The sequence below is a fragment of the Abrus precatorius genome, unplaced genomic scaffold, assembly GCF_003935025.1.
Source record: "Abrus precatorius isolate BTA unplaced genomic scaffold, Abrus_2018 Scaffold10, whole genome shotgun sequence".
Classification (NCBI taxonomy): Eukaryota; Viridiplantae; Streptophyta; class Magnoliopsida; order Fabales; family Fabaceae; genus Abrus; species Abrus precatorius.
The window spans coordinates 2,686,295-2,758,383 of record NW_020874292.1 but is presented as its reverse complement, the minus strand read 5'-3'; the positions used below and the strand labels follow the sequence as shown (position 1 = coordinate 2,758,383).

At 29.0% G+C, this 72,089-nt stretch overlaps 5 protein-coding genes across 6 annotated transcripts; 1 reads left to right on the top strand and 4 right to left on the bottom strand.

Annotated features, from left to right (window-relative positions):
- Positions 1–19,529: 19,529 nt before the first annotated feature.
- Positions 19,530–22,268, bottom strand: LOC113864785 (probable pectate lyase 5). The gene is made up of 4 exons (XM_027498896.1): positions 22,136–22,268; positions 20,854–21,612; positions 20,263–20,401; positions 19,530–20,117 (listed from the first exon to the last, which is right to left on the bottom strand). The coding sequence occupies exons 1-4, from the start codon at positions 22,249–22,251 to the stop codon at positions 19,896–19,898; spliced, it is 1,236 nt and encodes a 411-aa protein (XP_027354697.1). The 5' UTR covers positions 22,252–22,268; the 3' UTR covers positions 19,530–19,895.
- Positions 22,269–41,108: 18,840 nt separating this feature from the next.
- Positions 41,109–42,918, top strand: LOC113849733 (peptide methionine sulfoxide reductase-like). Its single transcript, XM_027479857.1, has 2 exons — positions 41,109–41,493; positions 42,445–42,918. The coding sequence occupies exons 1-2, from the start codon at positions 41,161–41,163 to the stop codon at positions 42,694–42,696; spliced, it is 585 nt and encodes a 194-aa protein (XP_027335658.1). The 5' UTR covers positions 41,109–41,160; the 3' UTR covers positions 42,697–42,918.
- Positions 42,919–43,026: 108 nt separating this feature from the next.
- LOC113865415 (vignain) lies at positions 43,027–45,196 on the bottom strand. Its single transcript, XM_027499940.1, has 4 exons — positions 44,234–45,196; positions 43,888–44,123; positions 43,659–43,799; positions 43,027–43,485 (listed from the first exon to the last, which is right to left on the bottom strand). Exons 1-4 carry the CDS (start codon positions 44,679–44,681, stop codon positions 43,222–43,224), a joined length of 1,089 nt encoding a protein of 362 aa, XP_027355741.1. The 5' UTR covers positions 44,682–45,196; the 3' UTR covers positions 43,027–43,221.
- Positions 45,197–47,517: 2,321 nt separating this feature from the next.
- LOC113866015 (alpha/beta hydrolase domain-containing protein 17B) lies at positions 47,518–51,275 on the bottom strand. 2 transcript variants are annotated; one of them, XM_027500895.1, is made up of 5 exons: positions 50,755–51,275; positions 49,346–49,382; positions 49,014–49,250; positions 48,868–48,915; positions 47,518–48,374 (listed from the first exon to the last, which is right to left on the bottom strand). In XM_027500895.1, exons 1-5 carry the CDS (start codon positions 51,054–51,056, stop codon positions 47,856–47,858), a joined length of 1,143 nt encoding a protein of 380 aa, XP_027356696.1. In that variant the 5' UTR covers positions 51,057–51,275; the 3' UTR covers positions 47,518–47,855. The 2 variants fall into 2 exon arrangements, with proteins under 2 accessions (XP_027356696.1, XP_027356706.1); XM_027500905.1 differs by having other exon boundaries at positions 48,142–48,364.
- An 11,474-nt stretch (positions 51,276–62,749) lies between these two features.
- Positions 62,750–65,049, bottom strand: LOC113847308 (leucine-rich repeat receptor-like serine/threonine/tyrosine-protein kinase SOBIR1). Its single transcript, XM_027476322.1, has one exon. It carries the CDS (start codon positions 64,937–64,939, stop codon positions 63,008–63,010), a length of 1,932 nt encoding a protein of 643 aa, XP_027332123.1. The 5' UTR covers positions 64,940–65,049; the 3' UTR covers positions 62,750–63,007.
- Positions 65,050–72,089: the final 7,040 nt, after the last annotated feature.

The window sequence follows — 72,089 nt, the reverse complement described above, 5'->3', positions numbered from 1 at the left end:
TTTCTATTTCTACTCCAAATTCTGTTCATTTTGCATCCGTACAGTTGTAGGAAAGGCTTATTTCAAGCAAAAAACAAGAGTCATGCTTTGTTATTGACACAAAAATCTATTTAAATCAAGCTTAAGTGCTTAATAATCCAAAGAAATAAGTTTAACAAAATCTGAATCAAATTACACATTTTTAAAGGTGCAATGATAAAGTAAATTCAAGTTGTTGAGAGAAGGGAAAAAACAAAGAAGTAAGGGCAAATACATACTACAGACAACAAAGTACTTATTAATATACTAATATATACACAAGTAGTCCTAAATATTAACTTCATGATTTAAAATTTATATTAGGATGGCCCATTTCATCTAGTAAATCTTGAACCTGCAAGGAAAATCAACAATAAATAATACAATTTTCTGTAAGGAACAGGAAGGAAGAGATATCAATGTTATGTATACCTTGAGTTTACCACTTTTAACAAATACAATGAAATGAAACATACTACACAACATTTTATTTTCAAGAACAAGTTATATGAGGTATTTCAGGCCAAGCTTTTACCAAATATTCAAACAAAGATCATATTGGGCACCTTTTATATCACAAATCATTATCACTTCTTGGATTCCTATAAAAAAAATGAAAACATGTTGCCACATCAAATAGTAATTATATTAGATTCCTAATTCCAAGAATAGGCGAAATGAAAACATGTTACCTCATCTGAATTAATATTCTGAAAAGTTATAGAAGTTAAAAATAAAAATGTAACAAAATAGCATTGTTTGCTGGTTATAGCTAAATATACTCGTCAACTGACAATAGAATTGAGCTCTCACTTTTGGTGTACCTAACCAAAAAACCTATTTGATATGGAGAATAACAAACTATTTGAACCACTATGTAGATCTCCATGTATTAATGTATGGGCCCTCTCACAGAACTTACATGAAAATAAATTCTTATAAAGAAATATTCTAACAAAAAAAATTGCATAAGTAAAAAAAACATGCTTAGTGAGCTTGCATAACTCCACATTCCTACAAATTTTGACAACTGCATAAAGCTAGTATGAATTCAAGCTAATGGTAATACCAAAAAATACAAAATAATATCATTTATAGGCCTAACATTTAAAAGTTAATCCAAACCATACCTTATTCTATCCATTTCAAAAACAAAAGCATAATAAAATGGTAAAATTTATTAAGGACCATGAAACAAATTGCTAACATCAACATCAAGGAACTAATGTTTCAACAAAAACAACCTTAAAAACCACTTTTAAGTTTGATTATCTTTCAGGCAAAAAAATACAAAACATCAAAAGTTTTCATTCTTTAATTCATCACTATCCCTCAATATCATTTTTTGATGCATATTCAATTCCTCTATTTCTCAATAAATAGGTTTACAATCATCTTCATCTAAAATTCACAAAAAATTGAGAAATAATTAAATAAAAAATCAAATGAAATTAACTAAAGGCCTATATAGTTATAAAGATATTGTCTAAACTATTACCAATAGGATTCAAAATAAAACCATGCAACTAATTTCTAGTGCATGCTCATTTGAATATTATCAAGAAAGGTAGAACTTCTATACTCAGTAAGAACACAACTACTAATACTAAAAGCAGATTTTGAGACTATTGTAGTAATTGGAATGCTTAAAACATCTCATGCTATAATTGCAAGTGTAGAAAACCTTTTTTCATTAGACTTCTAATAACTCAACACATCTAAATTCTCATTATCAGCATAGTCAAGTGATTTTTCTTCCAAATAAAGATCTAATTCACTCTTCCTAATGTTAGATTTGGTTTCACTTTGAAACTTTTTAAACTCCAGCAATATATAATATATTAATCACTTAAACAACATAATAATAGAAGTATAAATTTAATAAAGGAACATTAAAAAATACCTTGAATAGTTTTAAACTCTTATGCTTACTTCCTTCTTCACTTGCCTTATCCAACACACTATATTCAGTTAATGGTTGAGATTGAGAAGCACTTGGTGTATTGAAATGATCACTCACATACTCTTCATACAATTTCTCAAACTTTTCTTTCACACACTTAACCTTCTATTTAGAGGTTGAACAATCAAGTTTGGTGTAGCAAAATAGTATAAAATCTAATTTCAAATGTTGGTCAAGAATAGCTTAAAAAGTCAATACCACACTACACTATTTCCATATTTGTGAAAAAAAAATCATCTTTACAAATATTTCCTTTATTATCTCATCATCATTAACCAAGTTTTCATCTAACATGCACTCAATCTTCCACACTTGCAAAAAATATAAATTTAAGGTTGGGTAAGAAGAACCTAAAATCATGTTAGTTATTTCAAAAAATGGTTCTAGAAATTCATACATCTTTTCTCCCTTTATACATTCTTCTTCTAATGAACAACATTTATAATTTGTATCTATCACTTTAAGAATATCAAATACTTTTCGTATTTGATTGCACTTTCAAATATTAAATATGTTAAATTCTACCTAATTGATACATCCAATCGTAAACCAATACTCTTATCAATACCAGGTTCTTGCACACAATCTTTAAATTTAATCATCCTTCCATCTTATCCTCTTATGTACTTAACACTCTCTCTAATTTTGTAAAGTATTTCACTAGTCACTTTCATACCCTCTTGGACAATCAAGTTAAGTATGTGAGCAGAACAACGAAAATGAAAATATTCACCATCACACAATAAATTATATTGCAAACGAAGATAAGTTTTCAAAATATCTTGCATACTATCATCAGCAGAATCATTGTCTAAAGTGATAGAAAATAACTTTTTGTCTATTCTCTAGTAATTCAAACAATCAAATAGTATAACTTCGTGGAAGCTTCATTAAAAAAAAATTAAGAATTGCACTGACTACTTTTCATTTATCATCCACAAAGTGTGCTGTCAAACAAATATATACCTTAGTGGTAGAATGTGTCCATACATCAGAAGTTAAACACACTCTATTGAGAATTTCAAACAAAATTTGTTTGAGTTTATTTTTTTCTATAGTATATACCTTTTTAATATATGACAAAATAGTGTTTCAAGAATGCATCACAACACTTGGATTTAAACACTTTATCCATTCCCTAATACTCTCATATTCCACAAAATTAAAAGGATGTCATGTTGAATTATAGCTTTGGTAAGCAACTCATGGTGGCTCTTTTAATTAATCTCTGTCATGTTGGACTTTAGGTTAGATAACATATCATCCATATTTAGATTTGAGTTTGAAATTCCTCTACAAACAAAAATATGACAGCTTAAATATGAAGTCCCATAGTTTGTTTTTGACTTGTGATTTTTACCAATTACATAATCACGTTCACAAAAATTACATGTAGCTCTTTCCACACCATTCATATCTTTACCAATTTTTGAAAAAAACTTCCACACAATTAAAGTCTTTTTCTTTATTGACTCGGCATTTTCAGAAAAAGTGTCATAACAACAAAATGGCAAAAATACATTTTAAGCAAAATGATGATGTTGAAACCCTATCAGCAAATTGCAAGCAAATATCCCAACCAAATGAGCAAGTCTCAAAGACAAATCCCATCATTACAAGATATTGACTTAAAGTAAATATATTAGAATATAAATGCATACCTCATAAAGGATCTCCTTTTATCGCAACTTTATACCTTTAAGAAAAACAAATAGAGCAAAGAAAGTGAGTTTTCTTTAATCAAATTGGAATGGATCACACTTTTGTAACTCTTCTCACAAATAGTAGGCAACTGTACTCCCTCCTTGAATTCAAATAAACAAAAATTATATAAATAAATTTTGGCATATTCCAAACTTTTTCCTTCTACTATTTTTTCTTCACATTTCAAGAATTTCACTTCTACAATACTATTATGTAAATTGTTGCTACAACACTTGTTATACAACCTCACTAAATAACATCCCCACACCAGCTTACATAAATGTCAAATATAAAACTAAAGACCATTTCATACCAACCAAGCTTCTAGTCCGAGAAAATGGATGAACTTGATCTAAAGGGCACATTCTAGTTAAATAAAGCCTATGCAAATCTTCCAATTATAAAGAATCTTTGGTGTCGTATACTCTTTTCTTCTTATATGAAAGTTGGCACATAAAAATCTTTAACAACGACATATCATCATGCTAATAAATCCTAACAAAATAGCTTATGTCAAAGTCATCATTCCTACTGTCACCCCATTGACCCAAGATTCAAATATCCTTGCAACATAATATGTGATTTAGACAAAGAATTGAAGAAACCAAATGAAAAAATACATTCCCTTCCATAACCTGTACATGGCAAATGCCAAGGTAAACAAAACTAATTCTCACCAGTATAATAATAATAATTTTATGGCTATAATATGAACCCAGAGGTATAGGTAATCATATAATTAAAATTGTTTGAAAAGATCCATAAACGGTAAACCGCTGAAGAAAAGTGAAGAAGAGGGAATATAAAGGAGAATTTTTCCAACATGGGCACATCTCACCATTATATGCATATGTAAGCATGTATAATGCACTCGCAGCATCAATAAAAATGCATGATAAAAAAAAATCTAAATCTAATTGATTATAAGGAAACCTAAACAAAATCAAGACCAATAATATATGCTAGAGCAACCAAATTTCAAAACCATAATACTTGATAAATAATTAGTAAATAAGAGTTTGATTTCAAAATAGAAACGTAATTAAATATGAAGAAATTGTTGAAATTACGGTTTAGCTCACGAAAATCTTTTTCTCTTTTAGGGCTGCAAAATTGCATTTAAATTTCAATATTAAAGCATGAGTTCAAACATACAGAAATTTTTCAGGTTGCATACATAGAAAATTATCCATGGGTCGCTCTAATACTGAATATTTTAACCCATTTTTATTTATGGGTTATATGAGTTAGGGTTTAACATCCCTATTATAAAATGGACTAATAAAAAATGGGGTCAATTGTAGAATTTTAAAGGTCAGCTAATGAGTTTTATTTTCATTTGTCAACTCTAATGATATTCAGAAGTTACATTAGAGACAGGTATTGCTAAGACCTCTCTTGCAATGTTTGTAAGAAATAGAAATTAGCTTGAGTTTAATTTCCACCAATTCAAGATATCATTTTTAGGACTCTTTAATGTTTCTTCTAAATACTTACTTAATTCGGATTTCTTACTTTCATTTGATAAAAATTTTGACTATAGCCATAACAATTATCACTATTACCTTGAAAAAATTCATTACCCTACCTTGAATTCTTCAAAAAGAGACTCCAAACAAGTTTTTAATTTCTCATTCAACATCACTGTTTCAATAACATCAATACTTATCATATTTTTTTTTTCTTAATGCTTATAGTCACTTCTTTCATTCTCGCATCTTTGGACTAAGACACATTTGGTTGATCTTCTTTCCAATTCCAAGAACCTTTGACATATACATGTTACTTGTCACATAAGATGAACAAAAAATGCACAAAGTAACTTCATAAAAAAATCTTCAAAAATAGTAAGATTGAGTGTACATAGTATTAATCTTCACTTGTAGGAACATTTTCCCCTTGTTTAACTCTTCAATATGCTTCCTATCTTGCATTTCAAGCTCTTCAAATGTCTTATGATGTTTTAAAGTATCTTTTAACATAAAAAAAGATTGAAATTTACGTAGTTTCAACATCTAGGCAAATAAAACTTTTGTAAATTTCTCATTCAATACATGCCTTAAATTTTGTCAATATAGAAGGAGAAGATCTTATGCATTTCACCACAACACACATTTTTAAAACAGAATCATCAATCTTCTTCAAAATCTCTTTTACAGTCAATTTCAAAATATGCATTAATAATTATGGATTACCAGAAAATAGAATAATAAGGAATTCAGGAAAAATGAATTATGTGATGTATTATTTTAGAATGTATTTCTTAAAATGGAAGAAATATTGCTATTATAGCAATTTACAGAGTTTGTAGAACAAAATTAAGAAAAAATAACCCAAAGAAAAAAGGAAGTTCAACCAATACAATTCCATCCCCTCATTGACTCCCTATAATTGTAAGCTATATACTACTATTTTCCCTTCCACACATAGTCCTTCAACTGGATGTTAGTTATTTTGGGCCTTGAGATGTGCCTTATTGTCGCATCTTAAGGATCAGTTAGGCTAGTTGTAGCCTTATTTTTCTCATTTACCCTTTCTTCATTTCCATTCATTACATATCCACACAATAACACATGAATATATTCTCCGTTCAAAACTAAACTGATTAGAACAATAGCCTTTTTTCTGAGAAACTAAATATCAAGATCATTTGATGAGATCTGTTGTTTTGATGAAATTTGTTGGTATGTCATCCATCAATTGTTTTGAAGAAATCTGTTGCAACAGTTGATATCCCACATGGCCCAATCTTGCATGTTGTCAGGCTTGTGATTTATTATTAAGTAATCTATAAAATTTTATATTTGTTAAATGTTAATTGAAGAATTATTTGGTATTGGAATAAATTTAGATGGAGTTTGGAATTAATTTTTTTTTTTAAAAAGTGAACAGTACCGTATGAACAGTGTCGAATGAACAGTAAAAACTGTCTATGAACAGTGCAAACCACGTACAAACCGTGTATGAACAGTAAAAACTGCGTATATACAATGACCGCTGACGTCATCAGTGACATCATCCTGACGTCATGACTAACGTCACATACGCGTACAGTGCGTGTACAGTACGCGTGCACAATATTTTCGGTGTGAATAGTGTCCTGAACAGTGTTTCCGGCGTGAACAGTAAAATTCAAAAATTTTCTATAAAAAGGGGGCTTCACACAAAATTTTCATTTCTTTACTCATATCCAAGGTTCTCAAAGATTCTAAGGTCATATACTACCATTTTCTCTCATATTAAACCCTCTTAAACTTAGATTTCTCGCCAGATCTGAGATTCTACGTCTATTCTAAGGGATTTGAAGTAAGTTTCTTTAAGTTTGAAACTAGATTTACCGTTTATTTTTCTTCTTCTTCTCTTTCTCATAGAAGTTCATGGTGTTCTTAGGAGAAACTTCGTTCTAAAGCCAAATCTTCGGTGAAACTTGCTATAAAACAAGTAATATTCGGTAGATCTAGTGTGAATTATCGTTCTGAAGTAAGGGGAGTTTACTTTAACCTATGAACTACGTTTTGAACGGTTTAATATGCTATTTCAAGATGTTTTGATATGATTTTGTTAGATCTATTGAATAAAAGCTATTTTCTAAGCTGTAACTGCTGTTAATTGATTTAAAATGCTGAGATTTTGGCTGATTTATTATAAACTTGCCTTAGTTGAGCTGTTAAAATAACTTTGGCGGTGTGCATCATGCTGAGATATATATTTTGTATCATTATAGAGCCGAGTTACATGTTTAGGTGGGTAGACGTGTAATGGTAAGTTCATGTTGAGCTGCTGTGTTGTGCTGTCTGGATCCAGATATTGGAATGGGTCACTCGCAGACCGGCTCAGTTCCTTCTGGATTACTTAGGCTGTGAAATCAGTTGGAAACCGTTTTCATGCTATACATTAAATGGGCTGGAAATGCATGAGACTATTGCTGTGAGAAATATTTTGCTATATATATATTATTTTATTTTATTTTTGTAAGCTCACCCTTGTATTTCTTTCTATGTCGTTGTGTGCGTGTGTACTGCGATAATCGTACGGTGGTACGTGAGCAGATGTAGCAGGTGTTGCATCTACTTCACAGGCTGAGGGGCTAGTGAAGAAATGTTAGAACCTGAAGTCAAGTAATGTTGCATCAAAGTCCTTTTTCCTTATATTTTGAGACCTTATGTAGAGAGAGCTACGTAGTATAATTTTGGGTATTTTGAATATTATGAACTAAATGTAATATTATGTTATTTTATTGGATATTTGTTATAAGAAACTTTATTTTATTTAGAATGAGAAGTGAATTTTATACTTATATTCTCTATTATTTATTTATCTTAAATAAGTATGTAATGTAGAAACAATGTTCTCGGTTCCTTATAAAAAGATGGCCATGACATATGTCAAATAAAAGGTTTATTATTTTAGCTAATTTTCTTCACATATGTTTCACCAGTTGTCAACACAAAACAAAAATCTTTTCTTTTTCTTCTAAAACCACTTCAACATCGATAAGTTTCACATGATCCAACATCTTAACGTCATCGAGGCTAAATAACATAAACTTTCCATATTTTATAATTTGATAAACAGAAATAAGATTTTTCTTTAAACCAGGAACATGATAGACATTTTTTAACATAACTTTACTACTACCAGCGTTAAAACTTACCTCCCATTCCTTTTTTACTGGATGAAATGAATTAACTGCAGTAATCATTATATGATCACCACTGTGTGGAAGTGAAACACTTTTTCATTTCTAGAAACATAGTAAGAATAACTTGAATCAACAATCCACTTTGATTACTAATCAATGAAATTGGTTGACACAAGACCTCTGTCTTCAATGGCGAAGCATTGCTCCTAGTTTAGCTCTTCCGCTTCCTCATATGTATTAACTTTAGTGAGTTTAGTCCTACAATTTCTTCTAATATACCCTAACTTCCCACACTTGTAACACTTTACTGATTTGCTAGAATTAGGAGAATATTCAGAGGTTTTCTTCTTATCAGCATCATCATCTCCCATTGTCGCTTTTCCTTTTGAGAACAACACAAATTCTGACTTAAAACTATCAGACCCTAACATTTGTTTGGGTAACACTTATTGGTTTGATAGAAGATTCTCTAGCTCCTCCAAAGAAGGTTGAGTCACCCAACCTTGTCTGGAAGTGACAAATGGCAGAAACTCCTTCCTCAAACCACGAATAGCAAAACGTTTCACTCTTACAACATTGATCTTTTCATTCATTTTTAACTTTGAGATTTCAGCACACAAGTTCTTAATCTTCAAAAAATATTAATAGATAAAAAGAGTACCTTGCATATTAATACCAAGTTCATTTTCCAGCAACTAAAGATGAGTAACATTCTTTTTAGAAAATAATTGCTCAAATGTCTCCCACACCTCCTTTGGCAACTCAACATCTCGTATGTGATCTATTAGCTCCTTACTAATGGATGTTCTAAGAACAAATAAAACCTTGCCACACTTAGCTTTCCACTTTTGATTGGCTTCTATGTTGTCTGGAGTATTTGTAAGAATAGTGTTGTCACTTCCAACTTCTAACTTTGATAAATCTTATCCTTGTTGGAACGCCTCCATACACAAATGCCAATATTTGTAGTTAGTTATAACTTTTCTACCCCATATTGGGTATTGCTTCCATTACTATTAGTTTGCACATCCATGAGTACACCTCAGTTTTCCTTCAGTTCTTTGCACCAGATGATTGGAATACCACAAAACTTGCAAACCTGGCTCTAGCTACCATAAAAAAAAAAAATGATAGCAAATTGTGCAGTCTTATTAAGCAAAATGCTTGCACTTTTATTAAAAATTGACTAATAATGTGTACAATAGTTTCCTCATTATACACTATGACTTAAAGCTAACTGTTTCCTAAAATTATGCCTACTCATCCACTGTTAATAATACTTGTCATATGATTGTTACCCTAACTAATAATAACATAAAAATAGGACTTTACTCGCACAATAATAGTACTTAACTAATGGACCAAAAACAAACATTAAAAACAAAACAAAAATAAAATAACTCTTAGCCACAAAACTAATATGCTTCTTTTGCTAAGTGTGTACTGTTTGTGTTAGTACTGTTAGACACTGATGCTAGAAGAGTCAAATGTTCTACTATCTTAGAAGTCATAAAATCACTCATTGTGTCTATTATTTTGCATTAAAAATTGAAATAAAAAAATATTGAGTTAAAATATTTCAATTTACTAAGAAAAGAATATAAAGGTCTATGAATTACACTACTTTATCCATATAGGTGTTAGTGATAACTTAGATTCTGTAAATACACAAAAATAGTGCACAATAATAGATTCCCTTATATGTTAAAACCAAACAAATGTTCATATAAAAAGAAAGTGGACATGAACTTTACTGTCACATAAGACCATTAGAAATGCATTTCGTACTTTTTGTACTATGACTTTAAATTATTTTTTTTAGTTTAAATTTCTAACTCCACAAAAAAATGTTCAAATGAAGTGGGATAATAGTCTTTCTGCTAAAGAGCATGCAAGACTATGAAAGTGATAAACAAGGACAACAAAGTATGTTAACTTTGATGTTCCATTTTTATTCATTAATCAACTGTTATTTTAAATTATAGTTTAATGCTCCAAACAGTACTTAAGTTTTTGTTAAAGGTTCTTCATTTTGCCACTCTAATCATTTCACTTTTTCCATATCATCTAAGTCTATCATGCTTGTGCTGTGCATCTAGTTTCTCTTTTCATAAATAAAAAAGTCCATCAATGAACCTAAATGATAAATGCATCTAATTTGTACTACAAGATAAGACAAAAATATATAAATAAATTTAATAATTTAAATAATATAGACCCTCAAACACCCTACAAATACTAATCTAAGAAGAATAAATAAAATAAATAAATAATGCACAAAAATTTAATATAATTGGACATATATTGTTTATGTTGACAAATTTAGAATAATTTTATTATTTTTAATTTATTTACTAGTTAAAATTACAAACACTTTCGTATATAATTTTTACACAAAGGATTTGTAAATAATCTCTTAACATATAAATACCTAAAATTTTACTAAATCTAAAGAACTATATATTATTTTGATAACAAAATCAATATATGTGCATATCTATAAGACATTTTTACATCTTTTTCCTTATGTTTTTTAAGATAAAAATTAAATGAACCGTTTCACTTTAATTAAATACGTTAGTTTCCTTGTTTACTCACCTCTTTGATAAAAAATGGAATAGTGTGAATTAATTTATTTTTTAAAATTAATAAGAAAAGCCAACTAAACACTTTTTTATGACAAGTTTGACAAATTTATTTATTTAAATAATTAAAATAAGTAAAAATGATTATATATATATTAATTATATAAAGTACGAGTGTATAATAAGATTAAAGATTTAAAAATAATTATATTGAGGCATTTCAATATTTTTTATTAAAAGAAAAATAATTGAATAGATCATCTGATCTCGTTGTCATATATAGAAGTGACAAAAATTTCAACCATACAAAATTCAAAATTCCAATTGAACTAAATACTTAAATTAGATTATCTAATCCATTTTATCACTTATATGACTTCAAATTTTTATAATTTGTAAACTACATGAGTTATATGTATAGTATGATAAACCCATAAAATTGATTATTAAGTAATTAACTTGATAAGAAATCTTTAATACTTTTAAGTGAGTTTGAATATAAGTATAGCTAGAGAAAGTAAAGGTTATTTTTATCCTTATAAGTACTTATATAATAAATAAATTAATAAAAGAAGAAGAATATTACACATATTTTATGTATTTTGATTTATTTATTTTTTTACGTTTATGAAATTTTAGCATAATTTTATTATATTATAAATTTTTTAAAAATGAGATTTCAAACCCTCTTACATACAATTCTTGCACAAATAAAAATGAAAAATCTCCCTCTTATAATTTTTTAAAAGGATACAATTGTAAATTCTTATTAGACAAACAACTATATCTCCGTGCACCTGAAGGACTACATATTATTTTAGTAAAACTAACTTATATTAAATCTTCATAATTATATATCTTTTTTAACTTTCTTCTTCAAAATTTTCAATACAAAACTTCAAACGAATAATTTTATTTTAATTTATATCATCTCTTCATCTAAAATTTTACACTTTTTATCACTTTTCTCTCAATCTTATTAATTTTATTACAATCCTTTTTTATTATAAAATATATTAACCAACAAGATTTTTCCTCAACTTATAAAAATAACATGTTTTCTTCAATTTTAAAAAAGAATGATATAAAAAGTCAATTGTTATCTTTATCCTTGTTTACCCAAGTTTCCAGTACATCTAAGAGATTATGTCAAAGTAAAATAAAATTTTTTAAAGACTAAATGTTTAATAGGTTTTGATGATTGAATTATTAGATAAATCCTACACTGTATATTGTATTCAATGTACTTTTACAATAATGCTTAGTTATACTAAACATTGTATGTAATTTCGGTTGATCAGTGAAAAATTTGACTTGTTAAGAACTAAATATAACCTTATTAGTATAAATTGTTGAATATTCTTGTTTCTCTCAATTTATACTCCTTTTTTATCCAACTATTTTTTATTTAAATTAATTATATTGTTTTTGAAAATTAAACCATTTCACAATTTATAAAAATATTTAAAAAATTCAACCTCCTTTTCCTTTTGTTTCAACCCTAAATTGTAGACTACGTGTTACCATAATAAAATAAAAACTCACAATAAAATTGTTATTAAAATAATTGTGTAAGAAAGTAAAAATAAAAATATTAATAACATGTTTTAATATTGAAAAGAAAAGGAAAGAATATGTTGCAAAATTGAACGCAGAGTTGACGCTGTAGGAATTGTCACGTTGACCTATTCTTCTATATTAGGTCTAGCAAAGAATATGGCGCGGCGCTGTGGGCTTTGGACCAGGAATCGACGTTAAATAAAATAAATATATATAATTTAAATAAATAATGACAAAATTATTTTCTATTTAAATTAATAAAAAATAAAATAATTAAATTATATAAAAATTACCTATAATAACATTAAAATTTTAACTTTTTGTTATAATATATTTATTAATAGAAGTACTTTTTTTTATACTTTTCATATTATATAAAAAATATTTCATATTTAAAATAAAAAAAATATATGTTCTCCTCCCCTAAATTTGTCTCAATATGGAGTTCCTTCGGAGATCTCCACGTGATAAATTAATTTCCTCCTGTATTTTCTTATGTCCAAACAACTTATTTTTTTTTATATATAAGGAAATGAATAGGATAATTTTTTTTATCTTATTTTCTTTTTAATATTTATCTAGCCTATAAAATATAATAAATTTATCTTATGAATCTCTTCAATATAAATTTTTTCTCCTAGAGATTCAGGTTAAAAATAAAAAATAATAAAATAATATTATCATTTTCTAATTTATTATTTTAATATGAGTTAAATTTAAGATAAGCATATATCAAATTCTTATTTTATTATGTGCTTATTTAACTCTTATATTATATTTTTTTTATTTGATCATATCCATCAAATGAACTATTAGTATCTTATTATTTTATTGTACACAAATTAATTATCGTATTTTAATAAAATATTTTCTATTGTGTGTCTAAGAATACACAATAATAGTCTATATATATATATATATATATATATATAAAAATCACATAAATAACATTAGAGGTTATGAATTTTTACGAAAGACCTTGTTATTTGTTAATTTTTTTTATTGTGTAGTATTAAATATACATTTAAAAATTTACTTAATATAAAAATACATGACAAATTTTAGTACACATTTCAATTATATTTAAAAATTTAAACTTTAATAAATTACACCTTATCTATTTTTAAAAATTACAATTATCACTTGGTAACATAATATTTCTAAAAAAACAAATAGGTGGTGATAATATACATCAATTTATATTAGAATATACTAGTAAGCTACATCTTTGATATATTAAAAAAAAAAAAAACTGATCTAAACTAATCCTCCTATCCCTAGTTTACAAGATTACCTTGTGATTCATTCTTATATTAGGTCAATTCTCAATTTATAGTTCAATAATTAATATGTCTGTATATTTAATATTTTGTACATGCTCCTTGTAGAGAATTATGATCACAAATAATACCTACAATAAAAAAGGTAACACAATTCTTTACTCTTCAAATTTGTATTACAATTTATTTTTAAAAACTGAAAACAGTTTTCAAAAGATAAAACAAACATGCTCTTAAAAAATATTTTTAAAAAAATTACATTTATTATAATAAACCTGCTTTTAATTTGGAATTGAATGTTATGCTGAGGGCATAGGCAAGAGGCAATAGGCAATAGGCGTGGCTCCACACAGTGTGCAGTGAACAGGAAAATAAAACCATGGAATTGAATGTTATGCTGAAGATGCGCTCTTTGCTTCCTCTGGTGTTTGTATGGCATCTGCATGCACCTCACACACCATCATAGAAAGAATGAATTAATGTGTTGCAGGTTTCAGCTGCACTTCAAACTTACTTCAAACTTAACACAAACTACCTTTCCATTTAATTCCACACTGTTTCTTTAACCACACTCACTTATCATTTCAGCTAAGACCAACACACCCAAGACTATAATTTTGTGTGCCCACTGCGCCACCCAAGATTTTCACCTTTTCAGTCACATTATTCAATTACTCAGGCAATGATTGAGAAACGGAAAAAGATATCAAGAAAATCTGTTTTTATTCATACTTGTCACTGCTCAAGTACCTAAAATCACTTAAGAATAATAATAATAATAATTTTAAAAATACTTAGATAGCATAGCCTATCATGAGCATGATGTGGATAATGTTTAAAATATAATTATGTCAAAAGCATTACCTTGATTTTATTATTCATTCAGAACAAGAAAAATATATATAAACTAAGTAATTCAATTATTTTGTTAAAGTTTATTATTGATTGTTTAACTTATTTTTAATTAGTGGGTCTCCTTTTAATTTTTATATTAGTTAAATAATATAAATACTTTATGCATATAAAATAATAATAATAATTAATGTTATTTTAAATTTTTACATAAAAAATAAATACAAATAAATTTCTTTCTACCTTTCTAGACAAAGAAATAAAAATATTGTATCTTATATATTTATCCGACTCTCATATATCATTTTCTATCTTATCATGTTTACCAAATGACCTTTAAAATTTTTGTACATAGATTAAAAAAAATTTAGTTGATTGAATATGATGAAAAGTGTTTTTTTGGTATTGGTTTGTGCTCTAAAATTGACCTATTTTGTCTATTTTACTTTTTTTAATCTTTTTCTTGAATGCTAGTTTGTGCTCTGAATGTAATCTTTATAAAAGATGAACATTTTTCATCACAATTCTGTGATCTTATCTCTTTCTTGAATGCTAGTTTGTAGGATATTTACAAGCAAGAATGCTAAATAAATAGAGCATTACAACAATACACAATATTTATAACACAAAAAAGCACATATACTCATATTTAAATTAATTTAGAATTTTTAAAACTTTAAAATTCAACAAAATAAGAAGTAAGCTCACAATTTCCCTTGCTAGGAAAATGCTGTCTTCTTTTATCTATCTCCTTTTAAATTAGCACTAGTAAAAAAAAAAAAAAAAACAAGTTAGACTACCAATATTAAATTAGCCACTAAAAAATCAGCTTCAATGGTCTGAAGACTTTCAATTTTTTTCCCTTTCTTATTTGCACAAGTACAACAAAAAAAGGTTTGACAATCAATGAAAACAATAACTACCAAAAAAAGTAACTTGAAAGAATATAATAGTGTGGTGGAGTTCTAGCAAGTTTAATTATAATAAAAAAATGACAAAAAAGAAAAAGAGATAGTAAGAGGATGAAGGGAAAACAATTCGAAAAAGAATGAAATATTTTAGACTGAAAAAAAATTCAAGAAAAATCCATTAAATAAGTAAAAATTTTCATTAAAAAAATCATAAAAGAAGAAAGCTCTCCACACTGTAATAATGAGAGTGAGTGAACTGCTAAGAGAGCACGTGATGATGTAAAAGATTCAAGCCCATAGCTTTCTTTGAAGCCCAAACCAACAATAATTAGGTGGAAACAAAAAAGAAAATTGGGTTTGATACCCAAAAATAGGGACGACCTAAGAGCTTATTCTTCCACCAGGAGTACTCCAAGGCAACAATGTTGGGCCAGCCTTACTGGTTTTCTTTTTTATCATTTTGAAAATATGTAGATTTTGGTATAATGTTAAATTAAATTGTTGAAAAATCAAAAAACAGAATTTACGTTCTGTTGAATTTTCATAATTTGGTGTTAGAATTTTACCCATATTTAGGTTAGTGAAGTTCTGATAGATTAATAGTCTCTTTTTTGTTCATGTTGATTAAATAAATTTTTAGTCTGTTCTTTTAATTAAAGACATGTATATTTATTTTTTATTTTATGACTTTAATTTTTTTTTCCTTTATGTTATAGTAATGGTAAAAATAATTCTTTGATATCATTAGTATATGTTATATAATTAATTTACATTAATTTTAATTTATAACTATTTTTCATATTTCAATTGTTTCCAATGTATGTTTACACTTAAAAAATCGTATGCATTATTTTTTATTATATATTTCTGCGTTATTGTATAATGAATTCAGTATTTTATATTGATGAATACATTTTATGTAATATATTTAAATTATTTTTAATATATAGTTATTTTTAACATTTATTTAGTGCTTATTTATATTTGATATTAATTTATATTACGATGTAACTGTAATTTATAGTTTTTGTTATAAATTTAATTTATTTCTACAGTTCAAATACGATAGGCGTGATTATTGAATTTTTTAAACTAAATTATGTAACAAGTTTAGAGTTTGTGTTTAATATATATGATGTTAATTGAATTTAATTTACTGTTTTTTTTTAACTTGCAGGAAGAGTAAAATTATGATCATTGTATACTCAAATGGGAGAATTTTTTAAGGAGATGAGATGTCACTTTTGAAGGCAATAAAAGAATTATTAAAATAAAAAGTGACATAAATTTAGTGCTATTAAAAAAATATCCATACAAAACTTAAACTCACTTATCATCACATTATTTTTAGGTTGATATTACAATTTTTGACAAAAGTAGTTGCTTACAAGACACTGTTTTGGAAATATGTGATTATGAAATGATTAATTGCAAATAAGTGCATGCTTATGAACAATAATCTAAATGAGTTATTTACGAATGTTGCCATTGTGGGACTTCTAAGTTTCATTGGAACCATTAATTTGAATTTGTCATTCTCATTGTCATGTCATGGACTTAGTAAAGATATACTGATCGTTGCAATTATTACATGTTAAAAATGTTAACAATTTTTTGAAATTTCACGTAATGTGTAATCTAATAATAGGAAGTTATGGCAATGGTGTTTTTCAATCTGATCATCTTGGTGAAGATTATTTCCCTATATATTGCAGAATGACTTTGGCGAAGGAAAAGTTGAAGACGAAGATTAAGGGAAAATTTCAAATGACAATTCTTCTAATATTAATTTGGTGAGTAATTTTGATTGAAATTTGAATGTACTTCGTATGAGTATCCTATTTGACATTTTAAAATTGGATTTTGTCTAGCTTGATGTGTCATAATTTAAGAGTTATAAAGTTTAGTGTTTAACTTGTAAAAATACTACAACTTAGCTAGGATCATATCTAAATTTACTCATTGAGTCTTATTTTTATATTGGTCCACTATTGTTTCATTCCTTATTTACTAAAGTTATGATAAAATTAATATAAAAACCTACAAAATTATCTTCATTAATATATCATTTCAAAATTAAGTCAAACTACAAACTTATGATATAAGTATGAATTTGATTTAATATTATTAATTTTTTTAAGGAAAAATAGAAGAAAGAAAGCTTTTACACCTATTGACGACATAGTATTTTAGATGTACCAGAGATACTAAAAGATAAAGAACTATAATTTAAAATTCTCATATTGCTAAAAAAATTAATAACTAAAATATATAAGACATTATATATATTTTTTATAAATTGCAAGTTACTGTGTTATTATTATGTAGTTTTTTTAATCCAAAATTTAAACCTATTATTTTTACTTAGTGTTTTTTTTTCATATCACATAAATTGTAATTATTTTATAATTAGAATAATATTGTTTTCACTCATTAAATTTACAGTATTATAAATGCTATCGTTTATTTTAGTACATACTTTTTTGTTATTCTTTTTTTTTTTGTTTAGTAAGAAATGTTATGAAATAAAATTAACTAAAAAAATAATTATTTTTATAGTCATGACAAAGGGGTTAATTAGTTACATATTTAAATTAAAATGAATTCCCCATAATTGCGGCGTGAAATTGCAAATGAACCAAAATTGAACATGTAAATAAACCAAATTATTAATATTTTAAGCGAAGTATAATGTGAGACAGAGACTTTATAACTTTTAACGAAGTTGTGTCTTCAATTTTATTTTCCAAGTGTCACAATACAGTTTCGTGTTAAAACCAAAATAGGCTTTTGAAGATATAATTGATATTAAGCTGATTTTTTAATCAATTTGATCGTTCATAGTCTAAAATAATGATAAATTAACGAGCTTATATAATTAATGTAACACATATATATTATGCGCATTAAAAAAGAGTACACATAAATAAAAATATCAAATTAATGATAAATATTTCTGCTATATAGCCCTGCATGTGCAAATCCTATTCTATTGATGCATCCACTTAATTCGAAGCTTGTTCATAATTCCCTATTATCTCCTTTTGTTTTCATTAGAGATGAGAGTAAGCATTATATATTTGAACATGCAGACGATGGATGGGATCAAATATTGCTACTACTTGATCATAGTCTTTTGGGGTTTTCACTTCTCATTATTCAATAAAGTGAAACGGTTGAAGCCGGGAATTGAAACTTTGTCAAAGATATGGTTATAGCCCAATTTAAATCTTTACCCACAAACCACAATCACATCAAATGACACCATCAAAAGAAGATCCACTTAAGAGGCGCACCCATGTGCTTTTTTATCTTTTCATCCATTCTTCTGCCTAATTTTGTGGTAGCTAAATGTTGAATCTTTGGTGGCGTGGTCACCTATCTTCGCCTCCCCTATTCAATTAAAACTCTTGCAAGGGAATGCTCTTGTCAATGCAATCGACCATTCTCCCACACCTTTCCCTTTTCTTTCTTTTGGGCCCAATTTGCTTTATTGTCTCCTTAATTAACTTTACCAAGTCCAAAGAAAAATATTTGTCATAGTGGTTAATTATAGTGGAATGCCTCCTCATTTGGCTTTTCTGATAGGAAATAGCAACATTAAAAGATATCAATGGGTGTCCATAAAAAAGAAAGAGACATTAATGGCTAGTTTTCCTCTTATAATTAATAAAGTTTCAATAACAAAACAAAGGAGATATAAAAAATATATTGACATACCAAATGGGCTTCTGAGATCAGATTGTACCTTCTTTTGTCCTATTAGTTAACAGTTATTTCGGTTGTTGAGCTTTATCGATTGCTCCAATACATTATTAAGTATGAACACGGTTGATGGGATTTGATGATTTTCTATTCGTGTGTACATGCCTTCACTTTATTCATGGTTTTAGTCAACACAATGGCATTGTGTGTCTGCGCATGTGTCGGTCACATGGGACGAGAGAGACAGAAGATAGAAAAAGGGGTTTAAAATATACTCATATATAGTAGTACTAACTTTGTATATTATATAATATAATAATAGTATCAACTCTTCTGCACTTGGTTTTCTCTTAGACCATCAAAATTCTTCAGCTTGACTTGGTTCTAAGAGTAACAAGTGGAGGTTGTAATCATGAGCAACTCAGAAGACTAAAGAGAAAAAAAGAAAAGACAAACAGCAGAAAACAATCTAAGAAACCCAAAAAAGGGGGAAAAAGTGGATATATATGGAAATCCAAGGAAAAGTAAAAAACCAAAGCTATTGATCCACCATGTAGGCCTTTTCTTTTTTTGTTTTTCCCAATTTCCCTCCCTTTTCTTTTGGAAAATATATATATGTTTTGGTTTCCTTTTTGGAATGAATGGATCAGCCAGAAGTTGCATGATCAATCATTATTAGCAAGGAGAACCTTTTTTACAGCTAAGTGCACCAGCACCTGTTGTTATAGAACCAACAAGGGAAGATGGTCTTGCACTTAAGCTAGAAGCCCTTGCATAGCTAGAGGAGGCTCCAGCACCCGATGCAGTGAAAAATGCACCATTTATTAACATGTCCCCTTCTGACCTCCAGTTCCAATTCCTCCATTCACTCTCTGGCGCATCTTCATGTTTTGTCACCTACACATTTTCACCAATTTTAATTTTATGTATATTTAATTAATCATAGTGTATAAAAGATAATGACTTAAGATACTTACGATACAAAATAAATACAAAAGTTTATTACTATATATTTTCCTTAAATAATTAATCACACACACACCTCTTTGCTGAATCTGTCATCGGGTGCAAGAAATCTGTTGCCTTGGCTGTTGATGGTTGGACTAGCACTTCCCCCAATGGCATACATTTCCCAGTGAGTATAATCATTGTTCACCACATGGAAATACCCAAGCCTACACCTGCAAAAATTTCACAAATATATTTCAACTTCAATCAACAACTATACAAAAAAAAATAAAAAAAATCTTTAGCCCTTAAAGTCGAATTTAAGAATTTAATAATATTATATTTTATTAAAAATATTTATTATATTTTTATACCTTTAGTAATAAAAAAATAATATTTTTACATGCTTAACGTCAACACAAGTTGAAGTTAACGGTCTATATATTATATTGCCCCACAGAGTAAAAGGCAATTAAGAGAATTGTCAAAGTAACTCATTCAGTCCCACATCGATTTCCATCCTTTTCACACAACCTTTCTTATGAAGACACGTGTTAGTTATTACTACTATTATTAAAATTTTCTTGTTGAGTACTTGAGAGTCGCGGGTGTGGTGCTTAATATTGAGAGAGAAAAGAAACAGAAAAATAAAATAAACATCATTTAATTAAATTTTATGTTTTACCTTGGCATCCTTTGAACAAGGCCTTCCCCAAAGTGGTTGAAAGCAATTGTGACTTGCATGTCCTTGTCTTGAGTGTAGGAGTCGCTGTGACCCAACAACATGACCTTATCATGATGTGTCATGTAATTGTTGGATATGGTAATAGCTGTGGACCCATGTATGGCATCGATCAAACCATCGTTGCAATTGGACAATGAACAATGATCGACCCAAATGTGACTTCCCCCAAAGATGGACACACCATCACCGTCCGATACGGTTCTCCACCCGTAGTGCCGTGGGGAGTCCCTCACCATAGCATTCCCTCCTTGCTTGCAATCGTGTATGTGAATCCCATGAATTATAACATTGGTCACGTATTGTATCGTAATGCATGGACCCCCAGCAACGTGCACACTAGCGCCTCTACCATCAATGGTCTTGAATGAGTTCATGATAAGCTCTTCCGTTAGCTTGATCACCATGTCTCTGGCGAAGATGATCCACAATGGTTCATCTTGAATCACCGCGTGACGGAGGGTTCCGGGTTTTGGGTTCACCGGATCGTCGTCGCCGGCGTCGTCCACCACGTAAATCTTACCGTCCCTTCCACCAATGGCGTTCTTGCCGAACCCAATTGCACAATCTGCTAGCCTTTGCCTATTCTGCTCCCAATTTGGGTCACACCTCCAACAATCATCAATGGGGTTCCCACTTCCACATGAGAGGTACCCCAAGCTCCTCCTAGGCCTAGGCCTAGCTGCTGAGGCATTGATTTTCCTGTATCAAAAAATTTATTAATAATTAGTGGCGTTTAGTGGTTCCGATATTTATTTTAAAAAATAGTTAGCTTTTCAATTTAGAAAAAAATAAATAAATTGGCAGACACTGTGCAATGCATGTCTATACCTAAAAAGACAGGAATAAAAGAACAAAAATGATTAATATAATAAAATCTAATGTGACAAGAAGAGAGATATAAAAGAACCACAAATGTCAAATGGATAGTGAAATTGTTGAAAAGTTTATAAATGAAAAAATTGTTCTCAAAAAGCATTATGTGATTACTTTCTACCTAAACACGCGCAATCCAATGTAGATCAATGTTTTGGAAGACAATATATCTCTACTCACATGAACTTGATGAAAATGATAAAAGTGATAATTCCTAGTACTCTGGAGTGAATTGGAATGATGTACGGTAGAGGGTAGCATGTAAGACATTACATTGAATAATACAAATTGCACATGAAATGTAAGTGTGTAACATAGAATAGTAGCACTAGCTAGGGTGTGAGTTTACCTGTTTACCTCTTGCACGACCGATTCAGGGTTTTGAGCAGGTGAGGAGGAAATGAGGGTTGGAGTGAGAAGAGAGAAGAGGAAGAAAAGCAAAGAGAGCATGATGGTGGTTCTCATTTTGAGTCCTCTTTGGTAAGTGAGTGAAAGGAGAGAGAGATGAGAAATGATGTACGTAGGAAGAGGTGTATATAAAGAGATAAAAGCCGGGCTAAATGGCGTGATTAAACTAAACATAAGGGACCCATTTGCTCCCTGATTTATGTTTTTACGGGGATGCTTATTGGGTAGTTTTGGCCGTTAAGTGAGGCCTAAATGATGGTGGAAGATCAAAAGAGTCAAAGAATAAAACTTGATAGAAAAAAGGGGATGAAATGAGAAAAAGGGTATATACAGTAAAACCCATGTTACTTTATTTAACTAGCGAGTAAAATAATGTTTGGTTACGTACACTTGAGAGTAGAAATTAGATTATACTACAAATATAGAAGTATGAAGTTACGCACATAATTCTGCAACTGCTTTCAGAGGGTAGTTAATTAGGTTTTACCAACCTCATTAATTGAGATGAAGATGGAATTGATTGTGCAATCGCATGCGGGGGTCCCTTAAAATCCCTAATGACGATGTATTCAACAAGTTCCTTTCTTTCCCTCTTGCATAATCGTTGAGAATAATGAAATTAAGCACAGGAATCACGTAATGAGTAATTAAATTAATTAATGAGGCTGAAAGTGGAAGCCTCCTCGTATAATGGAGTAATGGGCAATTCTAGATTAATTAATTAAAAATTAAACAATATTGATCGTGAAAGTAAATACTTCTTCTTCCACCTAGTTCAATGGTATATTCTTTTGGTGGCAATTTCTTTAATTTATATTTTGATTTGGTTTGAGATTAGATGATATGAACGGTGGGTTGAGATTTTAGACATTAAATCTTTACCCAGTGGAAAATATTGACTTATTTGCTCTAATGGGTCCATCTCTTGCTTTAATTTAATTAGTTCAAGAGGCATCTTGGAAAATTCTAAGAGTTTTATTTCCAATTGGATCTCAAACATCAACAAAGCAACAATAACATGTAGCATAGTTGATTGATGGAATACAATTTCAATTACCAAATAATACATGTTCCTAGTTTCGTCGTGATTCTTGCCTGTCAATTTTTTTTTTCTTGAATACGTGCTCTTTTTTCTTCAGTCAATTTGCTCAACGTTTTTATGATATAAACATTACAAAATGGACGGATTAATTAGACATTTGTGACCATGTAATTTTATTGCTAATATTTTGGTTTTGTTAGAGAGAGAAATGGAGATTGTTATAATGTTGTGACGATAACATAGAGCGACAGCCGTGAGCTTTAATGAAGACGTGGACAGCACCCTATGCCTTTTTCTGTCTCTTATATTCGATATTTGATTTCATCTCCTCCACCATGCATTTGCATGCCTGCTGTTATGCATATTTAGTCTCATAGTCATATAGAGAGTGCTTCCACTTTAGTCATTGCTAGATTATTGCTTCCTTCATCAACCATATTCTCCATTTCATGGGGTCCCCAAATACTCCCTTTGCTTCTATGTCAAGCCAAAACTATTCTCTAACTGCTCATCACAATTCTTTGATTAATTAGATAAAAAAATATTACTTAAACTCATTTATGTGTATATTAAATCATGTTGTAACGAGAATGGGAGAGGAACTATAAATCTACTAATTTGACAAATGATAATACTACTTATGCAGAATCGATAGGAAGAATCCTATCATTTTGATAACTTCAATGAATAGTGATTATTGAGATAAAATATCAATTTCAATTAAAAATAATGTTAAAAATATTTATAATGACGTGTTTAAGTTATATTGCAAGTAGAAAATTTTGTATATAAGTTTAGTCTTTAAATAAATTGGTTATTTAATATATTTCTTTAAGATTAAATTTAAAAACTAAGACTAAAATATTTTTTAAAAATATACAACAATAAGTGTTTTATTTTTAATATTTTATTTTGTTTTTTAACTATCCAAAATTATTAACAAAACCCTAAATTAATAAGACTAATCATTGATAGAAGCATGCATGTTAATTTTTAAGAGTATAGTTTTAAAATTTGGATTGAATTGACTAAGAATCAGGGAGAATTGGTACAGACATTTAGAAATTTGGTAGAAAAAGAATCGATGAAAAGCTTATCAAATCAATGAAAATGAAGTATTAATCGTTTTTTTTTAAATATTTTTTGTAAATTAATTTTAAAATATTTTAAAATAAACAAATTGTTATGTATAATATATATACATATCATTATTTAATTATTTATTACATCTTTATCTTATAAAATATATAATATTTTTCTTTAGAACTTTGCTTAAATTAATTTTTTATAAATTTATACTAATTTATTATTTAATATATTATATAGTATTAAAAATATATTTAATTATTATCGATTAAATCTCATTCAACTACAGTTAAAATATTAAACCAATCAAAATTTTAAAATATTATCTAAAAGTTAAGCCTGATAGGCCAACATATCGCTATTTTCTGCTCTAATTATTCTTTTAATTTGTTTGATAATATTAAGAAAACTCGAGCCGCAAACTTTGTGGGAATTTCACAGTTAAGAATAATGAAAAAAATTAATTCAGGTCGTAAAAATAAATTTAAGTAATTATTAATAATAAAATTTTGTATATATTTTTTATTTTTAATATAATTAATATTTTTTAATAAAAATAGTTTTTAAATATTTAAAATCAACCTTAAAATCTAAAATTTACACAACCGAAACGATAATTACCATATTCTATCAAGTCATGGCAGAGTGCCACAATAGAAACCTCTTACTATTCTCAGACACTCTAGCCAAAATTTACTGCCGTTCCTTTTTCTTTTCACTGTAACATTCCTCTGTAAAATTAAAGTTAAAGTTGCAAATCATTAAAAAGATGAATTAATCAGTGAAAATTTGTTTCAGTTTAAATTATGATCTATTTTAAAATATTTAATATATGTAATTATGTTAAATAGTCAAAAAATAATTTTATATGCAGTAATTTTATCCAGTTTAATTATCAATTGTTCCTCCTTTAACTGTCTTCTAATCTTTGATCAGGCGTCCTGCTGCTGATTTGATGATAGGAAAAATACCTGCAAAAGGCACTCCGATGATAAAGTCAGGATTCGGTTCAGATCATTAAATAACATTTATTGCTCAGAATCGAATCCTGACTTTATCATCGGAGTGCCTTTTGCAGGTATTCTCCCTATCATCAAATCAGCAGCAGGACGCCTGATCAGAGATTAGAAGACAGTTAAGGGAGGAACATCAATAATCTATTTTGATGAATTTGTAAGCAGGGAAGACTTTAACTAGGCCTTAATTGCATGCTCGGGCCTTAAATGAGGCAGTGTCTTCTTTTTCTTAAATTTTTAGTTGGCGAAAAAAATAATGAATGATTTGATGGGTGATTTTGTGTGAACATGGGAGATGGTTAATTTGCAGAATAGTAGGAGAAATCCCACTTTAACAAAAAGGTTATTTGTAGGACCAAAGTGAAGGTCTTTGTTAAGTGGTTAAGGCCAGGTTCAAATAAAAGCACAGCCATTTTAGTTGGCTTTGGTTGAAAGAGGTGGTTTGGGCTACAATTACTTGGCACCCTATGCGTACTCAAAACACCTTCTGTTTATTACTTCTTCTCTATCTTTCGGGTGCACATGCAATACTTCAAGGATCACATGTTTCACATCAAAGCCCTCATTTTCTGTTTCTTCTTTTTTCTGTCACTCTGGTACAACACAAGCATATTGAAGAGAAAATTCACTTTTTACTTGCCCATTTTAAAATATTTATTATTAATTAAAATATATTAAGTCTTATGAAAATATAAATTAAACACGAGTCATATTCGCTAGTCCTAAAAAATCTGAAAAAAATAATACAAGGTATATTGATATGATTCTTTTATTCTCCATTAAATAGGAAAGTATGGAATTATGACCCAAATGCACCATCATGATAAGTCATTTATATAAAACGTTTAATATTAGGTTTAACCAACATCATTCATTGTCTGAAATAATTAGAATAGAAAGGCATTTAGTATAGAGATAATGGTACAAAAAGAGCCACAACCTATGATTTTTCATCCATATTACAGTAGGAAGGGTACCAAATGAGGCCCCTCATGTTAACTGGATCATCAGCAGAAGGCAATTCCAAAGTGTTCTTCCATGCATTGATCATGAGCACAGTACTCTCTGTCCTGAACCAATTCGGATTGGGATAACCAGATGAGAACTACTTTTTAACTAACAAGTTTGACATGAGAGTTGAAAAGATGAAAACTTTATTTTCTTTTACTGTACCAAGAATATCACCCAACCGATAATATTTAAGAATTAATTCTAATTTAACATATTTAAAAGACTCAATTATCTTTAAGAATATATCAACTGTGTATAAACTTTATTTTAGGTCTCATTCTTTGGATCATTATCCCCTCTTCCCCATGTATCAACATGCATGGTTCCTGTGCACAAACGTATAACTAAGTAGCGTGTTCAACAGCTATATATGCATTTGGCACATATCAAAAGTTAGAGATACGAGTAACTTTTATTGTTTTTCCCCATTTTCTTGTATAATTTTCTTGTTTATCCTTTTTCATCTATGTCTCCATTGTCTTTGTTTAAATCCATCCCCAACAGCCTCTTGTTGTCTACTCACGTTAATAACTTTTATATGTATATGTCAGGTGTCAATTAATCATTATGTAGCATCAATTATGTAAATTTGCATGGCATAGATGGTCGTAATTTAGCTATTCTCAAATAAAGACAAAAATAGGGATATCTGCTTTCCATTCTTTCTTAAAGTAGACTCTCGCATGCATGAACCGTGTTGAAAATGGAGCACTCTTCTTAAAACAACGTGTGATGCTGCAAAGCATTGCGAAGCAACTGGCTACAACCGTGCATTCATCGGTATCATTATTAACTTCGGGTAAAATTAAAAAAATATAATAAAAAGATGTAAATTATCAGTTTTAAATTCTTAATTAAAATTGAAAATTAAATGTTAACAATGATAACGTATGCCATTCTTTAAAAAAAGATATCTTAAATAATAAGAGATTAAGTTACTCTAAAAAATATTATAGATTCTCGATAATTTAATATATGAGTGTATGGATCACATCACGCAATGTGCAGTTTCTCTTGCCATGTTGATAGGTCACTACGGGGTGTTCAGGGTTGGCTGTCCCACAAATTTGGTTTGCCCCGACATTTATTTTGATTAATTTGAATTTTAAAAATTAAACTTTACACATGTTTGAATTATACTTTATATTATCTCAATCCACTCTGGTGTTCTTTATTCTATAAAATAATGTTTTACAATAATTTTCATATTATATTCGTTTTGAAATGTATATTGTAAAATATATTACAATTTTAGTTTTATATTTCCTTATTTCTGTAATATAACTATATATAATGTTAAGAATTGTATATTTTAAATTTTGTCAATAAACTAAACTGACCCAGTTTTATATCATGTATTATCAAATTTTGATAGAGTCAGGTTCACATATTAAAAAAAAAAAAGTTAAAATTTTGAGTAAGATATAAACACACAAATCGATATCAAGCTGTCCCACATACATTCCATTGAGTATTTGAGTTAGATTCAATATTCAACAATGAATATTTCACTATTTGCTAATTTAGTCACAAATGGTTGACTGTTCATTGGTGTGAGCCAATAGAAAAAGAACAAAGGAGTTAATTAAGATTTAAAAGGAGCTAACTGATCTACAGTAGACAAACCGATACAAGAAAAGCTTAAAGAGTTACATAATCATGAAAGTGATGTGGTGTGGTTATGATATCAATAATGTATAGCTCTATTTGGTTGATCAAATCATATCACCTTAGAACAAGTATTCCTAACTATCTGCAGGTAGCTATCATGATCTTTCTGCTTGATCATCATGCTGGAGGCAAGGTTCGGGGTTTAGAAGTCAAAAACCTTCCATCATTACAAGCAAAACTTTTCCATATATGTTGAACACATAACCCCTTTTTCTCATCTGCATTTACATCTATACAGTTCCTTCTTACTTTTGGTTCCTACCTATGTTTCCTTTTATTAATTATATACTTTTCTTGAAGTATTTTTAAATTGTCTTATTTTTAATTTAAATAGCTTTATAATCAAAACATTAAACAGAGTGCATTATTTGAAAAAATATATAATTTTCTGAAAATTAAACAAAAATAAATCCTCTTAATCTTTATACGTAGGAATGCGAAAATGAATCAAACGGTCCATCAAAAACTTGTAATGACGTGATTTAAACCTATTTATCAAATAAATTAGGTCAAAACATTTTGTAAAAAGTTATTTGATTAAAAAGTTGAGTTTTAGGCCATCTAGAAAGTCTGATAAACTTAATAGATTGATTTATTTAAATAATGATTAAATTTTATGAAATAGTTAATATACTTGTTAAGTTACTTAAAACTAATGTGTTTCTAGTTCAGTTGAAATCCAGTTTTTAGAAGGGAAAAAAAAAACACAATTGATCGTAAAAATATAATGTACTGAATACAATATTAAATGAAATTCATTTCAATTTAATTTGGATTAAATTAGATAATTCAGTTTTTCTAACTTTGTTTCTAAACAATTATTTAGTTTGATGATAGTAAATAAGTATTGTTTTTATCATTCGTCACACACTTTTATTTAAACTTATTTTTATTATAAAACACAAAAATGGTAAAATAAAAGAAGATATAAATATAAATTTAAGTAATGATATTTTTAATTATTTTTTTCTTTTATGGAAAGAATTTTAAATTAAGTTAAAAAAGTAAATTAAAAATGATATTTATTACCTTTTACTTTTATTTATAATATTCAATGTGTTGCATAACTACAATAGCTACATGATGTGACTAATATTTGAGAATAAATTTTAAATGTTGATGATAGATATTAAATTTATATATTTATACTATTTAATAATTTTTTTATAAAATGTAAGATTGATTATTAATTTAAAATTTTTAATAAAATATATTAATTTTATAAAAAATAAAATAATAAATAGTTCATTGTATAACTTTATTTTAACAGATAAAATAATTTAATATAAATAAATATTAAATTTTAGATAATATATTTATAAATATTTACATTATGTAAAATTTGATACATACATAATATAAAATTAAATTAGTGATGTGTTTATAATTGATCTAACCATCTTTACTTACTTTAAATATCATTCGATATTACGTTTAAATAAATATTTACGTGTTTAATTTAATTTATTTTAAATAAATTACTTTTCTGAATAAATTTTTTGTAAAAACTTATTATTTTATATCTTTTTATATTTCACAAAAATTAAACGCTAATATTATGGAGAAAATAATGCTCAAAAAATGTTTGCTTTTAAGAAAAATTCAAGTCTATAAAATATTAAGTTTAAACAAGTAACTAATTTTGAAAACACCACCGTTTTTATTTTATTCTCTATAAAATCTAATTCAATTTTTAAATTTTTAAAAAATATAAAAATCACCTAGTTTTAAACTTTTAATTTTTAGTGAGGGATTAAAATCGCATATTTTTTTGGTGAATTAAATGCATTAGTGCTAAATCCTAATATGATCACATTTTATTGAACGTGGAGACTAAATTTAAATAAAATATTTATATAAACTAAAACAAAAATTATGATATTTTTATTAGTAACTTACGAAATTTTGTATTTAAATCTCACTGTGTGCAATATTTTCGGACTAGTGACAATTTGTGTGAACAAAAATTAGCCTTGAGTCATTTATTCTTTAAGACACTATAATTTCTAACCTTAGAAAAATAATTATTTAAGAAATTTCTTTAGATAATTTTTAAAATAAAGTTATAACTACTTTACCATTGCTACCAAACTAACAATGAATTCTAGTTTATCCTAAGCTTGATCGAGCAGAGCAAGATAGAGTTGACACTGAAAAGGATTATTGTCTTTGGAAAAAAATATATAAAAAACACTGTTCAACTATAATGTGTATAATAAATACATATTTTATTTTGTATTTTAAATTTTATGTTACATTATTAAAAGTAATTTTGCCATTAAAAATTCCTATAGGATGAAAAAGCTGCAATGAAAACTTTAATGATTACTTTAATGCAGTTATTTTTATATGGGGAAAGAGAAATTGATTTTTAAATTTTATATTTTTATAATTATATACTAAAAATTTTAATTAATCTTTAAACTTTACTAATTTTATAAATAAATATTGTAAACTTGAATTTTATTTTAATTAATCCTTACAATAGAATTATAATAACAAATTAATGAATAATTGAGATTTAAAGTTAATACACAGTTGAATTTTTCTTTATTATTAATTTAATTTTAACTTAATTTAAAAAATAAGCTATTTCTAAAATTCTTACTTCTAGTTTAAGATCTATTGAAGTAGAATTCATATTCATGGTATCTAATTGTGAGAAGGATAAAATTTAATAATCAATTGTATATAAAATTATTGTTCAAGGTGTATATTTGTAATAAAAGTGAAGTTTAGAAGAATTAAATACTCTTTTTCGTTCAATTTTGTATAAAAATAAGAATAACTTTTTCATTTTTTGAAATGAGAATAAATTAAGATATTAAAACAAGCTTAAAAAATGTGTTCTAATTTATTATTTAAAAGTAGATATATGCAAAATTTTAATATTAACATATGCAAGAACTTAAGAAAAATTTTATAAAATATAATATATTAAATTATTAATACTTAAAATTGTATTATGTTGTTTAGTGTAATCCTCACAGAGTTTATTACTTAATAATAACTGGTTTTAATTCTCGCAGCATAAGCCAATTGATAAAATTGATTTTATTTATGATAATGTTTTATAAAAATATAATTGTTATTAAAATAATTTAATAGTGTAAAATATTTTTTATATTAATAAAAATGATTTTTATAATAATTAAAAAATAAGAGTAAATAAAATAATAATCAAAATTAGAGTCACAAATTTGTACTGTAATACAAGGATAAAACCGTACTTAAATAATGTGAATAAAACTTATCATTATCAAACATTATAAAAACTATATAAAAAGAATTAATATTTTTAACCATAAAAAATTATAAAATTTTATTTATTTTTAAAAAATCTTAAAATTTTTGTCAAGAAAATAGAGAATTAAAATAAATTATTTTATTAAATTTGTAGGATTTATAATTTAGAATTTAGGGTTAAGGATTGTAGAATATGATTAATTAATTTATAATTTTAAAATAAATAAAATTATATTTTAATATACTTCTATCATATTAAAAAATATTTTAATATTATATATAATTAAATTAACTTACCTATTATCGATTAATACCAATATCTCAACTTTATTGTTGCTTAACAAACTTAACCTTTACAACTTGTATTTGTATTGCTAATATATTTGTATTATATGCCTATTAAATAATGACCGTGTTCTGGATTATATAAAAAATGTATAAAAGGTTAAATTATCCAATTTATTGTATTTTTTTTTTTATAAATGTTAAGTAATATATGCAAAGTATGTATTCATCTGTTCAGTTACTTTAGACGATGCCACATAAAGTTTTTCATCTATTTTTTAATAGTAAAATTATAATTAAATAATGACCTAAGAATTTTTGAAACCATTTTACTTTACAACGGTACAATCAAAATTATAGTATCTAAATCTTTTTTTATTGTTTAATCATTTGTTAGAAATACACTGTTGCAAAACAATTATCATTTACTATAAAAAAAAAAAATAGTATTAAAATAATCTTTAATAGTATAAATTTTTTCTAACAAAAAATTACACTATTAATATAAATTTAAAAGTTTATATTAATAGCTAGCCAATATTAAAATTAATGTATTAGTAGAATATATGATTACTTTGTACTAGAAAATTATTATTGACAATAATATATTTCATTGTTAGTAAAAATTTACAATTACAATATTAATAATTTACTTTTTAAAAATATTACCTATTATACTAAACGGTATTCTAATATTAAATTTATATAAATTAAAGTATGTGTGTCACATCTATATATTTATACATGTATATTATGTATTATTTTTTTAAATTGTGTTGTAATTGCTTGAATTATATGAATTTTTATATGTTAGAATATAAATGTGTGAGTTGTGAAGTGGTCGGATAAAAGTTGTGTTTGCTGTGCTAATTGGGTGATTATTTTGATATAATTAGTGATGGGATTTGTGATCGATTATTAAGTGTTTTATGTGTTTATTAGTATAAGGAATATAGTAGAGGATTTGCATTGCATTCATTTTGAAAAACATAGGAGTTTTGGTGCAAGGTTTCTCTCTAAAGCGAGGTATGTCTCACTCAAGCGAGACTGAGTTGTGTTGAATTAGACATTTTGAAGCTATCTCACTTAAGCGAGGTTAGTCTCGCTCAAGTGAGATTAGTCTTGCTCAAAATAATATCACCCCAGCTATCCTTTCACCCAGGTAAGAAGTGACCTCGCTCAAGCGAGGAGTCACAGGAAATATGGGAATATCTCTAGATCTATTTTCACTCATGCGAGAATAACAGAAAACTGAGTAGTACCATTGTCTAGTTTTCTCGCTCAAACGAGAGTAGGGCTCAAGCAAAACTGCGTGGATTTGAAGAGGTATTTAAGGAACCCCTGCCTTGAAATCTTTCATTTCTCTCAAGACAATTTTTCTTTTTTGTTTTCTCTCTGTTCTCTCACCTTCTCTTCTCAGAAAAAACCTCTCGAAACTCGTACTTCTTAACAATTTGAAGGTGAACGCCTAATCTGTTTGGATCTAGGTAAGTTTTCGAAGCTGAGTTCTCCAACTTCACTCCTTATCCCTTGATTTCTCTTTCTCAAGAGCTTTCTACCTTGCCATTCTAAAGAGATCTGAGTCCTTTGGGCGATAATTTGTAATTGAATGTTGTATCATTTTCTTTGGGACTCATAAGGAGTGTGATCTAAAAATACTCATTTCTAGGTAGAGGTGTCAATTTGGCCCCAAGCCTACAAGCCCCCTCACACAACCCACTCTGTAACACCTTATGTTTAATGTCAATAAATCATAATTTCGTAAATTCGAAATAAAATAAATTTCATTTCAAATAAGGTTCTCAACCTTTGGTTTCATCAAATATTTTAAAATAAGGAAAGGGGTTACAATTTTTATCAAGTCACTACTAAAGGACCCATTGAAATACATTAGTTTCAAATTAAAATCCTAGTCCTATAGCAGTTTCATCCGCCCCTTTCACTGAATCTGGTGTTGATCGTCTTAATTACCTTAAAAATAAATGTAAGAGTGAGTATTCTACACTACTGTTCAGAGGGCAAGTGTACCATCGAGAAGTAATAAAGAGTTCTTAAATTAAATTCCTGAAATATCGTCCCACAAGGATTAGTTTTCAATTACTAAGAATTTCCTAATTCAATTGTTTAAGCTTCAAAGGTACGAGATTGATTAAAAATAAGAATTTATAAAATCAATTATAAAACTAAGAGCAAGAAATACAATGCACGTCTTGGTTAAACTTATCGGAGAGGAACCTAGGGCATATGAGTTTTCTCATTCAATCCTTTATGTTATTCTTCTGTTTAACTCTAAATCCGATTTCCTTGTGATTACTAATCATTCATACGAATACTATTAATACCCAATGGTCATGCAATATTAATATTTTTTTCTCTAAATTAACATCCCCAATGGTCATGCAAGACATCAATTTAAGACAGCTTAAGGAGCCTATGAACTTGTTAATTTAATAACGATTAGAAGAGAAAGATTGGTTTGGTTCACCTAATTCTTTGTCTCGTTTTACCCTATAGATCTATTAATTAACCGAGGTACGATCGTCTGACGATATAGTTAATTAGGATTAAGAAAGAAGCGTAATAGGATAAAATCTAATCACAAAACGGAAATCAAATTTAAATTCAAATATCAAAATTCCATAAATTCATGAACAATAGTTCTCATAGCCCTAGCTATAGACTTAGTTACTCATGTTAAAAAAAAGAACTAAAACAATCATAAATAAAGCCATAATCAAAAGAAATAGCAAACTAAAGTGTGAGATGTGTTTCTGGTCTTCAAGTATGATCGCTTGAAGCTCCAAGTGTCGCCAAGCATGTGCCAAAGATCCTCTCCCTGAAGCAAGAACAGCCCAATATCAAGCCCTACACTTAGACACTTTGCCCATTTCAGCCCAACCAGTCATGTACACACACACACACACACACACATATATATATATATATATATATATATATATATATATATATTCACAAACATATATCTAAAAAATACACACATGAATATACATTTATATTTATATAATTATCAATAATTAATATTACAAAATTCGAGGCGTTACACACTCTACAGCTCCAATTTTTTTAAGCCCCACACATAATGGGCTTACTCTGGCCCTAAGCCTTAATATATAAACAAGATTTGAGTTAGGGTTAAGGTCAAAGGTGGGTTAGCCCACACTTTTTAAAAAGTAATTAATAAATATTATACTATTTTTTTAAATAAAAGGCACATGTGTTATTTATCATTTTTATTAATATTTTATTAAAAATTAATAAAAATATATTTTAAATATAAAAACTATATTTTATAAATAAAAATTCTATCAATCTAAGATCAACTAAAATTTAAAACTACAAATATTTATTAATTTTTGTTAAGTTTACAAGTTATTTTTCTGCATCAATGAATATTGTAATATTAAGTATCATTTGTCTATAATTTTTATGATGAGAATATTGTATTTATTTTTTTAACACATTAAATTTTATTTAATAAATTCTTTCAAGCATTTTCATAATACATGACTTAACAAATTTAGCTACTGTTATTTTTTTTATTGTCAGTTTTGTGTTTCTATTGTGACTTTAAAATATTTATTGAACACGTGATCTTCTTAAAATAATTTTACAAAAATAAATAAATAAATAAATATTTTTATAGAATAATTAATAAATATTTTTTAATAAAAGAAACATGTGTTTGTTTATTTTTTTTATTAAATTGTTTTATTTAAAATTATATTTATAAAAATGTATTTTAATTTTTTTTATAAATTTTATCTAATCAAATTATTTCACTTTAAAAATAAATTATATTAAATTAAGATAAGTCAAATTTTAAAATTTTAAACATTCATTAATTTTTGCTAAGTGTATAAATTACTTTTTTGCATTCATGAATTTGGTAATATTAAGTATCACATGTTTATGATTTTCATGATGATAATATTATATTTATATTTTTTAACACATTAAATTTTATTTAAATAAATCATTTTGAATATTTTGATAATTTGATAATAAATGACTTAATAAATTTAACTAATATAATTTTTTGTGATTAAGTTTGTATCTCTGTTATGATTTTAAAAATATTTATTGAACATGTGATGTTCTTAAGATAATTTTATAAAAATAAATAAATAAAATATAATAGTATAAAAAGATTAAAACATGACAAATTTTATTATTAATATTCAAATAAAATTATAAAATAACATGTTAAGAAATTTTATAACTAATAATTTTTTAAAATTAGTTAGCCCATAGATTAGTCCTAGCCCACTTAATCTCATAGGCTTTTGGGTCCTATGGGCTTTTTCATATTGTGGGCATTTTGGTCCAATGGGCCTTTTGACACTGGCCCACATGGGTTAAGGTTGGCCTATTTGACACCTCTACTTCTAGGTAAGGAGAGCTTACCCTAGATGTCTATTATTATTCTCTCGGATACTATAAATCCTAATTTAGCTAAGAATGGAGTGATGCATGAATAAACCTTATGGTAGAACTCAAAGTATGTATGACTGAGAGAATTTTCTGTTGTTTTGGTAAATAGTGTGAAATTGTTTGAAATGCTGTAATGCTGCATCATGTTGATTTAATCATTCTAGAGCTGAGTTACATGTTTAGGTGGTTGGCAAATATTTGGATACTAATATCAGGATTACAATAACTAGAACATAAAGAAGTGTAATAGGTAAAACCATAAGTCCTAGACTCATCTCATTCGATTTTTTTCATATGTTGCATTATTGTCTTCTTTAATTAATTGCTAAACATTAAGTCTTGTTTTTAATCTATCACACTCTCTTTGCATTTAAACAATCGAATTAATGTATTCTTGGTACTTGAAAATAACTCTGTGGGACGATAACTTGAGAACTCTTTTTGAAAACCCTTTATTACTTTTCAACGGGTACACTTACCCATGAATACCCAACAACAAGGTGGTAGATAAAATTCTTTGAATAATGCCAATGAAACATGATCATGTGGTGACTACAATAATTGAGTCTCACGACACATATACCATGATGGTAGTAGTATTACCGAGAATCATTGAAAATCATATAGTAAGAATTTTAGAGAAAGCAAAAAAAGTAAGTGAAGAAGACTTGAAGAGTAAGGTAAATCTCAGCAATGTAGTTGCATCCAGTCAAAGTGCAGAAAGTAGAGGTCGTGATAATTTCATTCAAGGAAGAGATAATAATTTGGAAGTATCCAACCAAGGAAAAGGTGGAGGAAATTTTGGTTTTGCCAACCAAAGAAGAGGTCGTGGTTACAACTATCAAGGTCACATGGATTTTAGTTGCTTCGGTTATGGAAAGTTAGGGCACAAAGTTGTAGATTGTTGGCAAATGTTGTAGAAAATCAGTGTCAAGATATTGGTGAGAATTCAAACAACCTAAAAAGTCTATTTATGACAAGCAATAATTTTTCAAAAGATAAAAACATCTAGTATTTAGATAATGGGCGTAGTAATCACATATGTAGGAAGAAGGAGTCATTTTCTTTTCTAGATTAAACAATCAAGTCTATAGCAAAATTTGACAACACTAATATTCTAATTTTGGAAAAAGTTCAAATCACAATTAACCTAAAAAATGGTACTCAAAATTTCATATATGATGTTTTTTATGCTCTCAGTCTTCATCATAATCTATTGAGCATGAGACAACTATTAGAGAAAGACTACAACATGTAAATTAAACATGGAATCTGCACATTGGTTGACAACAATGGGAGATCATAACCAAGGTAAAAATGACTCTAAATTGCCTATTTCCTTTGAAAATTCATCATGAAAAATATCTTTCATGGAGTTTTGCCATACCAAATGATGATTGGTTATGACATATACATTTTAGACAATTTCATTTTTCTAGATTGGATTATCTCTAAAACAAAGGAATATGTTTCTATATGGTTGTTATAAATATTTCCAATCGTGTTGGTGAGACTTGTCAATTAGAAAAGAAGTACAAAGAATCATTTTCTATAGGAAAATCATGGAGAGCAAAGAAGCAATTAAAGATTGTACACTTAGATTTGTGCATAATTGAGATTCCAATAGATGGTTGTAGCATGTACTTCATTACCTTTATTAATGATTTTAGTTAAAAAAAAACATGGGTCTATTTCTTAAACTACCAATAGATGGTTGTAGCATGTACTTCATTACCTTTATTAATGATTTTAGTTAAAAAAAAAAAAAACATGGGTCTATTTCTTAAACTAGAAATTAGAAGCTTGTGATGCCTTCAAGTCATTGATAAATGGATAAAAATGGATAAACAAATCTAGTTCTTGATAAGCCTGAAACATCTAACATATCACAAAGGCAATGAAGGCTACCAGCCAAATTAGAAGATTATGTTGTGGGTAATAATAATGACCTATCTAATGAAAAAATTATTTATTTTATTTTATTTACGTATTGTGAGCCAATGCTTTTTGAAGAAGTAATAAATGATCAAAATTGGAGAAAATTCATGGATGTTGGGATTCATGTAATTGAAAAGAATGAATTACATAGGAGCAACTAATAAAATGGGTGCATAAAACAAAGTACAAACCTAATGGTGAGATTTCTTATTTTAAAGTTAGGTTGGTGGCAAAACGGTACAAGAAGAAGCCAAGTATTAATTATTTTGAGATATTTACCTTTGTTGTAAGATTAGATACAATTCATATGATTATATCTATCTCGACTCAAAATAATTGAAAAATATATAAAATAGATGTCAAGTCTACTTTTCTAAATGGTACTTTGGAGCAAGAAAAATATGTTAAGTAGTCTGCAAGTTATGTGATTGAAAGAAATGAAGAAAAGGTCTAGAGATTGAAGAAAGCACTATATGACTTAAAGTAAGCACCAAGGGATTGATACAAGAAGATTGATTCTTTTATACAAAATGGTTCTGAAATTTGCCAATTTAAAGACACTTTATATATTGAATTTGTTGAACATAGAGATACTCTTGTCGTATGCCTTTACGTAGATAATCTAATATTATTTTGGCAACAATCTCAATATGATTATAGAATTCAGGGAGATTATGACAAGACATTTTGAAATGACAAATTTGAGTCTAATGTCTAATTTTTTTACGAAGAGGTCATTCAACAAGATGGTGAAATTTTCATTTTTCAAAAGAAATATGCTTATGATGTTTTGAAAAAAAATTCAAAATGGAGAATTCAAAGCCAATTTTTACACCAATTGAAAAAAATTGAAGTTAACAAAGAAAGTTAATGGTAAGAGAGTGGATCAAACCTACTACAAGAGTTTGATTGGAAGTTTTAAAAATTTGACTACAATAAGGTCATATATTACTTTTAGAGTTGAATTGCTCAATAAATTCGTTGAAGAGTGCGTGTAATTTACAAGGAGCTAAAAGAATTTTGAAATATGTTGAAGGTACTTTGACTGAGAGAATTTTTTATGCTAGTAACAATGATATGAAACTTGTTGACTATATAGATAATGATTGAGCAGGAAATGTGAAAATAAGGAAGAGCACGTTACAGTATGCATTTCATCTTAGTAGCAGTGCATTATCACGATCTTGAAAGAAATAACCTGTTGTTGCACTCTTAATAGCAAAATAGAATACATAATAACTAGTTGTGTAACTTAGATATTGTGGTTGAGAAAAATACTTGAAGTTATACATTAAAAGCAAGACATTTCTTTAGTAATATTTTGTAATTACAAGTCTACAATTGTTTGTGCAAAAATTTAATATTTTATGGATAGTCTAAGCAAATTAATATCTAGTTTCACAAAATTTGAGAAATAGTTGAAGAAAAAGAAGGGGAGATTAAATAATATTTCAATGAAGATCAAATCACTGAGCCATTGAAGTTTGAGTCCATTTACAAGTTAAAAAAAAGTTGCTTAAAATGACATGTGCTTGATTTAAGGGAGATAATATGAAATAACTAAATCAAACGGTAAAAGAAATATTGCAACACTAATAATTAATACATTCTTAAAACTAAAAATACTTCATGTCAAAGCAATAGATCCTTCGTGGTTTGGAGGTTGCAACAATATAATTGTAGGTATCGCATTGTGCTATATGTACCAATTATAGCAAAATCAAACAATACCACAAATTCAGAATAATTATAATGAGTTCACATACTCCATCTTTATCTTTCTTTATGGTTAAAAATCTTCTAGGATAATTATATTGTAAACTTGAGTCTATAAAAAATAACTCTTGTACAATACTATTATATCATTAAAAATCTTTTAAAAGTGAAAAAGACATCTCCTTTTACTCTCCTTATTTTTTTCTAAGTATGAGTTTGTGAAATAAATATGTGATTTTATAATGGCCAACTAATATCAATTATTTTTAAAAAATATACTTTAATTTTGATTTCATATTTTATTAATTTTATGACTTAGCTATACATAATATTAAGATTACTATGGTTTATTTATAAGTCTAGTTAAAGTGATTCCAACTTATTTCTTGTACACTCCTACATCTAACGACATTAACCTTTCATCTTCCATTTAATTTTAGGACAAACAAATTTTTTATTAATTCTCACTTAGAGTCGTGGTCAGTAATGGATCACCGAAAGAGTTCTTTTGAGGGTGAAAACTTCAATTTTGCAATTAACCCATTTAAAAGAATTGCATTAACATAAAATTATTTTATTTTATTTTTACCTAAGTGTCTCATTATTTGTTTAATTTAGTTCTTACAGAGGGAATGTTAATGTCATTGCCTTCTAAGCATATAAATGGCACTCAACGTGCCACTTAGGTTATTTTATCATTGTTAACTAACAAACATTAATGTAAGGACTAAACTAGATGATAAAACACAATTTAAAAATATTTAATAATGTTACTTTTAAGGATAAAAATAACTGATTATAAAATTTGAGAGATAAAAATAATATTTTATTCATAAATATAATTATATTTAGTAAGTAAAATAATGATTTTTAACTTGAAATGATAATTATCTTTTCTTATATTTTTTAATATTTCTTTTATGCGGTTTTCAAATCAGCTTGGCTAACAAATACACCTCTTACCTTTCTCATTCGATGAGGGATGGCCATCCACACATTCATCAAATTGAAAGTAACAAGAAAAGAAAAACGAGGCATAATAAGAATAGCCAGATTTTTATCCGGCAAAACATATCTCATATTTGATTGAGACGAAATAATAAATAAATATTTAAATATTTATTATTTTTAAATGTTTAAATTTAGTCTTAAAAGTTAAAGTTAACACATTAAAAACTATATTTATTATTTTAAAAATAATATAATAGTGTATTTGATAATTAAAAATTTGATGCAAATGCTTACGGTTTTAGAAAAAAAAATTAATGTTCAAAGATACATTGTATATTGCCAATACCAACAGAGAATTTACCATTTCAACAACAAACAAAAATTAGAAAAATGCAAATAGCCCTTCTCATTCAGTATCTAGTCACTACAACATGTGCAGCTTGCGTCACTATCAATATTAATGCATTAACATTTAATTTATGTTACTATTAATTGATAATTCAACGCTGTTCTCTTCGTCTACACAGCACCACACCTGAGTGGTAAGGTAGAATGGCTACGAGTGGAGTCAATGACGCACAGCACAACCCGGCTCATGACCCGGATTTGGATACTCCGGATAACCCGGATCACGAGTTGGCTCAGTTCGGAGCGGGTTGCTTCTGGGGTGTGGAGTTGGATTTTCAGAGAGTTGAGGGAGTGGTCAAAACTGAGGTTGGATATTCGCAGGGTCGCACTCCTGATCCCAACTACAAGCTGGTCTGCACCGGAACCACAAACCATGTTGAAGTGGTTCGGGTTCAGTTCGACCCGAAACTTTGCCCCTACGCAAACCTCCTCGCTCTCTTTTGGTCTCGACATAACCCCACTACCATCAACCGCCAGGTCCATAATTACCTCAATTATCATTTGTTTTCTTCGATTTTTATAATTAATTTATAATGAAGTATGTGGTTTTTGTGTTTGCATTTTTTCGCTGTCCTTTTACTCATTATCTTTTTGTTTTCCTTTTCGCACTTTTCACCAGTGTGTGTAACGAAAATTTTAAGAAGTAAAAAAAATAATTGTTCTGATGAACGGAAATCCTACTGCAGAAACCAACGGAGCCTAAATATCAAGGGCATGTTTGTATTATTAGGCTAATGGAGTTAGTACCCTTTCTAATGTACTTCTGTAAAAGGCTAAAAAATTCGGAAATGTTTGATGTACAGTTGGAGAAGAATGCTTTGGATATAGCTGTGTTTTTTAATGTGTTTTTGAGACGCATGTATATTAAAAAGATAAAATAAATTGGAGATAAAAAAAGATTATATACAGTGTACATATAGTATCAAATTTTAGTATTTCAATTAAGGGAACTAAAAGATTTTTTCCTACATGCCAAGGCTAGTTATGTGAATCTAAACAGGCCTAACCAATAATCCCAGTATGGATTTTCAATTTCGTAGCCATGTAACTGGAGGCAATTTTTTTTTTCTCCCATCAAGTCATGTCATTTACTTCATAGACTACATTATTTTATCTATTTATGCATATTGTATTCTGTGATTGATAGTTCCAAAGTTTCTTTAAACGATTATATCACCGTGTATTCCATGTCATCGTGGTTTAGAAGATAATGAATTTGTATAGATTAAAAAAATATTATATGCATAAACAGTAACTTTATGGAGATTGAAAGTTACCTTCTAATAGTATAAAAATAAGCATTTTTTTTATATTAATAAGAAATAAACAATTTTATTGCCATGCATGTTAGAGGAGGGCTTTGTTCTTCTTCAAAACATTTTATGTCCTTGGTTTACTTAATTATTTATTCATGCGTATATGTCTCAGGGGCATGATGTGGGAACACAGTATAGATCAGGAATATACTACTACAATGAAACACAGGGTCGTTTAGCTCAAGAATCGAAAGAAGCTAAGCAGTTGGGGTTGAAGGAGAAGATTGTGACAGAAATACTTCCAGCAAAGAGGTTTTACAGAGCAGAGGAATATCATCAACAGTATCTCGAGAAGGGTGGAGGTCAAGGCAACAAACAGTCTGCTGAAAAGGGGTGCACTGATCCCATCAGGTGCTATGGCTGATGTCGTGACTTGATCCACACTTCACACCATGTCCTGCTTCTATCACCCATCATCGTGAATGCTAATAAATTAATATTGTCAAAAATAAAATGTCATGGTGTTTGTACCAAGTGATTAGGTTTAATCTGGACTCCTGTTGAATCCGTGTTTCTTGAATTCTAGTTCGATCAATTGGTATCTAGATAAAGGGAAATGATAAAATCAATATAATAAATATCTCTTTTTAGTAAAATTTTACTACTTTTATATGCTTAAAATTATGATAAAGGCTCACGTTAATGAAATTATTAAATAAATGCTTTTAAGTTGTTGCTTTGCGTGAAACTCGACCATAGAAGGGAGACTACATGAGAAATTGCAAGCAGTAAAATCAATTTGATAGGTCTATTTTATTGTAATGTAAGTATAAATTTGTAGATGAATACATTGACATCGAATCTGAGATACAAATGTTATATAGGCAATTCCTAGCACTCAAGAAAACAACAACCAGGACTGATGAGAGCTTAATTTTGTAGGAAGCATTCAAAGTTCATCTTTAGGAGATGAGGAAGGTCCTGTTGGATTATCGGAGGAGTTTTTTATTGGGTAGGAAGCCTCCATAGCTATGCCACAAAGTCCCTCCTTGTCAGATATGTTCCTTTTCATTCTGATGTAACCCTGTTCTCCCCATTCTGGTCCCCAGGAGTTCTTCACTATCCAGTAATTAGTTCCATCAATTGTTGTTCCATATCCCACCACAGCTACACCATGGTTTAGCTCCTTGCCACAATCGCCAGTAAATACTCCCTGTAATCATTAGTATACAAAATTAAGATACCCTTTTGTTTCAATATACTAGCAACCCACACAATGTCCCCTTTTTTGTTTAGTTAAATGGGAAACATGTTTAGTGGTAATTAATGCTTTGTTCTAGCAAGTGTTGAAAATTTTTACCGTGAATAGGTGAATTAGATATTTACCTCTGAGTAGAACTGAAAATCAGATCCCCCAGCATCTATGGCTACAGACACAGGTTGGTTTGCAACAGCTTTGAGCAATGCATCTTCATCATTAGCAGGGACATTCTCATGGCCATCAATTGACACTGCTAAGTCATTCTCCTGCGACATGAATGATTTTTGCATAATAAATTTCCTCTAGTTATCAGTCAATTACATTAGCTTTATAAATGTTTATCATGGTATTCACCTTTGATGCATCGCATGTTCCTTCTTGTGCTATGTAAGGGTAACTGCTTTCTGTCGTTATGCCACCCTTTTGCTTGATGAACTCAAAAGCATATTCCATTAGCCCACCATTGCATCCTGCATTTTCATTTTTGTCACAATCCACCAATTCTTGTTCAGACAAAGAGACTAGCTTATTGGTCTTGATTTGGTTAATGCCTTCAACAGCTACAACAGTTGAAAACGCCCAGCAACTACCTGTAAGAGACATTAGTAACAATATTATTAGGACCTATATGTGCACCTTAATTCCACCTTATAGGTATTTACATAACAACGGAAGAGAGAAACTATAGCATTTAGCTTACCACATTGACCCTGATCCTTTACAGCAGTGACAGCACCTTTCTTCCTCCAATCCACAGAAGGAGGAACAGTACCGACCTTCTCATACATGAAGATTCCATTCCCACGTGGGGTGCCTCTGAACATCCTGTGGTGATTAACCTTTGAGCCAGCATAGGTACTCCTAAATTCATGGTTGGTCATGTCAGCGAACTTGTTTAGTTTCAGCTTGTAAGGCTTATCCATTTTGTTAGTGTTATGGACATGCATAACGTTTGTTTTGAACACATTAAACCGCTTGTGTTTGTCACTGAGGCTTCTAGAAACAGTGTGGTGACTCCTCCATCTCTCGTACAAGTCCCACAAGCTTTCCTCGGATGCCAAATCTTTGTCGTGGAAATCAAAGCTTTTGGCCACTCCAAGAACCAAAGCAAAGCATAGAACAACCCACAAGAGCCTTTTCATTTCCATGTTTGTATTAGGAATGGAATTAATTGAATTAATGAAGATGGGGTGAATAGAGGGAGCAAGGGATGCTTTTATACTGGGAAATGAGAGAAGAAAACAATAGAAAAATAAATAAGTCACGGGTTTCTTAAGGGCATCAACAATGGGCAATGATGAAGATGCCAAGACGTGGCACTCTAGAATTGTGAAGATAGGATGTGTTTGTGTTGTTCAAGAATGGAAGCAAAGGATTCAATAAGTGAAAGGAAGGAAACTTGAGAGATTTTCTTTTATATATTTTTTAATAGAATTGTGTCAGTTAGGTGCAGACTCTGAAGCTATATGTGACACTTTGTTTTTGTGTCATCCAATATCTGTTATTGTATGCTTCAAGGATCATCTTTCCCTTGCATGCAGATCACGCTATTAGATTAACGAGGGTGTCTGTGGTGAAGGAAAGTGCGGAGCATGGTTACGTCCGGTTTTGAGCTACCATGTATTGCAAGTGGAGTGAAACATTCTGATAACTGATGGCAGGTTTGGAAAAAATAATGTGAAAATGGACCCAAAAAGTAGAAATGTGTGGTGTGGTGTGGTGTGGTTCTCCACACAAAGTGTAACCAAATCTGCTTCTTAACAGGGCATGGCTTGCATAATTCTAACTTATGAGATAGTGATTTAACGCGTTTGTGATTATCGAAAAGCTCAAAAGTGGTAAATAAAAACCGATCATCTCGCTTATTTAACATTTAATCTAGTTTGAGTGTAACAATACGACACACTTTTTATTTATTAATCTTTAATATCCCTTTCCATCATTATGCACAGATGTGAATTTTAAAGGTAAGTTTGTTATTGTTAAATTGAGAATTATGATCAGGAGTTGGTAAGCAAAGTTGGCAAAGGCCTAGAATTTACTATATACCGTTTTGTTTTTCAATTTTGCAAAGGTTCCATTCGGCAAAAGCAATATGAAAGAAAATATTTTAGTATTGTTCAGTAGTTATCATTTGGCTCCAGCGTGATGCTCTTGCTTGTGGTAAAGGAATACAATAGCGTAATGCATCGGGCATCACCAGTTTTTTCAGTAATTGAAAATGCTATATTCTATTAGCATTAATTTTATTTTTGAAAATTATTATCCTTAATTTTGGCAAAAGTAATAGGCAATGTCGGTCAATTATGTTATAAAACGATGATGAGTTCGTGGCTTGCTTCCTCAAAAAAAAATAAAAATGCCCGTTTGCAATTTTTAAATTTTTGGGCTGTCCTTTGAAAGTTTTTTCAGGCATTTTGCCTCAACTATTACTATTTATAAGCTTTGCCTGAAGTCAAGGTCGTTTTTGTATTTCACATATTTTTACATGTTCACTACTGCTTTTGCAATATTTTTGAAATTTTAATTTTGAAAGTTATTAAATATTTTTTAAAAAAATTATATTCTGTAAGTGATTGATAATTCAGGTTAAAAATTTAATTTATAGATAATGTGAAATTACTTTAAAAAATTAAGTTCAAACATAATTTATAAATAATTTTAAAAAAAGGTTTACTATGTTCTAAAAATTAAGTTTTAAAAATGATGAAACAAAGTGGCATGAGAAGTAATATCCAAAAGTATGTTATTATATGCATTTTTCTATTATATTGCACATGATATATAATAATTTTTTATTAAAAATAATAAAATTCAATTTAATTTATTAATAATATTAAGTGTTATAATTTTCTATAAAAATGTACTATATATAATTTCTTATTCTGTTCAATATTGCACATGTTAAGAGAAATATTATTATTATTATTATTATTATTTTAACAAAAGCTTGTTCATGGGTTTATACATATCATGAGCCATGTGATGAATTTAACTAAGCTGCATGCATTTTCATCCATTCTCTCTTTAAGAGGATTAATCAAGCAATTGGATGGTTTTTAGGTCGGGGGTGCGTCTGACTTATATCTGAATTTAGAGTGAAATTTAAAACATTTGTTAAAATTAAATTAAAATAATGAAATTAATCTCAAAATAACTCGTACAATAATTATTTCATTTAATAATTTTTTATAAGCATTGGATTTCATCAATCTAGGGTTATATGTTCATGCTGGTCATTCATGTCAAAGTTGAGTGTTCATAGATATAGAATTCTATAACCAACATTTACTTATATTTTAAAAATACATATTAGCTGTTAAAATAAAATTATTTAGTGAATTGTTAATTTATATGATTTTTTAAACTTAATCTATTTAAGAATAAATTTTAATTTAATATTTAGATTGACAAAATTTAATATTTAAACAGAATTACTCATGCCTTAATTTAATTTGTTTCTCTTCTGAAAGATACAAATTTCTTACTAAATTATTATAATAAATTTATTATATTACATATTTATTTTAATACATTTGAAGTTAAGTACTATTTTGTTAATTTTAGGTTTCAAAAATTTTATTCATGTTGAAATAACATGAATTATTAACATTATTTCATGGCAATCTATCCGCTAGTGATTTTACTTCATTTTAATATTTATAATATTAAATATTATATATATAATTAAGAATAATCAAAAAATAAATTCAAATACCAAGATAGATAGAATAGTTACTAGTTAAAAGAAAAATAAATTATAATAATATAATAAACTTACTGTTTTTAGATAAAAAATATTTTCTTAAGCATTATTCATATATTAAGTAATAATATTTGTTTTAAGTAATAAATATAAATAATTAATATTATTTTAAAAGTTTTTTGTATTATAAATATTAGAGGCCTTAAGCATAGACTTTGGTTCCAAAGCAGTCAAGTAACAAAATCCATGGAGGAAAGAATTGCCATAAGAAGAGTAAAGCAAAAATAAATAAGAATATTCAATTCATGTGAATATATATATATAATCATAGCAATGGCACCCTTGACATGAGGTTCATTTTCTTTCTCATGACTGAAACAAGGTTAGAGTCGCTTCAATAGAAAATAATAATATAATAAAACTAAGAATATCAAATCCCAACATATGCAAATCTACATGAACATTGCAATGGAAGTATGAAACTGCAAGAGTAACATATGCATTCTGCAAACCATAAGTTATAACCCCAGTGTAAATAACTGTATCTGTATTTTTGTACCTTTTCCTTGCATGTAACAAACCCAGTACCAACGTTGCATATGCTCCAAGAGATTGTTTAGCTAGCTCGAATTCTATCCAGCCAATCAATGCTCTTCCGTGGCCTCTCAAATTGAACATCAACACTTCTCCTGGACTTATCTTGGAACTCAATGCCTCTCGATTTATCGTTGTACTCCACGCTTCTTCGTGATCTCTCCATCTGATCAAATTGGACTCTAAACTTTTCTAACTTTTCACCATTGTTGAATTTGAATTCATGATATTTAAGCTTTTCTGTCCTATCAGTACTTTTCCTTGGTTTGTCTCTCTGATCAGTACTCTTCCTTGGCGTTTCGAAGCAATCGGTGCTTCCTCTGGATTGTTCAACTCTATCTATGCTTCTCCTGAAACTCATTCTTTGTGATGGCGACTTTTCCACTGTTGATATAAATTTTCTCAGATGTCGAAGGTATTCTGGAAAGAGTTCCAAATTACAGTGATTTCCTAGTTTGAGCCATAAAGGTTCATATTTTTGTTGACACAGCTCCCACAACTGCTTGCCATGAGAGCAATCAACAACCTCATCTGCAGTTCCCTGAAGAAAGTATGGGAAATGATGTCAGATTAATAAAGCCACAAGAAATGTGTTGTGCCCATAAAAGTTACTACAGGGAAGTAATATTTGCCATTCTAAGTTACACAAGAATGCAATTATATAATGTTTATATCATCAACAAAGGCTGGTTTCTCTTCAAATTTCATCCAGTAAAATCAGCCACAATGAACAAACTCCTACATTTTGTGTTCACTGGCTAGTGTTACAGAAAATGCCATTCTCCATTTATCAACCCGTTTCATGATTTTCATCACAGGTGTCAGCAGGGAAAAGGAAGTTGTTTGTAATAAAAGATATTCTATTAGTATTTGTCACTTGGAACACCAAGCTAGTACACTAAGCACTGTCATAAGGACTATGACAATTATATTTGTTAAATGGATAACAGTTAAAAGCTCATAGTAACCACAAAAATCATGAAGAAAAAGGAAATAGTGAGTGGGAAATCCAACAAAGAAAAAGGAATACTTACATGAATTACTAGCACTGGGCACTTCACCAATGGAATCTTATCAATGTTCTGCACAACAATAACACAGAACTAAGTTCAGATACATCATGAATACATAATTTTCAAATCAAATGATGTCAAACAAACAGGGAAATGAAAAATCTAACCTTATAAATGTCAAACCAGTATGTCCTTTTTACAGGGTACATGACTCTCAACCCTGATAGTATAGGACTGTGGAGAACAACAGCCCTTAGTCGGGGTAAACGGGCAGCAAGATCCAAAGTAGGACCACTTCCAACAGATTGACCATAAAGGATGATGTCTTCCTGCTTAGCACCATAGTTCTCTTCAAGATACTTATATGCAGCTTCAATGTCAGCATAAGTATTATGCTCACTTGGCTGTGAAAAATATCCAGATTAGTCTTTCATGATGCTTCTTCCTTCCGAGAACAAAAGAATTAAATAAATAAGAAATTAGTGCATAGAACAGTTACCTTCCCCAATGACTGTCCATAGCCAGAGTAGTCATATCTGCATACATTGAAACAAAATGGTTAAGAACATCAGTATCATATAACAAAAAATGTGTTCTCTAACAAACACAAAATTTATATGGTAGCCAAGTATAGTACTTCAAGTACCTTTTATCATTTTCTTATGTGAGTGTGTGTGTGTGTGTGTGTTGGGGTGGGGTTCCTTGAGATATGTTCTATAAAGTACAGTCTCAAACAAGATTGCTGTTCATGTGATTGTGACCTTATTTATGCTTCAATAAAATATTTCTTATACAAAAATTTCTTTCACCACAGAAAAAGGAACATAGCATCTGATCTCTACATGTTTGGATGCAAGGCATTAGTATGTCAAGGGCAACTCCATCATAAACATCCTTCATTATTACTCCTAAAGTAATCCACCAGAGTTTACAATTTCATCTGTTATTGGGCATTAAGGTGTTGCTGTCATCCCTGAATTGGACGTAAGAAATCACACTGTGGAATTGAACTCGGGTTTGATGGGGCAATTTGGGAAGTTTAGAAGCTAACAATTCAATCATACCAACTATTTCAATATCACCAATAACAGCAGAGGGATTTTCTAATATTAAATCCAAAACATAAGCTTTGGTCACACTGCAGACCAAAAACCACGGTACCCTCCGCAGAACCAAAAAGCATGATGTTGAGCATAAGCGATGTCATATCTCAATTTCTGGAACAACTTGAGCATCTAATTATGAACTTTATAGCCGTTCACTTCCTTCACTTTTTTAAAGAACTTCCTCCATGTGCCCCCAAAATTCTGTTAAGGTAAAGGAAAACCTACCCAAGATTGAGAAGCGAAACAAAAGGGGCCAATTTGTGTCACATCAAAATTGAAACCATCAAACAGGTATCACATCCCATATATCCTTGGGGACTACATTCCTTACATGGCTAGCAAAACTCCAACTTCACACGCACCACATTCAGATAGTTTTTTAAGTATAATTAAAAAATGAAAACGACTGAATACTACATACACTCCCACATTCACCTGATCTATCAAGTATTATAATCACGCAAGAACCACATAAAATACATAGCTTAGTCTTCACACACAAAATTAGTAAACTAGAAAAGCAGGTCCACACAAATGAACTATATCCAGAAATTATCACTAGATTTAACACATGACCAAACAGCCCTCCATCTTTGACTAATCAAACCGAACAAACAACAAACCCATCAACATCAGAATTCATTTAGACCAACCCAACTCAAACAGCACAACAAAGCTTCCAACGGCAAGACCCGAATCCAAAAACACATATCATTACAAAATTAAACTAAAAAAGCACGAATTCACCCAGGGAATCCAAAAGGATGTTTAAAAAAATAAAAAAGGTGGAAAATTGAAGTACCCCATGAGATTAACACGAAGGTGGATGCTCAACTCGACGAAGAGCTCATACATCTGACCAATATCTGCGGCATTACCATGCGAATAAAGAATGGTGGATTTGGCCATGGGGTGTCGAACGTACATGGCCACGATCTCAGTTCCACGGCGATTTGGGAACTTGAGAACTTCAACGTTTTCACGGTGTGGAAATAAGTCCATGAGTAACAGCCCCGTTGCTTCTTCCTTCACGAGCTTGTAGGATGGTGGGTTGGGAGGGAAGAAGGCTAACTTTGCTGCCATTGATGACGTCACTCCACCCATCTTCTTGTGGACCGAGTTACTGAGCTGGTTCTGCACCGAGTTATTAGTTCTTCATATTAGTGAACCTTTTTGGAGAAGTGAATGAGAAGAAGGATGATTAATGGGTGTGAACTGAACCTGACCTGAGTCACTTACTGGGTTTTTATTTTTAAATTTTTGGTAATTAGTTTTGGATTTGTTTGAGCGTTGAGGGGGGCAAAATAATAGTTCTTTTTATATTTTCTTTTCTTTCTTATTATTCTCATTCCTATCTTTCTATTAATTAGTTGTCTCTTCCACAGTTCCACGTGTTGTCCTTTAGGCCTGATGTTCTTCTCCTTACCTTGTGGTCTTTGTTTTTCCTCTCTCCAACATCATCCCTCAACTCTGTAGTATCAAATACAATAATTAATTCTTTTTTAATAAAAAATATTAATGATGATATATTATTTCAAATAAATATGTGTATATTTAAGAAGATAAACAGATAAATAAAGGACAGAAATAATTATGTATAATTAATTATAAATTATTATAGTATAAGTATACTCTCTCTTCTTTGGAAATAATGTTTTTAGTAATAATCATACAAAAACAGAATAATTCCTATTGAGTAAATGTATTAAATGTTTTAAAATTTGTGTGCACTAGGTTTATATTAATTAATTATAAAAATATTAGCATAATTTGTCAAAAAAGTTACAACATTACTCAAGAAAATAATAATGAAACTCCCTCTTTAACAAGTTATTTTACTTAAATAAGAAGGAAGTGGTAAATAGAAGTTAAACTCTTACTATGTTAATTATGTTTATTTAATATCTAGTTTAAAAATAACTATAAAGAAAAGAATGATACATTGATAAAGTGCAACATGAATAATAATTTGCATGGGGTGTTTGAATGATCGAAAATAAAAATGGTAATTATATGTGTGGGTGGAGACCAGTGAAGCAGGGGAAAGAGGGTGGAGTAAAAAAACAAAAAAGTAGAGAGTATCAATTAGTTAAATGATTTGGTGGAGCAGCAACAGGGTGTCCCATGTTGATGTCAAACTCAGGCCTGTTTCTCTATGACCATCACCATGATTTCTCTCCTAAGGAAGGATAACCCCTTTCGGCATCGTGTTTTTTGGACCAATGGGACCTCACATTCACACGCCCACAATAGGAATGTCCTGTTTAAAGCAACACTCCTCTCTCTCAATGTCATGTTACTTGCCCATTAATTCTTCATCATAGAACTTTCTCTCTTTTTATTTAATTAAATTAAGAAGAATCTTTGTTCGGGAATTTTTGAACAAGAACCTCGTTTAGGGTAATCAAGCTCCATCAACGGCTCCAATTGTCTTCATCTTCAGTATCCTAAGCCTCAAGGTTCGCCACCTGGGACCCATGTTGCTGGAGAACAACATTTTCTGTTCCATTATGCCATGTTTTTTACGCTGTCAAACCAATAACAATTCAAGTGTACAACCTAGCAGAGTACTATGACAAACCAATACAATTAAAATAAATTCAAGTCTCGTATACCAACACAGAATTAAATAAAGTCAGTGAAATCACTGCACATAGCTTTACCTAACTACAAGTTTTAAACTTTTGAGACACATAATTTGGTAATTTTATGTAAGAAAAAGCTCACCAACGTTGCAAACATATGCGTTTAGTTTAACGTTTTAATGGAAATGAGTCATAATTAAGGCTACGCAATAAAGAAACAGCGAATAGATATAGAGCAATGACAAAGGCTACTACCAGTTGCGTTGATCGACGTAAGATAAGGAATGTGAGAGACTTTTTGCATTTGCCAATGAATGAGGCTTTGCGTGACATGTGTGTGCATTCATGTTTATCACAGGAAAGCAGATGCAGATGCAGACCCAAAGAAATATCTGTTGCCTTAATCTTATCTTAATTCTTTTATAATTATAAATTAACAGTTTTAATGTTTTTCTACGTTTTATTTTATAATTTTTAAGTATATATTATTAAAATATTCTCATTTTGTAGGGTACAGAGAGAATAAACATACATATAATTTAATAATTAAAGTATAAATAAATATATTTTGTCTAAGAATATCTCAACAGCTATTTTACAGTGAAAATCATCCCTCTCACTTGGCTAATGACTTGCTGTGACTATGACGAACACATGGGTCCATCTTTATATTTTTGGGTCGAAATGGGGGCGACTCTTGAAGTAGTCTATTTAACTTACAGTGAAAAAGAAACCATTTTCCGACCCAAAAATAGCTATGTCCTGTCTCATGTGAAACCCATCAAGAAGAAACACAGAAACTAACTGCTCCTTTGCCCCACAACTTTGGTTTTCTGGCCATGGGCTTCTCTTTTTTCAAGTTTTAAGACTACATATGTACTTGGTTCTATGGACCTCAAAATGAAAAGGAAAAGAGGTTTAAATATCTACAACCCTACCCCTAAATTTTAGGGGTTGATTAATTTTAAAATTATTATTTTTTAACTAACATAAAACCACCACCTATTTTTTTTTTATTTTTTGTATAAATCTTCTAAAAATAAATTAAAAATAATGTGACATTTTTATAATTAAAAATACAAATCAAAATTATATTTTAAAATCACAATATCCCTTAAATCTGATGGGTTTACGCCATACTGTAATACACATATATTAAATTGATATATTTACTAGAAAGTTTTATGTTTTTATTATTCTATGAAATTGTGATAAGTAACTGTCAACATTGTAATGACAAAAATTATTAGTTAGATTAAAATAATTAATGTTTAACAAAGTTAAAAATTAAAAAGTTTATTTTAAATTTTAATAAATGATTTATTTGACATTTATAATTTTGGAAACTAATTTATTTATTTTTATTAGGAGAGGAGATGTGAGAAATTATTTTTTAAAGTAAATTTTTGTTTTTGTTTTTTGAAGTCCAAAGTGCACCAAATTTTAAATAACAGTAAGTGCCTGAGAAAAATAAAATTAAAATGATCAAAAGTGAGCAAAACATGATTGAATTGGTTCATTCAATAGATGACAAAACCAATGAGAAAGAAAAACCTTGCTCAGATGTATATATTGATCAACATTAAAAAAAAACAATAATAATAGCGAAGACAATAGATTGATTAACTATGTCTACAAGGCTATCACCATTTATTCATTTAATGACAAGGAAAAGATAAACATAAGAAAGAGTCATTTATTCATCGTGTTGTTTCTATATATCTATAGTGTAGACAAAGACGAGGGTGGTGGAGTGTGTTGTTTCTTTCGGATGGTAGCACAAGAGCGACCAGACATAAGTCTACGAAAATTGTAGGTTCTGAAGATGTGTTTGATGTTACGCTCAACCTTTTTTTCATTGCCACCGAAGATGTTACAAACGGCATTTAAGTAATCGAAAGGTAATTTCCCTGTTAAGCGCAAATAGAGGGAAATGGAACGAAACACGTCCCTGCAAGAAACGCGATTCAGATCGAAGGGTGGAGGAGATCCTGAATCCGCAGGTGGCGGAGGCGGTGGCGGTGGCGGTGGATTCAGTCGTAGCCTGAGACAGTACTCTATGTTGCTGGCTGGGGCAGGGACACATGATGACGTCATCATGGACAACATTAACATCAAAGCAACTATCGCAAGGGACGACATTGTGTGAGAGAAGACAACGTTGCTAACATGTGCTCTTGGGATTTCCAACAGGTGCCTTTTTTATTGGACTCAGATCCGTAACTTCTCTTATTTCCATTATAGTTATTGATTCATTGCACGTTTCTCGATTTTCTTACGTTTCTCGAATTGCACCTTGTTGATTAGTTTATCTTGAATTGCAAAGTCCATGGAAGTCTTGTTTGAAGAACTATTTAGGTGGCATAGACTGTGTATTAAATGAAACTTATCTCAATTGTATTTATTTTTCTTTATGGTTTATGAATAAATGAAATCAGGAAGTTGAATTTATAGAACTGAATATGTATTATCATTATATTAAACAGAATATTTTTTACAATTGTCAAAATTGTCAGAACATAATTCAATGTTGCAAAATTTAGTAGCCTTTACCAACTGCCGAAAAATAACAAAAAGCAGATAAAACCACCACTAAACATTAAAAAAATATTGCCGTTATTTAATAATTTTTTTTAAGATTTTGTTAATTTCAATCATTAAACTTAAGTTTAAGCATCTAAAAATATAAAATTTTTATAAAAAAAAATACCGTTATTACATTAAAATTATAAAAATATAATAAATACTTTTTTTTTCTCTTAAAATTTTACTATTATTAATTGCTTATTTTCAATTATAAAGGTTGAAATTAACAAAATCTTTTTTTTAATAGTGTATAAATTGTTTGCAATAAAAATTAAGAATTTTATTTTATTTTATTATTTTATATTTAAATTATTTTATATTATTTATTTCTAATTTATCGTTCTATGTGTCTTATTTCTTATTATATATAAATGCCTTGACTTTTTATTATGAATTTTTTAAAAGTATAAACTTAATTTTTTTTTTAATAAGTCAAGTTATAACCTTTAAAATCTTAATCTATTTTCATTTTTAATCAATTTTTTTGAGTATGTTAGAAAAATAATATTCTTAAAAACTTAAAATAAGCATCTTAATTAATAAAAAAAATTGATTTTACTTTTTTATTTATACTAATCATAAATTAGTGATGAATATAAAAATATTTTCATTTTTGTTATTAGTGATAAATTATTTGTTACTAGGATATCAATCAAAATCAAGGTCAATAAAATTTATAGTGTAAGCTTGCCTTGCACTCATCAAGTTTATTTAAGTTTCGAGCTAAAAAATAGTGGTTTGGTCCGCTGGATTACTACGGTGTGGGCTAGTCATTTGGGTCTATTTAATTTTTTTTATTTCAGTATTATTTAGGTCAATTTTCACATTTTTAAAACAAATTTTGTAAAAAAAGTAATGAAATGAAAAATTTTGCATGTATTGGAATTTGAAAATATATTTCTAATTAGTTCAAGTAAAAAAAATCATATAAATACTGTATTATACATATGATTTCATAAGTTTATAAATTTATAACTTCTTATAAATACTTGATTATACTTATATATTTCACAAGTTTATAAATTTACAACTTCATATAAATATTGACCAATAAATAATTATTTAGGCTAAATTTATTAAAACAACTTATAAGTTGTTCAAATAATATGTCCATTGTCTAGAATTGAATATATGATGATCTTGACATTGATCAAAGAAGAAAAATAATTTTAAAAAAAATCAAAATAAGCTTGCTCCCTTGGGCATCAATAATATGAACCAATATAGAATGTCCATTGTGAAATGTGTGATGAGCTTAGAGTCAACAACTAATAATCGAACCTTGTAAAAGAATACATAACCCTTTGAGGATAAAATTGCTAACAAGTTAACATTTATTCAAAGAAAAATTTGATAAAATCTTTAAAAAAATGAACTAATTTTTCATATGTCTTATCTTATGTGGGAACTGCAAGACATTTTCTAAATTCTTTACCAATTGTGTAAGGCTACAATAGTAATAAATAAATTGATAAAATTAGTAACATAAATATTATAAAAGAAATAACACAATAACTTAACCCATATTAAAATTATAAAGTGTTCACAAACAAGCCATCATTTAAGCATTCAAACCATCAATTTCATTACAATAATTAAACTATCTTCCTAACTCTCATGCACTATTAACATATAATCAATTTCATTAAAATTCCTAGAAAGTAGTTCTAAACTCTCTACAAAGAAATGAGATAAAAATAAAATAAAAATAAAAACCTTGCTTGAGCTACCAATACAAGCACATAAAATGTCATTATACCACCTAATAGCCACCTAGAATAGCCTTCGTGGTAGATATGTACATATGACATATCAAAATAAATAATAATTAAAAATATAAAAATCATTAATTTTAATAGTTTATAAAATATAGTAAGGTAGCAAGTGACGATGTCAAGACCAAAAAGTTGAGTAGTCTAACATATATTATCAAATAGAATATCAGTCCACAATTGCATCTATAATATAGTTAAAATTAAATTTGCATATACCAGTAATGTATTAAAATAAAAAATTAAATTTAAAGGAAACTCATTAATCATTATTTGTAGAGTTGGGCATCAAACAAGTTTGGGTGAGTTGGGAATTCAAAATTCAAAATTGAAGGAATCAAATTGATAAAAATTTATGATCGCTTCTATCTGAATCTTCTCTCAGATTTAGTAGGTAATGGATCCAATTAGTTGCTAGTTTAGCTGGTGGATTCAAACGGGTTCTGCAATTGATGAATATCATCAAGAGAAAGTTGGGCCACTGATGGACAAATTTCCTAAAGGCAATGGTGATGGTGGTGAGAGTGGGAAAAAGTTGAGAATAAAAGCAGTGATTGTTGCTCTTTATTGGGAGCTTGGAATGCAAATAGTGAGAGAGTTTGAGAAGGTGCTAGGAATGGATAACAAGAAAGTAGTTCAGCAACTTGTGGGAGGTGCAAATCGATCCATTACCGATCTGAATTAATCTTAAACTCATTTTATATTTATCGGATTCATCGATTTCGGTCGATTAGAATTTTTTTGCCCACCCCTAATTATTTGGTATTCTAATATGTCATGTATAACATCCTTATTTGTCTGCACACAATACCAAGTGTGGAGTATAAAACTTTCCTTTAATTTACTTGTACTTATAATAACTTAAATGACAAAACAATAGAAAATAAACAAACATAAGTAGAAAGTCGAAATAACATTAATGTACATTGTTATCAATAATTTGCAAGAGGTTAATATTAACAAAATGTAACTTTAAAATATATTAGGACTCATATACAATATTTATAAAATATAAAAAAATATTGACAAGTCCTAATGAGTAGTCTATCTATTAAAAGACCAAAGATGATACTAGTCATCATCCCCAAACTATCCCTCTATCTCTGTTATTTCTTCTAGGGATAAGTATTCGTCTTCACCAAAGTCACCTGCATTAGCTACCAATTCAGGGCCTGTGATCTACTCAGCGATACAATGGCTTGGTCTCCCATGTTAATCGTGACTCAGAAAAATAGAAACATAATTTCATTCATTTGGTGGCCTAGTCAAACCTTTGTATATAACTACACATATAGTATGGTGGATTCTACCACTGCTAGGGTAATATAAGGGTACATCATATCCTATAGTCATCTCTAAGGTAAATATAAAACTAGAACTATCATTACTACGTACAATAAAACTACAATAGTATAACTGCTGTCACTCCCTAGCTACATGATCTATTCTACTGGTGATAAGTAACTCAAACAAACTAACAAGTCCCTGTGGGTCTGTCATCTTTATTCCCTAAAAAGTTATGTAAGGATGAACCTCTCTTCTCATTATCAACATGAAATCACATTTAAGTCAAAATAATACAAGTAAGGATAACACATTAATCAATCACACAATACAATCATATCCATATTTATACAAAACTATCAACTATTCAATTTATCATACTTTCTTTCTACTAATTCTTGAAATTCTAATTTCATGCTTTCAGTGACCTTGGGATCCCTTGAAGTCTTACTTAGCATAGATAGTTGTTGGATAGCCACAATTATACAGATACAAAGTGTGCCAACTCGACTCCTTTTAACAAAAGTATGATCAAGAGTTTAAGTCAAAAAATAAGTGTGAGGCCTATGGTACTCTTACTCTCAGTTGTTATGCGCAATTTAAGAAGAGTATCCACCACCATCATTTATCTAAGATTTCCCAAATCGCCTCTATCTTACATACTTTCACTATATCTTTAAACTATTCATACTTATCCTTATCATTTTTCTTTTTTATTCCATTTCTCTTTTCATGTTTCTCATCTCATTTCCATGTTTTTCATTTTAGCTTTACTCCTCTCATTAGTCATTATAGCCTGAACTTATTATCTTCATACTAACATATTATTCATTTTTTTCCCTAATTTGTTTAAGTTCATCTCTTAAATACATTTATTTCCAATACACACACCATTTCAATTCATCAAGGACAAGAAAACTCATGTTATCAACAAGATCATTTAGACATATAATCATAAACAAGAAAACATAACCACATCCATACGAGTACAAAAAATCATGTTTTCAATAACGAAATAGAGCCCTCTTTACCTCAGTAAACAAGTTTAGTGAAAAAAGTGGTCCAACAAGCTAAGATCTTCCTATACATTACAAAGAAGAGTACTCTTTGAGAAGAGAACAAACTGAGAAAATAGAGGTAAGAACGAAGAGTTAAGCTTTGAGATACTCACCAATGATTCCGCAAATTTGAAGTTTAAGCTCGGTTTCATAATAACTTTAAAGTTTTAGAGGCCTTTCTCTAAAGGAGGGAAGAGAGAGTTCAGAGCAAAAATTAGGAAATGTTTCTTAGATTGTAATAAAAGTCTCAGTTATGGAATTCCTTAAATACCCCTGAATTATCACGTGTGCTCGCTTAAGCGAGCAGATTCTCGCTTGAGTGATGATATTTTCGTTTGGACGAAATATGCAGACAGTGGTCTCCTTAACTATTTTATGATATTCTCGCTTGAGTAAGATCTCTACTTGCCTGAGCGAGATCACTCTTGCCTAGACGAGATGATAGTTGGACTGAGTTTATCCCATTCTCACTTAAATGAGAATCATATCGCTTGAACAAGAATACCTTGAAATCTTGTGGTTCTGAGAGCTCAGCCTCACTTGAGCTAGACTTGTCTCGTCTGGGCGAAATATGCAGACAGTGGTCTCCTTAACTATTTTATGATATTCTCGCTTGAGTAAGCTCCTCGTCTGAGCGAGATTATGTCTAAAGAGTTGTATGTTTTTCCTGTGAGTTCTCGCCTAAGCAACTCATCTCACCTGGGCAAGATCTCTGCTTGCCTGAGCGAGATCACTCTCGCCTAGACGAGATGATAGTTGGACTGAGTTTATCCCATTCTCACTTAAATGAGAATCATATCGCTTGAGCAAGAATATCTTGAAATCTTGTGGTTCTGAGAGCTCAGCCTCACTTGAGCTAGACTTGTCTCGTTTGAGCGAGATCTCCTGCACTAGACTTCTATTAAAACACTCCTAAATCATTCACAATCACATTCTAACACTATCTAATATCAAACAATTCATCAATTGACAAATAAATGATAAAGAGGGTGTTACATCATGTATGTGAATATCCAACAAAATTAAACCTCTTATACAATAAATTTAGAAATACAGAATGTCCAATTGCATTAAATGGGAAAATTAAATGTAGAAAAAAATATCAATTGGATATTTTAGTCAAACTTGCAAATCTAGATCAATCAACATTAAATGACTCGTCTCAAATTTCTTGATTTTATTGCAAGAAAAAAAATTAAAAACATAAAACTATACAAAATGAATAAAAAAAAAAAAAGAAATAACAATTTGTCATGACTCTCCAAATGGATGTTGCCCAACTAAATGGGGCTCCTCCTCCTCCTCCTCCTCATCATCAAAATTCTCATTACTTTGCTCATCACTTCTATATTCTCCTTCAAAGTTGTTGTCATTACTTTTGATGTTGTTTTGTTCTCATTCTATATTTATGTCTAGTATGGTGATTGCATATGCTTCTTGAACATCATTATTTTTTTAAAACAACATACAACTTAATGGTACAATTTAGGAGATGACGTATTTGAAATATTTGTTGAATATCATTGTCGTTAGTTATTAGAATTGTATGATATTTAAAACTGTCAAATATCGAAATTGAACACCAATACACATTTTTCACCGTGTTTAGAAACTAGACTTTAATACATTAACAAAACTAATACTTTAAATCTCCAAATTATACATTATATGGAATATACATACTTATTTGTTTCTTACATGTAAATGTCACACTTTCACTCGTATTTGTTACAACCTCACTGTTAAAGTATACTAGAATTTTCACCCTTATCTTTTTTAAGAAGCACAAATGACCAAAACTTATGGACTAGCAAATGCTTCAAAAACTTTCATAAGCCACTTCCTATCAATAAAGATTGTAGTTTTTATAATTTCAAAAATTAAAAATTGCCTATAATGATTTTTTTTAAAAATAATAATTTACCAATAAGTAAGATATTTTTAATAATTTATTAGGGTCAAAAGTGATCATTAACGAATTTTGACCATTAGAAAAACTTTTTTTTTTCAAAAGTTTGCCTATCACATTTTTTGGATTGTTTTTTTTACTTTTTTTTTTTTCAAATCTCGCTATTAACAATTTTTAGTAGTAAAAAACTATTAATTTATGCATTTAAAATTATTAATTATTTTTAATCACAACTAATTACCTAACAATTAAAATTATTAGTTTTTTTTTATAAAAAAACTTATTTAAATAAATTTGTCAAAAAAGCAATATTTTAGTAAATTTAAAACAAAACAAAAAAAAACCATAATAAAAAAATGCCACTGATCTAAGGATTAAATAATATTAATCTATAAAATTAAAATTAAAAAAATTAACAAACATTACACCAATGCGTGACATAATACTAGAAGAGTTGAAACTAAAATATACTCTTTCAAGAGGAGGCCGATGAATTGTTTTTTATAAAAATAGACTAAAGAAACAGCTACTCACACGTCTTTCTCGTCCGTGTTAACTGAATATCTCAAACCAAAGAACACCCATCGTGTTTGGCCATGTTTTTATTTCCCAGAACAAACAAATTATTCCTATGTTCATATCTTTCCTCGTTGCACGACCACTCCCAACACACAAACTCATGTGTCCTTTTCCTCTCTTTCCCATTTACACGTAGAATCTAACTAATAAGGAAAATTGTACGAAGTGCAACGTAAGATTATCATTACTGGGATTTATTACATGCCATGTAATGCTTCTTTCCCAAAATATTTGGCCACTAACCGTTGTTTCTTACATTTGTGTTCACAACGTTAGAAATATTATATTTTTATTAAAATAAATTATGATACATATTATTTATAACATTTATAAGTTATTTATATTTTCTATGATTTTAATATAAGTAATTTAATTTTAGTAAATTTTTTACACTATTAATAAAAAAATACAAATTTAATAAGTAAAAATTAAATTTAGACCCATTAAAAATAATTAGAACTCTAATATGTTTAAAATATAATAGTCATGGTTCCAATATCTCATTCAAATAAAATTCACACTTTATTATGTTTATTTCATCAGGCTCTGTAAATCTAAATATTCTTCAAACCTTCTTTCTCTCTTGACAATTTGACGTGATATATATATATATATTTGTAATATAGAATTCTAAGAGGATTAAAAAAAATTCCTACACACAATCTATATCGTCCGTATCCAAGAGTTTGTCACTCGTGTTTTTTTCCCTTCATCATTCAGGGTCTTGCCAGATTTGTTTGAGTTATTACTCAAATGACTCGTGATTCAATGTAAAATTTATCACAGGCTCACCTATATTAAACGAGAAAAACATTTGCGCTAGCTTATAGACTATGATTGTGTTGACTTAGCATATAGATTGTAGAAAAATGGCAGCAACACACCTTGACTGTTGTGCAGAAACTATTTTACTTGCAATGCTGTCTATTGCAGAGCCAGAGTTTCTTAGTCACGTAGAAGCTACTCAATGGAGAATATTCTTATGCTTATCTATCTTTAACAGTAACAACAATCGAATGAAAAGGGTAACAGCGTAAAAGTATTTTATTTTTCATTGTCAGCACATAAACATAGACAAACTGGTAGTGACAGACACGAGTCATCGCAAAGCTGAATTTGTCTACCCATCTTTGTTTTTCTTTTAAAAATTCAGCAATCTGTGATGAAGAAAACATTACATCGGTTCATTATTTACCTTATGAACCAACTTGTATGATCTGACTATAATTGATATTCTTAAACTAGCACACTTAACATTGTACACATTATATAACATACTGACTCAGTGGCTGATCTGTGACAGCATGCACCTAACATCCTTACTATTAGGCCTCTCCTTAGGATCATCCATGGTGCAAAAGCAAGCAATTTTTAAAACCAGAAGCATTTGATCCTCATATCCATTCCCCAAAAGTTTTGAATCAATAGCCTCTTTGGGATTCTCCGAAGTCATGACCTTCCTCATCCACTTCACCAAGCTCATCTCATCAGTGTGCTGAAAGAACTCATCAGAAGGAAGCTTTCCAATAACCAACACACCAAGTATAACCCCAAAGCTATATATATCACACTTATCAGTGAACTTGAGAATCTGATGATACTCTGGAGCGATATAACCCACAGTTCCAGCGACATTGGAAGTTGTGATGTGAGTCTTAGCATCGGGCATGGCTTTGGCGAGTCCGAAATCTGCAATTCGAGCCTCCATGTCATCATCAAGAAGAATATTGGCAGGCTTGAGATCCCTATGAATTATGCGTGGACTGTGACTCGTGTGAAGGTACTCAAGTCCTGCAGCAACACCAAGAGCAATCTTGTGCCTTGATATCCAATCCAATTCACTCTCACCAGTTTCAACCTTACTCAACGTATCCTGCAAGCTCCCATTCTTCATGAACTCATACACAAGGTAGTGGCAATCGGGTCTAGAAACGTGTGCTAAAAGAGGAAGAAGATTTCTGTGTCTAATTTGACCCACAGTGTTGATCTCAGCCCGAATTTGCCTCATTTTCTTGTGCAGAAGCTTGCTATCTTCTTCTGCCAATTCAGCAGCATCTTTTGGAGGCTGAACAATCTTCTTTATAGCAATCCATTTACCATTGCTTCCTGGTAACTCGGCTTTGTAAACCTCTCCAGACCCTCCTCTTCCAATGATTTCCAACGAACCCAAACCCTCTTCTCTCTCCAAGAAAGCCAAATCCTCTGCTTTTCTAATCAAAGGACTATAAATAGCAGGTCCTCCACTCTTCCCTCTGCCCTTTATCAAAGCCAAAGCTAGCTTAAACAACAAGGAAAATATGAAACCTGAAATGGTTCCAGCCACTGCCCCAGCCAAAAAACCCAGAATCCACCCTACCAGTTTTCTCTTATTCGACTTGTGATGGTGGTGAGTTGAAGAAGAAGGAGAAGGAGCTGATGCAGAAGTATGAGAACCTTTGGTGTTATTCTTGTGCGAGGATTTTGGAGAAGGTGCGGGAGCGTTGTTAATGTTGTCATTGGTTGAAGGGGTTTCGGCTAAGATGTAACGTTTCGGGAGAGAGTTATCTAATGGTGGGTGAGGGAAACGTTTGTTGAGAGAGAGTGAGCCTTCGAGGAAACGGTTACCGGAGAAGTTCAAGTGTTTGAGGTTGCGGAATGAGAGAACGGAGTTTGGGACTCTTCCTGTGAAGAGGTTGTCGGCGATGGAGAGGGTTTCGAGGTTTGGGAAGTGTTTGAGGAAGTTAAGGTTGCCGGAGAGTTTGTTGGAGGAGACGTCGAGCACGCGCAGGCGCGTGAGCGAGGAGAGTTCCGAAGGGACTTCGCCGGAGAAGAGGTTGTTACCGAGGTCGAGGATTTCGAGTTTTCTGCAGTCAACGATTTGGGGTGGGATTCGGTCAACGAGTTTGTTGTTGGGGAGAGAGAGTTCTTTTAGCTCTGTGAGGCGTCCAATGGTAGGGGACAAGACACCATTGAGGTGCTTGGATTTGAACACGAGTCTTGTGATTCGGAGCACGTAGGTTTCCTTGTTGGAGAGTCTCCTTTCACAGAACACGCCCTCGGTGTCACAGGGATTTGCGGTGGTTGTTGCTCGGAGTTGACCGTTGACTCCGAGTTCGTTTTGTAGAGCCAAGAGAGCCTTGAGGTCTGAAGGGTGAAAATGGAGCTTAGCGTTAATGAAGAGAAAGAGGGAGAAGAATAAACAGAAGAAGAAGAGGTGGCTTTTCTTCACAACCATGGTTCCACTGTGGAATCTCTTTCTATTGCCAGAGCCACTTCCTCACCATACTCTCTCCCTCTTTTGTTTACTCTTATAGCGCCAAACCGTGTGGAAAATTGCCAGTACTTCGCATTAGGCCCCTTTCTTTGAATTTTCTCAGGTTTTTAATTTCCACTATTTATTTCTTTCTTTTTCTTTTTAATATTATTTACTCTTTCATCCACTGTCATTTTCATTTTAATTTCTGGGATAAACATAGTATTCTACATTAATCATTCCGTTCCCTGCCCCGTTGCACAATCATTAATGATTATGCTTGATAAATTAATCGTTAATTTATAACCATTTTAACGAATCCAAACACGCTGTAAACCGCAAACTCAACTCACTTATCTAATGCCATGACAAAATTCCATTTAAATTAACAAGGTTTTATAATTTACAAAACCAAAATTCTCTTTCTTCTGTTTGTTTTTTCTTTTTCTTTTTAATACATTTTGCTAATTTAGGAATGCGTCCTTATTGCATGTGTTCCTTTTCACTATGGGATATAATAAAATTTTGAGGTTTTTTATTCTCAATAACTTACATCTAACGTCGAAAAAATATAAATTAAATACAGAATTGAATATAAAAATGAACCATTTTATAATTGAATAATTTTTTTAAAATATGTAATTTTGCAGCGAAGGAATTTTGTAAAAAGACATTGCTTTTCAACGTTAAGACGAAACAAGCACTGTGAAGAGGATGAATAATTGAATACGACCTCGTTTCCACTAAACACGGCAAGGGCCCTCCAAATGCGTGTGGTGAAATAGCAATAATCTAATATGGTTATCAGTCTTTCAATTTAATCATTCTTAATTAAGAATTTGACTCTCTCATCAATTTAAACATATACAAATTGCATCTTTTTAATATCCACTTTCCATGTTACGGTTTAAAATGGAAAGGTAACATTGAGCACTAAAAATCACAAAATTGAAGCTGAAATTGGCATGGGTGTTATTGGCCCTTTTGTTCTGCGTGTAATGTGTAAAGAATGCACATAACATAACTAGAGGGATGATGAGGAGCATAAAAGGTTATGCATGGGCTATTAAATTAAATAAACACTGTTACTATGAATGGTTATTAAAGGTAGTTAGTTACATGGAAAGTTCAAGTTAAAGCAAGCCCCTGTTGTAAGTTATCAAAGTCAATGGTTATTTGATGGGTCAAGTCAACCCATGAAGTCAACAAGTCGTTGCTATGGTGGGGTTGCCCTGCTTTTTCCTTTTCTTTTGTTCATTCAATTCATGACTATGCTGTCTATAAAGTCGTTTTATTTTTTCTTGTGGGCGTGTTTTATGTTCTAATAGCCGTGTCAATTAAGGCATCAAGAAAATTGGAGCCTTCCACCAAAAATATAAATAAAGAAAATTAATATTTTTATTATTATTGTTTTAGTTTGTAAAATTACAAGGATTTAGTGATAAGAGTTATGGGCACACTAACTTGTTTAATTTTACTGTGAATTCTGTAAGTTATTTCTTCAATAATTAAAACAAATCACCACTTATGTTTAATTATTACATGGTTAATTTATAATTTTTAGTTATATTTTTATTCAAAATTTTATATCGTTCATCATAATAATATTTTTAATTAAGTAAAAATTTATATTTTTATATTTAATACACAGTAGATATTAAATTTGAATATTTACACATTTTAATATTTTTTTTATAAAATAAAAAACTAACCGCACACACAAATTTGTAAACGTTGATAGCCTCTTTTTAATTAATAAAACCATTAACTAAAGCAAATTAAAAAGCCAATAAAAACAATAAGGAACAAAATAAAATGGAGAGAAAAAATATTTTTTACTTTATAAGTTTGCTTATTTTTAATAGTTTTATTTATACTTTATAAGACTTACTCTGTTTAAATGCATTTCCAAATGCTCTACGGGACAATAATTTAAATATGGTAACAAGTTAATAGAATACATAAAATATTATATTTTTTACAAAAATACATAAATATGGTGTTCTAAAAAACGTCATTGGCGATTTTTTCATGAAACAAAAAAAAAACATGTAAATTGCAAACTTGAATAACCTCAGGCTGAACTCTCAGGCGCCTAAAAACTCACCACCGGCGACCTTTGAACGCCATTAATGATGTCTAAATGACCTGCAACACTTCTGCAACAACCTGAACACCATTAATGAAGTCTGAATGCTCTGAAAAATCACTAATGGCGATTTTTGACCCTGTAAAATTTGTTTCACTTGCAATTGTAGATGTTCACGCTTGCCTGGCATCTCTCAGATCTGAAAAATCGCCAATGACGACTTTTGCATCAGGAATCTCTGAAAAATCACTATTCTGCCCGTTTTTGTAGATCTTCACGCTGGTCAAGCATCTCTCAGATCTAAAAACCGCTAATGGCAATTTTTGCTTCAAGAATCTCTGCAAAAATGACTATTGTCTGGAAGCATGTGTAATGGTGGAGTCAAAAATCGCCAGTGGTGAGTTTTTATGCTATAAATGGCACTCTAGTTGAGCGAAAACCATGTGTGAAGAAGAAAGGCAAAGTGAAACTGTGTGAGGGTTCTGAGAGGGTTGTGAAGAAGGATATCAGAGAAGAAAAAGGAAGTGTGATTTGTGAGGTTGAAGAAAGGTGAAGAATAATTTTAAGAAAAATATTGAGTGTAATTTTTTTTAATTTATTTTTTAAGATGGTTAGAGATTTTACTTTAGATTCAAGGATGCATATTTTAGAGAAAATCTGCAATTTAAATATGAGTTTAATATTTTTGTTAATTTTTAAATTTAATTTTGAATTTAGATTTGATTACAATTTTGGTAAATATATTTATAATTTTGAGTAATTGGGAATAAAATCTGCATTTATTTATATAGTTAAGTTAAAATTGTGAAATAATTATAATTAATTATTTTATATGTCTTAACATAATTATTAAATTATATTATTTTTGGAAAAATGACGTAACAATTATTTATTAGTATAAATAGTTAATTAATATAAACTTTGAAATATACATTTATGGTAATATAATAAATTGTTATTATTTTGATAAATTTGGAAACAAATTATATTGAGTAATAATTGAAATTATTTAATATAAAAAATTAACAAAAAATAGAGTCTAAAAATGGATAGTTAATAAAAGCATATTTATTTTACACATACCACAAATAAATTAAATTAATTTTGTAATTAGTGTTTTTGACATTTATTAACATATTCTAAAAATATTATAAATTAGTTAAAAAAATGTAATTTATTTGATTTTGTATAATTAGTTAGTAAATATAATAATTTATAACATATTTATTGTAATGCAAAAATTTATGTTATATTTATAATTATTTCTAGTCAATTTAAAACAAGTTTTTCATATATTATTAATTGAATGTTTAATATAAATAACAAATAAAAAAAAGTACGGCAAGTTAGATAAAATTCTATTTCTAACTTTCTATTTGTATAAATTTTATGATAATGAAATTGTTTATGTTATATTTCTAGTTGTGTTATTATTATTATTATTATTATTATTATTATTATTATTATTATTATTATTATTTTATTGTTGGACTGGAATTTTATTATTATTTAGCTATAATTGGTTAGTAAATTTAATAAATTATATTTTTTTTATATTTTTTGTTTATAAATTTGACATAATAATTTTGTGTGGACCAATATAAATTTTTTATGACAGGAGATGAGACAATTACGTTCTTGCCACTTATCCATAATGCCACCTAGAGAAGAAATAAATGACATATTACGCAATGCTGGGTTTGATCAAGTTTGTAAAATTTGTCATATGCAAATAAACGGTCCTTTGATTAATGCACTTGTCGAACGTTGGAGGAGGCCTGAAACGCACACATTTCATTTACTTTGCAGAGAATGCATAATTACATTAGAAGATGTTTGTATGCTACTTGCACAAAACACTCGACAAAATATTTTAACATTGGGAATTAACTCATTAACACGATAGGAATCTACAACATCCAACTGAACAACGGAGCCTCGAACACAGTCACACATTGCTGCATACCATTGCGGCAAAGCTTCAAACGAGACTTTCCATTAACCATAAACTTTTTCAATTGCCTTTTGCTTTCCCATCCATGCTTTCCTATATGTTATTGTGTACCCATATCGAGACTGAATTTCACCAATAACGAGCTTTATCTTAAAGGAAGTGTCAGACTCAACCATTGGCTTTATACATTCTGCAATTGTGTCGGAATCCAATTTGGTGTGGTCTTGAGAAATTCTTCCTCCTGTACATGTGTGCAGACCATTGTACTTTCTAATCTCGCAAATAAACTCGTTCTTTCTAAAAGTAGCACGAACAAGCCATCCACAATCAATTCCATACCTCACACATTTACAATAAAATGTACTTGGTTCTTACTCAACCACTTTGTAGTCCACTCCATTTGCTATACTATAACACTTAATTGCTCGTATAACAGTTTTTCTATCAACAAATTGTTTTCCAACATACAAGTCTCCGTCTAAATCAAAATTACCTATCAAATGCAAACACAAGTATACTAAATTAAAAAATTATATTTTTATTCATCAACAAAATTGTTAAAAATAACACATACCTAAATTTGCATAATCTGAAAACTCAGAGGCATGCATAGCATTGAGATTTAATGAATGCATGAAAGGTGGCTCTCCAAATGGATGTTGTCCAATCACTGTGTTTGATAATTAGACCTCGTCATCACCATCATCATCTACATCTTCATCTTCACTCAGTTCACCATTTTCATATTCTCCTTCATATTCAGAGTCACCACTTTCATTGTTGACATTTATTCATTCTACCTCTCTATTTGGGACAGTACTTGCATATGCATCCTTATCTTCTTCTTCAATATTAATTGCAATTTCTTTGAAAACAACATATAAATCAATGGCAGGAGTTGGTGGATGACATTGGTGATGTATTTGAAACATCTGTACAACATCAGCATCATTTGTTATTGGAATTGTATAATATTGCGTGAAACCACCAAATATAGATATTGGACACCTATAAACAATACTTTCTACTGCTTTTGGAAACTCAAATTCAATATTTTGAGTAAGCCAATAACACAGTTCGCCAAATGACATATTATCTCTCATGTATACACATGTTGGCTTTTCACACCTAAATAACACACCTTCACGAGTGTTTGTAATAATCTCGCCATTAAAATATATAAACAGGAGTACACTCATTTTTTCCTCTATAATGATCTATCCCTCTCTCTATATCTAAAAATTCATATCTACTCACTTGCAACGTCAATGAAGAAAGAACTTGGTATTTATAGGCAAATATTTTAAAAATCGCCAATAGCAACTTTTAAAATTTTTAGATTAATTAATATTATTTAAAAGTTACCAATGGTAATTTTTTATTTTTTTATTCCCAAAAGTTGCCAATGGCAATTTTTTATATTTTTCCTACTTCCAAAAATCGCCAGTGGCAATTTTACATTTATATTTTTTAATTATAGTACTAAAAGTTGCCAATGATAATTTTTGCCATGAATAAATTATTACTATTTTTAAATCTCATCATTGGTGAGTTTTGATTGTGATTTGATATATAAGATAAAAAAATCGTCAATGACGACTTTTATGAAAACTCCATATTTACATAATATAGCAAAAATTCCTATATTTTTTGTATTTTAAAAATAAAAAATCATATAAAAATAAAGTAGCCAATGCTCTACGGCCCCTTCTTAATGAATAAAATCATCAATTAAAGTAAAGTAAATAATAAAAAAAAAGTAATGAAAAGAAAAAATATTTTATTTTTCACTTTTTAAGTTTGGTTAGATTTACTAACCTCATTTTTATTTATGTTGTTTTTTTAGAATTAGTTTGGATACTATTACAAATTTAGATTATTCAAAAATTTAAAACTATAAGACTTAATCCATTTAAATGCAATTCCAAATACTCTACTAAGACTCTTGCTCTTATAATTTATAAGGTACTTTTCATTGATTTTTTAAATATACTGTACTATATTATTAAAATATTTTTGAAAAATAAATTAATAAATTTTCTAAAGCTATTTTTAAATTCAGTATATCTAAAACAGTAAATATTAGAATAATTAATAATAAATAGTCTATTATATTAAAAAATAAAAAATAAATGATATAATTTTTAAAAATTAAAATTAATATTTGAATTAAAAAATACATAATATAAACAAAATTACTTGACATGATAAAAAATGAATTAATTTTTAAACATATTTTTGTTTGAAAATACTCTTATAAAGTTCTCTTTAAAAAATTAGCACTCACAAAATTATATATAGAGGATATTAATTTTTAAACAAAATAATAAAAAATATATTTTATGAGCATTTTAAATTTAGTAAATTTAAAACTATTAAATATTATATTTATTGATGATAATTTTATATCCAAAAATTATTATTAATAAACATTCTATTATATTGAATAAAATTTAAAATAAATTATAAAAAATTAAAATTTTAAATTAAAAGAATAAGTACATAATGTAAAAAGAAAATTACTTGATAGAATGAAAACAATTAAATGTTAAAAATTCTTCCATCTGAAAATATTCTTAAAAACACTTTCATTTCATGAACTAAGAAAAGTAAGTAAATTTAATTAATTTTTTATATTTTAAGAAATATTATTGTTATTTAATATTATTAAACCTAAACTCAGCGCCAACATTTGTTAAACCTAAAATATAATATTCTTATTTAATATTATTTTTTTAAAGAATAAATAAAAAAACTTTATAAAAATTATAAAGTGACTTATTATAAAGACTAATACTTTATAAAAAATCTTATAAAAAATACAAGAGAAAAATAAAAGCAACTATTATTTGACTCTATATTACACCTTACTAAAATTATAATACTTTTTCTAATATTTTTTATTGTTTTTATTTTTCATATAAATATTTTTTAGATATAAATTAAAATAATTGAAAATATAAACTAAAATGGAATTATTTTAAAAGAATTCATACTTAAAAATTTAGATAATAAAATTTAATAATAATACTTCTTAAGAAAAAGTAGACTAAGAAGTGAAATTAATTTTTTAAAATATTATAATTTAA

Coding starts and splice junctions, on each gene's coding strand:
- LOC113847308 (XM_027476322.1), bottom strand. CDS start 64,939: ATGGTTGTGAAGAAAAGCCACCTCTTCTTCTTCTGTTTATTCTTCTCC.
- LOC113866015 (XM_027500895.1), bottom strand. CDS start 51,056: ATGGGTGGAGTGACGTCATCAATGGCAGCAAAGTTAGCCTTCTTCCCT. Junction 49,383..50,754: donor CTTCGTGTTAATCTCATGGG/GTACTTCAATTT, acceptor CAATGTATGCAG/ATATGACTACTCTGGCTATG. Junction 49,251..49,345: donor ATGGACAGTCATTGGGGAAG/GTAACTGTTCTA, acceptor TATTTTTCACAG/CCAAGTGAGCATAATACTTA.
- LOC113849733 (XM_027479857.1), top strand. CDS start 41,161: ATGGCTACGAGTGGAGTCAATGACGCACAGCACAACCCGGCTCATGAC. Junction 41,494..42,444: donor CCACTACCATCAACCGCCAG/GTCCATAATTAC, acceptor TATATGTCTCAG/GGGCATGATGTGGGAACACA.
- LOC113864785 (XM_027498896.1), bottom strand. CDS start 22,251: ATGAGAACCACCATCATGCTCTCTTTGCTTTTCTTCCTCTTCTCTCTT. Junction 21,613..22,135: donor GTCGTGCAAGAGGTAAACAG/GTAAACTCACAC, acceptor TTTTTGATACAG/GAAAATCAATGCCTCAGCAG. Junction 20,402..20,853: donor CTTGTTCAAAGGATGCCAAG/GTAAAACATAAA, acceptor AAATTTTTGCAG/GTGTAGGCTTGGGTATTTCC.
- LOC113865415 (XM_027499940.1), bottom strand. CDS start 44,681: ATGGAAATGAAAAGGCTCTTGTGGGTTGTTCTATGCTTTGCTTTGGTT. Junction 43,800..43,887: donor GAACATGCGATGCATCAAAG/GTGAATACCATG, acceptor TTCATGTCGCAG/GAGAATGACTTAGCAGTGTC. Junction 43,486..43,658: donor ATTTTCAGTTCTACTCAGAG/GTAAATATCTAA, acceptor TAATGATTACAG/GGAGTATTTACTGGCGATTG.